The 60,948-nt window shown below is 39.5% G+C and overlaps 2 protein-coding genes and 2 pseudogenes across 2 annotated transcripts; all 4 read right to left on the bottom strand.

Annotated features, from left to right (window-relative positions):
* Positions 1 to 5,384: 5,384 nt before the first annotated feature.
* On the bottom strand, positions 5,385 to 16,128 carry LOC139458211 (neural cell adhesion molecule 1-like). The gene is made up of 13 exons (XM_071239557.1): positions 16,063 to 16,128; positions 15,630 to 15,699; positions 15,128 to 15,469; positions 11,904 to 12,185; positions 9,020 to 9,283; positions 8,383 to 8,667; positions 7,593 to 7,883; positions 6,774 to 6,929; positions 6,435 to 6,453; positions 6,228 to 6,280; positions 6,036 to 6,122; positions 5,786 to 5,896; positions 5,385 to 5,575 (listed from the first exon to the last, which is right to left on the bottom strand). Exons 1-13 carry the CDS (start codon positions 16,126 to 16,128, stop codon positions 5,553 to 5,555), a joined length of 2,049 nt encoding a protein of 682 aa, XP_071095658.1. The 3' UTR covers positions 5,385 to 5,552.
* A 7,189-nt stretch (positions 16,129 to 23,317) lies between these two features.
* On the bottom strand, positions 23,318 to 30,385 carry LOC139457119 (protein turtle-like). Its single transcript, XM_071238551.1, has 12 exons — positions 30,136 to 30,385; positions 29,524 to 29,793; positions 28,731 to 29,009; positions 27,901 to 28,182; positions 26,860 to 27,141; positions 26,371 to 26,667; positions 25,586 to 25,885; positions 25,127 to 25,276; positions 24,120 to 24,138; positions 23,928 to 23,980; positions 23,671 to 23,766; positions 23,318 to 23,424 (listed from the first exon to the last, which is right to left on the bottom strand). Exons 1-12 carry the CDS (start codon positions 30,383 to 30,385, stop codon positions 23,318 to 23,320), a joined length of 2,385 nt encoding a protein of 794 aa, XP_071094652.1.
* A 9,377-nt stretch (positions 30,386 to 39,762) lies between these two features.
* On the bottom strand, positions 39,763 to 47,754 carry LOC139458206 (V-set and immunoglobulin domain-containing protein 10-like; annotated as a pseudogene).
* A 2,430-nt stretch (positions 47,755 to 50,184) lies between these two features.
* Positions 50,185 to 60,012, bottom strand: LOC139458202 (protein turtle homolog B-like; annotated as a pseudogene).
* Between the last annotated feature and the right edge of the window lie 936 nt (positions 60,013 to 60,948).

The following is a 60,948-nucleotide window of genomic DNA, read 5'->3' on the forward strand; positions in this document are numbered from 1 at the left end:
CGGCATTGAACGAATAAAATCGGCTTGGAGTCAGTATACTGGGTCTGAGTTGGGTATCCATGTTACACTGTGGCATGATAGCTCAGCTGGCTAGCACTATGATATATATTAATCCGGACCAGTTACACACACGTACCCACACATACGTTCATACACACAGTACACAAACCTACACAATACACACACGTACCCATACATACGTTCACATGCACGTATACAAACCTACACACATACTCACTCGCCGCTGTCAACCTGACTAAAAAAAATTAAATTAAATAATATGTCTATCAGTTTTGTAACACAGGTTGGTAGGATCAAAATACCATCGATTTTCCGGCGCCAACTTGGATTCTCTAGCCTTGACAAAAAGGCAACAGGTAAAAATGTACATCTGAATCCAAAGTACACCTTTTGTCCTGCGTTCACATTATATACAGACAAATTTGCATACTTGTGTAAGCAGACCGCCTCAGTGGTCTTGTGGATAAAGCGTCTGTCCGGACAAGAAATAGACACACTAACACACATATTAAGATATTTACACACGTGTTTGCACGTCGCTATCAGTGCAGTAATCTTGTAACCTTGACCACGATGTTGAAACTAATTTTACCAGACCTCAATTCACTTGTTTAAACAGATACATGTGACTATCGTGCGAGGGCCTAAGGCCCGAAACTCTGCAAGCTGTAAGACCACAAACCCATGGCACTCGAATTGTATCAGTATGTGTTCACGTACTAGATATTACCTGTCAAGATATGTGTCTTTATGAGCCCTTCACGTACAAATAACTCATACATTGACGACACATATAGTGCTGGAACGTGGCCAGCAACTCGCAGAGGGTAGCTGGAGACTGCATTCGGCAGCTAGATTCCTGAGAGTGACAAGGTCTTCGGTCTTGCTCAAAACTCAAAATACATGTAGCATGTGACTTTGTTCGAAACATGCCTCTGTTCCTCCAACAATAAATGGGTACCCGGTAGGCTGAGATGTTCATTTGACTGTTAACCTTCTAGCGCCATAGAGGCAGTTTGGGTTGTATACTTCCCATGGGGCTGAGAATGAAAATCGATTTCACACTGATCTATTGAGGGAAAATAATCTGGCGCTTTGAGTGTGCTTTAAGGTGTGAATTGGGAGTAGTTTAGATATGCACATTATTCTGTGCAGATGTAGGCCGCGTCAAAGAGCGCGAGTATATCGAGATGTTGTGGCTCATTACTATACATTATGTGCGGTAGAAGAAGCGCTCACACGTGGTGATACCAGTAAACATAGACACATAAGATGTCATGTGGTAAGCCTGGAAATATAGCAGAGTACATACCTGCTGGGGTTTCAAGTTGCCAGACACAAATCGTTGCTACAGTCGTCGTGTGTGACCGGGTAGCTCAACACAGAAGTAATATACAAGGTCGTGTTTACATGTATACCAGTCGCTTTAAACTAGTTCAGTAGTGGCTAAATATAGCGGAGTCAATCTACGTAATATGGGTTTCAGATTTAGTGTTACATACATATACAGAGGCTTTGTTAAAAGCTGAACTGGTGATAGCAAATTAGATCCGTCAAAATGTACCCTTCCAAAAGGAGGGGAAGGGGGTATTCGAAAATAACAGATTATTGCAGAAATACAAATATGTATCGCATGATGGTAATGAACGGATAATACACATAAAGGAATAAGGACGCTGGAGTTTGCGCTGATTTGATCAATAATGGGTCATGGGTCATGGGTCATGCTCCTCCCATTATCTGAGCCAGTTCGGCAAATGTACAGGTTTTCCTCTGACGTCGGCGGACACCTGATATGTCCCAGACGTGCTCTATGGGTGAAAGGTCTCATGGCTGATCGTTGCATTCTAGTGATATTTTAGCTGTTGGAGGTGTTTGGGAAGTCAAAACGTTGATCAGCAACGCGCGCAAACGACACAACTATTGACGCCAGTATGCTGTCTCAGTAGTGCTGCCAAGTGACCCTTTCATGGACAATACGCAGGCAAAGTCTGTGTGAAATGGCCTCTAAACTTGCAATATGATGCTCGGTAATTCATCGTGGCGATCACTGCATTGTGCATTCTGTGGATCGTACATGTATCTACTGTTGTTGACGGGAGACAAGGGTGAATATCAAGGCTCTCCTTGTCATGGGTAAACTCTAATATAGAAGGGTTTGTAATAAAGAAGACTTAGTTCCCTCTTCCCAACAGCTGAACCGCCCCTGGTTGTTAGATATAAATTGTAAAACAAACATATTAACAGATTCCGCCGACACACTCCTAATATTCTCATATTCTCCTCCTCCTTTCTAAAACACCTCTTCTTGACAACCGAAACTGATCTGGTTTAGTAGCATAAAACTGTACCATTGCGTCCCAAGTAAGTCAGACATTAAAATGAGACATTTATAAGTCGGTTGCACTGACAAACACGCCAGGATAAATAGAGGTTATCACGCATGTTTGTTTGGGGATGTAAATATCCTGCTATAGGACACAAACATTGTGACAACTGATCCTCTTTATGTGATTCGCATCCTCGTCTCTTCCATGGGCAGGATATGTCAAGCTGCTTTTGGAACCAACGGGGTACATAAGCGTTATTGATGCGAGCTGACCTTCACTTTGGACTTTTTCCTATGTACCGATAACTGAGTTGACTACAATAACCAAGTGTTCTCTCCACAACATTTTGGCTCAACACGTTGTACGGCTCCTCGTATAAATCTATTTTCCTGCCTCACAAATCTGGCTTTGCGTTTCTTTTGTTCTTCTTTTGAAGAGTATATTACGTTGCTCTTTAATTTCAATTGAAACAAATTACAAGGAGAAAAAAATGTTATTCACAATGTTATATCAACACATCTGGACATGCGGATCGGTTGGTGTAAAACGGTCCATTCTACATCAGAACAAAATATTATTAACAAGCCACCATCTGGTCACCTTGTTGGTTGATGACATTTCATGCTGTGGATCAGTCGCGTTGTGGCGTCTGACGAGGGATTGTGGTACCATCCCAAAATGTTATCCTCTCCAAAGGTGTATATAGATCTCTCTCTAAATATATTTGTAATCTCATAGGAAAAGGCAGTGGAAACATGGTGGCTTTATGATGTCCAGAGCGACTAATCAGTCCCCGCAGTTCTGTCATAGAGATGGCAATAATCAGCCACCATACTTTACACTTGAGTAGGAAGCCCATTGAATGCCATGGCAACTCTCACCGTTCACATCCCTGTGTGTTATCAGATCGCCCCTTTGCTGAACTGAATGCTCTACACATTGACATGTCTGTGGATATGGCAATGCTAATATAGAACGCGAATAATCGGGGTTCTGTGTCACCGACCTTTGCTTACAATATACACATACAGCGGAAACTCTCTTGTTCAGACCAGCTACATGAGCAACAAAGGTTCACTATCACGGTCGACATGTTGTTAAATTGTAAATGATTGAATAGATAAGGGGCCCAATATTAGTTACTATATTCTGTCTCCTCTGATCGCCACCCGTTCACACTATGTATACATTAACCGATGGTTTGAAACTATTTAGAACCTTTACTACATGAACTTAGCAGTTCAAAGACGAACATGATGTAAGCGATAAAACATGAGATCACTAAAGGTTGTCGGTGGCTTTGACATTATTTAATGCGTTCTCTCGAAAAATACCTTTTTCTTATAAGGGTCGGGGTTATATGTCATTCCTGAAAACCCTAATACCCACAGGAATGGGATGATCACACTGTCATTTTGACTCCTTTTGTCTTTGTGCGGTACTTTACACTTTTATTTGGGGTTGTAAACGAATTTTTAGCATGGTGTTTCTAAATTAATTCATATATTAAAGGATGTCCGCTGGAGTGGGATTTGTGTACCTACAGCCATGCAGAAAGAAAAATGACATAGTTTAAGTCAATCTATCATCACAATGAAGCTATGGCGCAAACAATAATGCACTAAACCCAAATAAACTGTTTTACATGAAACAAAACGTGAATTTATACCCTCCACGGGTGCTACCGATGTGGCAAGATGTGCTTACATGTACCTGGTACGAACACCTGGTATTATCCCTATTTCAATGTGATTCATACTGACACAATTTTACGTTCATACGTTTTTCACGTAAACACTGACGGACTACTTCCACATTCTTTGCGAAATCCCTGGGAATACATACAGAATTTGGGTGGTCGGGTAGCCTAGTCGTTAAAGCATTCGTTGGTCACGCCGAACACCCGGGTTCCATTCCCGACATGGGTACAATTTGTGAAGCCCATTTCTGGTGTCCCCCGCCATGATATTGCTGGAATATTGCTAAAAGCGGCGTAAAATCAAACTCACTAGCTCGCTGTACAAGAAGGTAAAAACACTGATGATATCCGTCAGTCAGTTGCCTGCTGGCCATAACACTATAATTTTAATTTCTACTCCATTCAAATTTGTAACAATTAAATGACATGATGTGTGTCACTCACTCACATACAGAAGCCTTCTTTCTGAAGAATTAGACACTTTAATCTTGAACTCAGCGTTCCAGTAACATTAAGACACGTCAGAGAGTTTGACTTCATGATTGTTCACGAATATCCTCGCTACGACCCATTCGAATGAACAAAACGAAGATATGCATTCCAAACTATCAAAGTATCGACTCTAGGCTGACACACACACACACGCGCGCGCACACACACAAGCTCAAACGAACGTCTCTAAATAAGGGCAATACTATTGCGACGTTAAACTCCAGTTCACATCACCTCACCTCCTCCATTCAGGTGAATTATTTATCATAACATTGCAGTACTGGCATCTGGTTAAGTGATAACAATACCTGACTTTATACGACTGTATGGCAGAAACTAGAAACTAAAACTGGCTGATCAGGTTTCCTCATGTATGTTCAACAACAAATGCCTCTTTGCACCAAATAATAGAAACAGGTTAAAGTCCCAGAAATCTGACACTGATAACAATATTTTAACTGCAATATTTCCATTAAGTTAATGCAATCGTATTTATTTCCTGTGTGAAATATTCAGTGACAAAGGGGATACATAAATAGACATGAGCATAACCAACATGGTGTGACCAAGCTCCTTTCACCTATTTGACACGGTCAATGTTTGGATTCTGTAACTGTGCATTTATCAAAGAAACATAAAACAATGTAATGAAAACGTGAAGTAAGTAATAACGATGTTTTGTTGTTGGGTCGTTGTTAAACGCTGCAATCATCAATATTCCAGTTATATGACGACGGCCTGTAAATAATCGAGACTGGGCCAGACAATCCAGTGATGATATCATGAGCACTGATCCAACCAACTCAGCGAGCCTGACCACCCGATCCCGTTATCCGCTTCTTAAGACAAGCATAGTTGCCTTTTACGGCAGGCATGGGTTGCTGAAGACCTATTCTAATACGGTTTTCACGGGTCTAACGATGTTTTAACTCAAAGGAAAGGAATCTTATATGCTGCACGTGTTCCGTGGTCTGCTACTGGATCTGATATCATGAAGGCTACTTTCTTCGTTACTTAGGGCCATGGTCAGGACCTGAAAAGTATAGAACTATATGTTAGTAAACATAGAAAATGACAGATTATATATCTACTCACAATAACATGAAATGCTAAACGTATTACATTGGGATGGAAAAGAAGGCATGTGTTACTGTTTAATGATGTTGGATCGTACATGCCCACAGTTGATCCATGGCAATGACAAAAGAGTTTAATCAGCAAGAGTGTTTCATGTGTTGGTTACCTTGAGAATGTGCCCCAGTGTTCTGGTATGGTGATACTCTGATGGACTCATAGGTGGCACGGGGAGTATCTACCGTGCCTTCATAGGTACTTGTATCTGCTGCAGCAGACGCTGAAGATGTAATTCATTACGTATTTCAATAACAAATCCAATTCATAACTCCCTTCTTCTAACTAGTACTTCAACATTACCTTCACTGGAATGCTTAAACTTCAACAGTATTGAGCAAACTGGAAAAGTCGTCATCTACCTTTTGTATTCTCATAAATCTTCAACTGTGAATACTGTTGTTTTTCTGATTCCTCCAAATTTGAATGGACTGGACCATTTATCTGATCTGAAACAAATCAATGCGAAAACAGAGTAATGATTTCAGTGTTAAATGGACGCATACATAATGGTAATTTCAGCAAAAGGGTAACAACCAATACCCAGTACATACCTAATGATGAATACCCTCTGTTATCCATTTCTACAGTTTCAGGATTCCTGGTGCTAGGAAGACAACAAGGTACGTTACTGACAATTCATAATGGAAGGGAGCAATAAACCTCAGTTTTTAAGTAGAATTTATATGCCTCCATATTTTTTTTCTCCATAATTGCACATGTTTACTCATTGTTATGTTTAACGCTTGCATTTATACTACCTTTTTCGTGATGCAGTTTCTGGAAAACAAGAATAACCACATGGAATATATCAGAAAAATACACATCACACATGGCAACATGTATTGTCAATCGTAAATGAAATCCACATTGAAAACGATAAGGTAAACTTTATATAATAACTGCAACCTTTAACAAGACATTTGCTGGTATAATTACGTCCTTTTTTGTCATTATTATACATATACATTCAACAAAAGAAATTCTTACAATCTTTCTTTCAAACATATTCGCATATGTCATTGAACATTATATTGACATTCTCCCTATTGCCTGCAAATAATATTCAATCATTTTACCACGGAATATTAACTGTATACCTTCTGGAATATTTACGAACTTGTATCCCTTTCTGTTCAGAACCATGTGAACACTTCCCACTATGAGCAAGGTAAGAAGAATGCCTCCTACTGTGGATCCTACTATTACCCCTGGATACGAACAAGGAGTTTCAAGTTTCCGCTGGTCTGGTGGATCTACAATGAGAAACAAAATATCATAACAGACTATGCCAATCACTTCAGATGAAAATATATTTGCTTTCATTTTCTTACTTTCCCGAAAAATATTTTGGTAATAGGTCTAAGTGAAAAGTAATCACACATTAGGTTTGATTCTCATCATGCGTACAACATGTGAAGCTAATTTCTTGTGTAGGTCATGCTGATATATATTTCCCGAACCATTCGCTCAAACCAAGGTAAACATGTTTACTTTGAGTTCAAGAAATCTATGTCAACTTAAATAGATATAGAAAATTATACTTTCGAGCATTCATTAATGGTGCATATAGATAAGTACAACTATGCTATGTTGTTATATGCAGACAGAAAACGGGATAACATCCATTTCAAATAATATTTTTTTAGAAACTCAACAGAAGCTAAAATACGAAAATAGCATTTAAGAAATATGTGAATGTTCAAATCCTGTTTAGGTGTCTGTGGTAGGCCTAACAACAAAATACTAGCCAGGCGAGTGTTTTCATAGTTTCATTTGCGAATGTTGAAATGTTCAGTTCATTATTTGTGAAGCTAAATAGACGTAAAATGAGAAAACAACAGTTAGAGATACTCACATAAATTTTAGAACAGATGAATCCTCAAAGCTTGAATGATAATCAGAAATCAACATCTCACCTGCAGACACTATTGTGAGTGTGTATGTCACTGATCTGCCCACACCATTGTCCACTGTAAGACTGTAGTCCCCGAAGTCCTGCTGTTGGAGGTTAGTAAGGTGGAGCCTGGCAGTGACTGAGATGTCTGAGACAGGGCTTGAGGAACCAGTGAGGTCCTGGCTGGTGCTGTTGGTTCTACTCCAGGTGAATGTGGGAAGGGGGTAGGCCAGGACTGACACAGACACGTCAACGTTACCACTAGCGGCGTACTTGAGTTGAGTTGGGACTGTCGCAGCAAGTCGAGGAGAACCTTATGCAAAACATGTCAGTGATTCAAAGCAAGGTAAACACTGGCTTGATTTGGTGGAGAAAGACACCCCATTGCTACACACATGGTTGCTGTCATCTACTTACGGAAAACATATTCTAAATGAACGAATGAAGTACATACATTTAGCATATTTTAAGAAGATATATATAACTATATCAGTTCATAAGGTAGGACTACTGTAACATCTTTAAACATATTATCTCCTTCTCCTTCTACTACTACTTCTACTATAACTACTAATAGAGTGTGGACAGAAGCTCTGATCACATTATCCACTTTTAACTCGCAACTCAACCCTCTAGCTTACTACTACTACCACTGCTTGTACTACTACTACTACTACTACTACTACTACTACTACTACTACTGCTGTTACTGCTGCTGCTGCTTCTACTAAAACTACTACTACTACTACTACTATTTCTAATACTACTGCTACTACTAGCGTGTTAACAGATGCCAAGCCCACATTACCTACATTTGACTCGCAACTCCACCCGTTTGCTGACAGGTGCCCCGATGTTGTTAGTGGCAGTACAGGAGTAGTTCCCTCTTTGTCTACAATCTGCTGACTCCAGTCTGTATTCTGCTGTCTGTGAGTTATCCGCCCTTGTCAACTCCTCAGTTCCATTCAGTAACCTGATGACTGACCTTGGATTACCAGCATTATCCAACTGACATCTCAAGATCACCACATCAGACTCATTAACTGTTACTGAACCATTACGACTGTTGGCGGTCAACATACTTATACTCGCCTGATCTGAAAAAATAACCCAAAATGCTGCATTGCAAGTTGTGTGTATAGAAGATTTTGAAATGTTAGGCGAATATGATTAGGAACAAAGATTGCTGTAAGTATGCATTTCTATTATTTCTATTTTATTTCATCATTCTGGTCTTTTCCAAAGTTTTGTAATTTTGTGTTGTAGTTTCTCTTCGGAGTTGTGTATTGCCCATGTACATGTCTGCTGTTATATGGCGTTCCTCATAATGCACTTTCTGCAAACATTCATATGAACATATGCCTTTTGATGTGCGGCCATCCAGCTTCAACCAATAAGATCACAGAAACGTATCACAGAAGGTGTCTGTTCCTACTTGACAAAACTCACATGTAACATCCACGGAGACACTTGAGCTGTCACCAGTCCCGTGTGTATTGGACGCCTGGCACTTGTAGGAACCTGTCTGTGACCTGTCAGCCATCGGGAGAGTCAGTGTAGCTCCATCACTGTGTACTGTCCCATCCTTGAACCACTTGTATGTACACGCAGGTCTGCAGGTGGCAGAACACAGGATACTTGGTACTCTCTCTTGACCTTCCCTCCTGGTGTAGGACAGAGTGGAGGGTTGTAGGTTCACAGCAGAGGGGCCATCTGTCAGAACAGTGAAACAGATTAAACCAATGAATGTACACGCAGGTGGGGGAACACAGGATACTTGGTACACTCTCTTGACCTTCCCTCCTGGTGTAGGACAGAGTGGAGGGTTGTAGGTTCACAGCAGAGGGGCCATCTGTCAGAACAGTGAAACAGATTAAACCAATGTATGTACACGCAGGTGGGGGAACACAGGATACTTGGTACACTCTCTTGACCTTCCCTCCTGGTGTAGGACAGAGTGGAGGGTTGTAGGTTCACAGCAGAGGGGCCATCTGTCAGAACAGTGAAACAGATTAAACCAATGTATGTACACACAGGTGGGGGAACACAGGATACTTGGTACACTCTCTTGACCTTCCCTCCTGGTGTAGGACAGAGTGGAGGGTTGTAGGTTCACAGCAGAGGGGCCATCTGTCAGAACAGTGAAACAGATTAAACCAATGTATGTACACGCAGGTGGGGGAACACAGGATACTTGGTACACTCTCTTGACCTTCCCTCCTGGTGTAGGACAGAGTGGAGGGTTGTAGGTTCACAGCAGAGGGGCCATCTGTCAGAACAGTGAAACAGATTAAACCAATGTATGTACACACAGGTGGGGGAACACAGGATACTTGGTACACTCTCTTGACCTTCCCTCCTGGTGTAGGACAGAGTGGAGGGTTGTAGGGTCACAGCATTGGGGCCATCTGTCAGAAAAATGAAACAGATTAAACCAATGTATGTACACACAGGTGGGGGAACACAGGATACTTGGTACACTCTCTTGACCTTCCCTCCTGGTGTAGGACAGAGTGGAGGGTTGTAGGGTCACAGCATTGGGGCCATCTGTCAGAAAAATGAAACAGATTAAACCAATGTATGTACACACAGGTGGGGGAACACAGGATACTTGGTACACGCTCCTGACCTTCCCTCCTGGTGTAGGACAGAGTGGAGGGTTGCAGGGTCACAGCATTGGGGCCATCTGTCAGAAAGGAAGAACAGTGAAGCAGATTAAACCAATGTATGTAGACAAGGGTCTGGAAACAAAACAAAGGAAACTTGAACACTCTAAAGATCTTCCCTCCTTTGGGGGGGTCATGAGGCCATCTGTCAAGTTCTAATATACAGACTGACCGGATCTAAAAAGAGAGACTCTTATAATCCACAGGGGTATAAATTGCCACGACGCCAGTCTAAGTAGTTTAGATGATGTGAGAGTCAGTGTAGCTCCATCACTGTGCCATCATTTGTTTTCAGGCGCAGCTGGACAGCGACTTGGGTCTATGAAGTTTATGTTTGGATACCGACGCTGCCGTACAAGCTGATACAGAGATACTTTCCAAAGGGAAAGAAGCATTCCGCTTATATACCAAAGAGGCGATAATATCGGAAACTCCTGCTCGGGTCGTGTCTCACCCAAAGCAGCTTAACCACAGGTTGATTCAAACAAAATTTAAACTGATAAAACATATTAGAATATTGATTAACATAAGGGATATGGCCACTATGAATAATATCTAGCGTTTGTACTTTGTAAGAAAATGTTTTACACACAAGGCCCAAGTGGTTTTAGATTTACAGCCAAAACTGTGACTAAAACCCAAGGGAAGTTAACATTTCCTACGTTTTTAGCCTACAATATTATTAATAACAAGATTTTAGTCGTGAACAGTGTCAGTGGCTACGCATTACCTCTTATACGTGTTGCCTATAAAATACTAAAATAACATTTAATGTACATTTCTGGAACCTTTTCACAATCACACAAGTATATAACTTATAAGTTCTCAGCCATTGAAGCAAGTGGTTGATGTCAAGTTAGCCAGATAACAAACAGCAACCATCCATTCTCCATTTCAGTCCGTCTGTTTATTACAGTACCAGCACAACTACTATGTTGTGCTAGCCGACATTACTTGTCTCATCTCTAGTCTCTGCTAACTTAACAATGGTCAAATTGTTTGCTACACTATTGGGCGTATTTCTACACTTCACTGAGGTTCGGACATATATGACCAAGGTAGACAAGGGTATAACTGGCGACGTACAAAGAAGTGTGCAGGCCTGATAGGCCGGGTAGATACCGGCGGCGGTGTGAGTAGAATTTGATTTATTCTCTAACATAGAATGGCTGTCTGAACATCTAACCCTGTTCTAGAGGTTTCACTTTTTCAAAAGTACAACAATAAAAGTCTTTCGTCGCCAAATGTGAATTCATTCTCTGCAATATTTTGTTCTACATGGCGCATGTGCGTAGTGTAACAAATGGAATCCAAATCAATGAAACACGGACGATATTGTATTGAACCCAATGTCATGGACTGGTTAGATTCTACACTGGCACAAGTAGCTACAACTATACCAGTTCGGTAGAATCTGAGTAGTAGCATTGTGACTGTCACTACATGTATTTGTATTGGATTGTTTTGCAATTTGTGAGTGCTACTGTTTGTTTGTTAGTTTGTTGTTTAACGCCGCATTCAGCAACATTGCAGCTATATGACGGTGGTCTGTAAATAACCCATCCAGTGATTAATATCATGAGTGTGTGCTACTGGGGAAGGGTATGAAGTATATTTGGCAACAACATTACTGAATAGTGGAATATTGAACAGCATTGTATACATACACTGTGGCTCCATGTTGTACAACTGGCTCCACTCTGACTCCAGACCCTGACTTTCTCTGGCTCTACATCTGTAGCTGTGACTGTCCCGGGAACTCACTGTGAAGGTGTAGGGGGAACCAGGGGAGGTAACTGTGATGTCAGTGTTGTCACGCTGCCAGGTGTAGGTCAAGGTCAGGCCATGGTCAGCTGGGACAGTGGTAGAGGTGGAGCTGCAGGTCAAGGTGACTTGTGTCCCAAACACAGGGGCTGATGGTCCATTGGGTGTTGGTTTGATGGGTTGACCTGTATTATAAAAAGCCATTACTTTACCTGAATGTTCATAAAAATAACACTTTGTTATTTGTTTGTTCGGGATATTACTCATTTATATCTGGATTCATGGATTGATACAGACACGTTTTAAAGGAAAATGTGCGATGATAACAACAAGTCAGGCTGCACGTGGATTTCTGAGTGGCAGAATAACTCCCTTCTACCCCTTTTCTAAGCAAAACGCCGCATGCTTTTTCCGAGTCAACGAAAGTCACGTGACGTTGCGCAAGCTAACCTCAGCTCAAACGAACATGCGTTACAAATAAGGTTCGAGCAAGTGATGCTGGCGAACGTCATTATATGTAATGGATGTCTAGTAACGCGTGCGTAATCGAGATTTATTTTGGATATGACCAGGGTTTTGTCGTTTTATTTACATGACTCAAAATACAGGATTAACTAAGTACTGTGTAATCAGATGGAAAATACAGCCTTATAGTTACAATAGATCAATAAATAAGAGACCAAAATCCAATAAAAATATGCACGGAAATGTCAAGCAGCACATTTGTCATACATGTAAACCTTATCCGAATATTCGTACTGCACACACTTGTATATTCTGCGATTTGATCGTTGTAGCCAGTAGATTCTTAAAGACCGTGTTTAGAATTAATGCATAAGCTGAACATTTGCCTTGCAGAAAGTAGTTCAGTAAACTGTCAATTGGTTACAGATAATCAACAGTTTGAACAATGGAGTGACGTCATAGATGTGTTTTAATGTGGGCTCCAAACCACCGTAGCGACTATATACACTAGACAACTTTCCCGAAATCACGTCAGCTCTTTTTTTTTTTAAAATACCAAGTACAAACACACACGAATGTAGCATTCACCCAAAGTGAGTCCACTATAAGCAGGGTCTACCATTTCGGTTTAAAGTGTATTGGATCTTAAGGAAACGAGGTTCTGCTGACATTTATTTGTTATGTACTTTTGTTTATTGCTATGCCTAGGAATTGAACATGGTCCATGGAGAAGGACCCCAACTGCTGAATATGGCCAGAGAAGAATATCATATCACACCCATTAGTCACCCATTATGCACCTACTATAACATTCGAACAGATACCGCCCGTTCATACAAATATTGATTTCGTGATGGATATAATACTGTCGGTTGATATAACTACGATCATTGAATACCTCCGTAACCGATATTTTGAATCAATTTATAGATCCTAATTTCACACTGAACAAGTAAACATAAACAAATGACAACTGTTTCACTATAATTAATCATATGTTGATATTGTCATTGTACATGATGCCTCTAACATTAAAGATACGAGGGTGTGATGAGGTGATGACAATGTTGCATTAGAACACACATGTATTCTTTTGTTTCATAAGGATGTACATTCATACACATTGTTCAGTTACTATAACGTTGCTTGCTCTGAATACACGCGGGTTTTCACAATCAATCAGTAAAATAGATTCGATATTACCACTCATGATATCACAACATACATGTTCCTTAAGAACGTGGCCATACACTAAATGCATAGGTACCCAAGTGACTGCTGGCGTTCGGCTCAGTACTCTCAAGAATGTTGTTTTCTCTATTCATCTCTCCGTTTGCTGTTTACCCTTGTCATCAATATATAAACAGTCTGTAATTAATTCGAGTCAGGATGCACTTCTCTGTCAGAATTGTATCATCTAGGCGAGTTCGACTTTGTCAGGAGCACACATGTCTTGTGGATTTCTCAAGAGCTGTAACAGTTCAGAAAATGTCCTCCCACATGTATAGTGTCGATTCACTCATGACAATCACTTGGTTGCCCACAATGTTGGTTGGATGGGTTGTTGTTAAACGCCGCACTCAGCAATGTTCCAACTTTATGACGGCGGTCTGTAAATAATCGAGTCTGGACAAGTCAATCCAGTGATTGATATCATGAACACCGATCCACGCAATTGGGATCGATGACATGCATCAACCAAGCCAGCGAGCCTGACCACCCGATCCCATTAGTCGCCTTTTACGACAAGCATAGTCACCTTTTACGGCAAGCATGGGTTGCTGAAGATCTATTCTACCCCGGAATCTTCACGGGTCGTTGCCCACAATGAGTGAGCTTGTGTTCGAGATCGGGTGGGTGTTTTTTGTTTTTGTTAAACGACTTGTAACCATTTCTCTGTTTGGGGGTGAACAGTGCGTTTTCAACAAGATTATATTTTGCTGTCACAAGTGATCCGTTTCAAAATATCATTACGCTTGTGAATACCCTCCTGACATTAACATCACATGTGTTTTACCATTGTTGCCTTGCATGCAGCACTCATCTACATTACAATCGTTTGTTACCTGCGACATCTAATATTGTTTGAGTGAGTGTTGTTTTATTCACGGCGGGGGGTACCTGAATGGGCTTCACACATTGCACCCAGGTGGATTACCGAAACCGGACTTCAAGTGGGGGTTTTAACCATAAGGCTTCCCCACTGTGCCTAATGTTATTAGAGACAAGGAATACAGGTATTGTCAGAATACCAACTCTAACATTTTAAAAACAAAGTTGTCTATTTCATAATCATGACACGTTCTGACAAAGGTCAAGTGATGAAAGGTTGCTTTTGTTTTCAAACTATCCTCATGGTTGTATTTTTATTTAAAGGAAAACTAATGTTCCATGAAACACATTTGTGTGCAACCTAGTGTGTATCATAAGTAGGTTCTCATTTGCTGATATGAATTGAACAGTGTAGAGCAAAGCACTAATGGAGGATATACTGATACCCCGGTGTGACAGCAGTCCTTATAACTGAGAGTTCTATACCTAATTCATAAACAGGGACGACTATGTTACTTTATCTCTTCTCTGAATATGTATACGGAATATAAAGAGGACTAAACTATGTGTACGAAACGTCAACTAATCAAAACATTAAGTAGCCACTCACCCAGGACAGCAAGTTTCTGTCCACAGTTCTGTATCACATTAGCAGTCCCTCCAGTCCCACACGTGTATGTCCCTGCATCAGATGTCTGGATGTTGCTGAGGGTGAAGGTGACATTCCAGGCTGCTATGTTCCCCTGGTACACCAGTCTGTCCGTGTAGCTGCCAGTGGGGAGGAATATCCCAGTACCTGTCACTATGAACACAGATGTACCACCAGCGGGACTGACAGTGTAGAAACTACTCCCTGTTCCCAGACCTCCTTGTGGAATCTCCCAGCTGAACCTGGCTATGTCAGACACTGCAGACAACACTGGACTGGCACTGGGAGCACCTGTTACAACGCCTGCAGGAAGAAGACATGTGGATATGTAGCATGTAGCATGAGGTATGACCGTACATTACGTTAAGTAGAATATAATCCATTCATCTCAAGTATGTAGGGTAATATAAGTATATTGTAAGATACACAGTCATTACACATGTGGGTGATATGAAAGAATTACCTGCAATCACATATAATACAGCAGCAGTAGTTATCTTCATCATGCTTGTTGTCTGGTACCTCGGTGAGGCCTGAAATATAGGTTCATCATTTTTCAGTAATTTGGATACTGATTTGATGCATTTGGTATCTATGAGATATGCGTGTGAGAAAAGGATCACGTTACTGTCTTACCAGCTGTCTATTTTTGTCTATGATGATAGTGAGAATGATAATAGTCGTTAATGTGTTAGACGGTATGACAGTAAATACGCATTTCACACTGAACGCTGATGGATGATTTAGATGAATATATGCGTATTAACTTCATAAACTTCAACACGATAGAATAATTTGTGATCATATTGTTAACTGTACTTAAACCAACATTAATTAAAAGTGTGATATACGCTCACATGACTTATGTTTCATTTCAAATACATATATGAAAACACCATGGGAATCTTGACTTCGAACCCACGATCATTGGATCCTGGCATGCCAAAGAAAGGTCGCCACATGACTGAAGGAAAGACAACCATCCTGATGATATGAACATACATACTGGTAAAAGGCATCAGTAAGAGAATAATTTTGAATATCATCAAAACTCTCTGCTTTTCCGACGTCAAATGAAACAAAATGAATTCTGTCGCCTTAAAGAAATAAAGTAACTATTTACAAAATTTCCACTGAGCCGAGATTTATCCTATGCATGCTATAAACATCAACAACTGGAAACTGTAAGTCTGATGTCACTGTCCATCTGTATGTCCTGCGTTCCCATCGCACTCGCGCATATTTCCATACTGGTGTGAACAGAGTAGACGTTTAGTATTATTGACAAAGAGAGACAACTCTGCATAGCCTTTAGACGACACATACAATCCCATTTATGTCAGTGTGTGTACAGTTTCCAGGTTGTAAAGCTATGTGTTTTAATTAACCCTCCACGTACAGATAGCTGACACACAAGTAACATTTATACAGAAACAGAGGCCAGGTCAAAGTACACGAGTCTATGGAGATATTGTGTGTTACTCCCAGATACGTTATGTCATGTATATTTGGCATGGTGATACAAATATACATAAAAAAATAAGGTGTCATGTGATAAGGTTAGAAATATATACTTTGCACATACCTTCTGAGACTCCAATCGGTCAGACACAAATCGTTGCTACAGTCGTCGTGTGTGACAGAGTCGCTCAACACGGAAGTAAAATACAAGGCCATGTTAACTTACATGTATACCAGTCGCTTCAAACTAGTTCAGTAGTGGCGGATAAATATAGCCGGGTCAATCTCTGGCATATCAATGAAGGTTTAGTGTTACATACGATAGTTAGTGGGTGAGTGAGTTAGTTTGGCTTAACCCCGTTCAGAACAGTATTTCAATTATCTCATGACCTGTCAACTTATCCCGAAACTAATATCCAAGGTAGTGTTTACATGCATATTAGTCGCTTAAACTAGTTCAACAGTATCTAAAAACAGAGGTGTCAATCCCTGGCATACGAATGCATGTTTATTGCGAGTGAGTGAGTGAGTGAGTGAGTGAGTGAGTGAGTGACCCGTATCCCCATCTGTCTAGAGAGCGATATAAGGTATATATGTAGGATATGCCGTCTATTGGTTATGCAAACATAGCACCGATTGAGTACAGCTCAATAATTGCGTAAAAATAGACGTTCAGTATACTTCTACTTAATCAAAGTACAATTAGAAACATTTGTGAAAATCTAAACAACTTTGATGCTCAGTTATTCAAACAGTTTACGCCTCGCAATATAACAAGATAACGCATTTGTCACATACAGTTCAAGGATGACTGAGTGCGAAAAAATTATACTTTGTGTATTCAGTTCCCGTCAAGGTTGGATAAACTACAGTTCCGATACGGTCAAAATAACACTTGGAAGCTTGTCTTTGTATGCATCAAGTGACATAACGAAACAGCAAAACACTATCATAATCACCATACACAATAATTGTAGATATATGTAGACATATGGTTTTCAAAACCCATTGTTAACCTTTGTGTATTTTACTTTTTTTACCAGAAACATTATTCAACTTCATGTAAATATGTAAGATGGTTTTGTGAAAAAGTTGTTTTTACCTAAACCTTTAGAGGATACAACATTGAATCCTGGTCATCCTTAGGGACAAAGGAAGGACCAAATGTCAGACCTTTTCTAGATTTCATTCTCTCAGAGTTGTACAACTCAAGACAGACTGACTTATGAGATACGCATGCTCCACCAGTCACACGGCACATACATGTCAATCCATATGTTCCGTGGTATAATGCGAATATAACAGGAGATGATGCGAAAAGCAGAAAGTTAAAGGAGACAATCAGGATTAGAGATCCATAGACAGATTTTATGAGTAAAATATCAGTTTCGAAGAAAGTTATCCAGAGGACGAAATCCCATTACTGCCATGAGAAGATATTGACTAACACGCATACTGCAAAGACCCTCTTGTCTCAACTATCAAAACTTATAGGGAAGGATGAACACAATCATTTCACTTCCAAAAGAAGAAAACGATGTTATCCTCTCGGAAAATTACAATTAATTCTTCACAGGAAAAACTGATGAGATCAAGATCTCAGATCTCTATAAACCTCTGGAGCAAATGATACACGTGTTGATGAGGTGTATATTGAACGTTAAAATGGTGTGGAACTAGCTGAATTTGAATCAGCGTCTGAACATCTTGTCATTTCCCTTGTGAGTCAATCAAAGCGAACTACGTGTAAACTGGATCCGATTCCACCCACACGGATAGTTTTGTGATGTTCCTGTTCCTGTCCAAAACATTCCCAGACAATAACATTGTTTTCTTCTATTGGAATCTCCAATTTCGTCATTTCCTAGCTCCCGACACAGCAGCTGCATCACACGCCAGTCATTCCCCGAATGTTGCCCTGCCATTCATCACGGCAGTCATGAGTCAAGACAAGTTATGATGTGTTGCTCTGTCATCCCCGAATGTTGTCCTGCCATCCACCACGGCAGTCATGAGTCAAGTCAAGTTATGATGCGTTGCTCTGTCATCCCCGAATGTTGACCCGCCATTCATCACGGCAGTCATGAGTCAAGTCAAGTTGTGATGCGTTGCTCTGTCATCCCCGAATGTTGTCCTGTCATTCATCACAGCAGTCATGAGTCAAGTCAAGTTATGATACGTTGCTCTGTCATACCCGAATGTTGACCCGCCATTCATCACGGCAGTCATGAGTCAAGTCAAGTTGTGATGCGTTGCTCTGTCATCCCCGAATGTTGTCTTGTCATTCATCACAGCAGTCATGAGTCAAGTCAAGTTATGATGCGTTGCTCTGTCATACCCGAATGTTGCCCTACCATTCAGCACGGCAGTCATGAGTCAAGTCAAGAGTGACTAATTATCCTCTGCAGTTTCGTAAAGGAGATGGCAATAATCAGCCGCAATAGATAGGCAGCCCGATGAATACAAACGACAATTCACAACCCTGTGTGTTATTAGATCGTACACTAGCCACCTTCGCTGAACTGAATACTCTCCACATAGCCTTGTCTGTTGATACACCAATACCCGTACAAACGTTATGAATGTGGTTCCGTGTCACCGACCTTGGCTTACAATGTGCACATACAGGCGACTCTCTGGTGTTCAGAACAAGGAGACCAACAAAAGGTTCAATATAACTGTCGACATGATATTCAAACGAATGAATAGATAAGGGCCCCTTTAATAGTTGCAATGGGCTGTCTCTCCTGACACCCACAAATTGAATCCAATTCAAAACATGTAGTCAGGAGAGCTGCAGCTACCCTGGCTTACTCTGTATAACATAGTGCCATTCTGCCACTGTATGTCTGTGTGCGAAGCTTCCGCTGTGTAACATATCAGTGTACACGGTATGTACTATATCTTATCTGGTTGTCGTTTTATTTACAAATTCTGCGTTCAATATATTATGGAAAACAACTTTGGGAAAGATACGATCAAACAATAGTATGAATACTCGAGGCTGCTAGCACCGTTTTGTAAAGAAAGTGATTTGAATTTATGAAGAGAAAATACAAAACTTTAAGCACTTTATCCCTTTGCTCTAAAACATACTTTTACTCGGGGAACCTTGTGAGGGACACGAGCACAGTTATTGCATTTTTATCGTGTGTGTGACACTGGGTTGGCTAACAAGTTATTGTTTTGAGCTTATGTTTTTATAAACTGAAAAGATAACAGACCACGCCCACTAACAGACTACTATTTCTTGATTGGCTGCTAATAGATTAGGCTAAGTTGTGTTTCATTGTCGCCAGTTTCGAACTGTTGTCTGCAGTTTAACATTGTCATAGTATCTATTTATGAGACTTGACTTCAACATGACTACAATTGCGTTAATAGCGTTTCAAACGAAATAAACACCATGCACAAGATGTGGATTTGTCCAACGGATTTTATGTTAATGCCTGCTGCCTATAAATAAATAATAGACCATAATGAATCACAGAGATTCAACTGCTAATAAATATAGAGAAAATGGTTGTGAAACAGGATACTTTTGTAACACAGTAGGGGCAATGTTAGTATATCAGCCTAAATATTTCTACTGCTGAGCTTATGATGAAACTCGAGCATTTTAGCGCACCAACAGATACATCGACCCAGTATATATTTACGGCAAGGACATGTTATATTCTTCTGTCAGTATGCGACCTAGTGACCCACTTACCCCGCATTCGTGTCTCTTATTGCCTGGCGGGTGGTTGTACAGGAGGTTATTCACCTTCAGCCGTCGCCCACAAATCTCAAGTGTCTCCTTTAACATTGACTGAACTCCATTCACATGGGTTTCGAATATCTTCACAAAAGCCAACAACTGTCGTCTGACGCTATGCAGGCTTGCTGCCTTCCTTACAAAATAACCATAAAGCATGTTCAGTAATGTAATTTATTCACGTGTATGGTAGAGGTACAGTATTGTTTGTTGACTGGGTGTACATCATGAAATAAACATCAAGATATGGGTTAAACAATTTCGTCAATTATTATACAATACGTATTCGTCAATTCATCTAAAACGTCTTAATCAGCTTAGCAATTGAACCGTTTCACTGGCATCTTTTGACAACACCAATATCTTGCCATTACACTTGCTCGGTTAAGTTTGCCAAACTGCATATGACAGGTGTTCGATTTCGAGTGAATATAAACATATCATTGTGTTCGCCTAGGAAATAAGTACGGCATTTCACAGCGGGGTATACGAAACAAATACCTTATCAGTACATGCACATACCAGTAACCAGTCAGAGAGGGGTATCTTATTGCAAGATAAGACACCTGTGATTGTTCATATATCGTTAACTGCAACTGTTTAAGTATTAGATCTACATTACATATGGTGTACATACCAGCATGGAATGTAAACTCGAAGTTATCACTGTGAACCTGAATGACAGGTTAAGTGCTGATTCTAAACTTGATTTTATCATATTGTAGTTCAACGACTGTCAACATGCACGTTGTCCTCTATTGTGTGTATGCATGTAAAGAGCTGATGGAACTGTATTCAAACATATTGTAGTTCAACGAGGAAAACTAGATGCAATGCGTTTACTGTCAACATACACATTGTCCCCAAGTAGGTGTATGTAGAGAGTAGTTTCCTGTCCATGCAAGTTGTTTGGAAAGAGAACAATACAAGCGTCATAGAGTGAGTGAATCATAATAGCCATTGTGACAAGTACACAGTTTGAGCAGTTTATCAAGATACATACATACATACATATATATATATATATGAGCACTTTTTATGCATATATATATATATATATATATATATATATATATATATATATATATATATATACATATATATGCATACAAAGTGCTCACAATCAGGAACTAAAAAGACGAACTTATATATTTGCTAAATCAAAGTTTTCAATCTTGTGCAGGCGAAGGAATGGTGTAAGCAGATATGAATATGTAAAATGTCGTTTTTTTTGTTTTGAGTAGGTTGCCAAATCAATGATTCTCTTTTATGATTAACATTTTTTCCATGTATTAAACTGTACCAAACCTCAGATTGTGATTTAACATAGGTATAATTTACTGACAAATCAGAACAAACTCTCCGACTCCTTGGGTATACACTTAGCATTTTCATATTATATTTTCGTAATGATGATAAATATATATTACTAAATGAGTCACCGTTCTATAAGTTATTTCATTTGAAACGAGTTCATTTCAAAACGTGAAATGTTTCATATGATCGATATTCAACGTTGAAGCAAGACGTTATTTGTATAAGGGAGGCTTATGTTTCGACCATAGGCTGGTCAAAAAGTATGGAGATTTATCTGTGATCGATTGTAAATAAAGCGACAAACCCCTTTCCATATCCAAAAGAAATCTCTCAACATGTATAATTCCGACCACGTCATGACCAAGTGTTTATGAATCACTATAAAAAAGTAATGATACCATGTGTTTGCGAAAAGGTGAGCGTATCCTGCCCCACCGTTGGCACCCGTCACAAACACATGCAAAGGTAAGTCAACTTTCACCTGAAAAAACATGGGAACGATTACATGTCGATTCTCAAACCATGACCATAACAGCATTCATATACATTCACATCATCAAGTTAAAAATATATGAATTGAGCGGAACATATAGTGTTACAAAGGGTTTGAAAAGAGAGAATCAGTGAAACCATAGACTCATCGAATCAAATATCATGTTGCCTATTTTGATTTAAAACTAGTCAGCTGATTGCTCCTTTGAGCTAGAGTATCTGTTCTTTTCGGAGCACGATAGTTTCACGACGCGAGATAGATCTGTTAATTGACACGATGGGGACGTTATGAACCCCTATACACTTTGGGCAAATGGGAGATCGTTCCATTTACCACACACGGTTCAAGGTCGTAAGAAGACGCCGCAAAAAATGTCATGATGGTCTTTCGACATTATGTTTTGTGTCTTTGCGAAAAAAAGGCAGTTAAAAAAAATCCAGGATCTCACATACTCATAAAATATGTCCATAATATATTAGTGAAATGCATTTGTAGTGCGCTATGTATCTGTGGTGGTTTGTGAAACATAATAGTGTCCATCGGAGGTATCCGTCTAGGAGTACAGAGATGTTGGATAACACTGTTCAATAACGGTGTATTGTTGTTAAATGGGTTATCTCTTCGCGATTGAGTAAAAGTATGTTTTACTTACTCACTCACTTACTCACATTCCCGCCTTCAGCAACCCATACTTGCCCTAAAAGGCGACTATGGTTGTCGTAAAAGGTGACTAACGGGATCGGGTGGTCAGGCCCGCTGACTTGGTTGATGTATGTCATCAATCCCAAATGCGTGGATCGATGCTCATGATGTCAATTACTGGATTGTCTGGTCCAGACTCGATTATTTACAGACCGCCGTCATACAGCTGGAATATTGCTGAGTGCGGCGTTAAACAACAAACCAACAACAACACTCACATACCCAATCATACCAACCCATCCAACCCACCAACTAATGCATTTAAGCACTCACTCACCCATCCACCCACGCACTCACTCAACTAGCTCAAATGTTTCTGAAAATTACATAAAAAGCTACATAATGTTCGCGGCGCGGCAGATAAGTGTGTGATCGTTCATGTAATTCGCATCCACCCTTGATAAGCATCACCTCGATGATGTCATTGAGCGCTACTGTTCTGGTAGGGCGACGCTCTGATGGCCTCGTAGGTCACTGGGGGCGTCTCAGTCATGCCTTCGTAGGTACTTGTTTCTCCTTCGTCACCAGCTGCAGATGTAAATGTCACAATTGCTGCATTTGCTAATATTTCATAATATATCATTACAATAAACCTTTGTACTGTCTTCCAACAAGTGTTACATTTATTTCACAGGATATTAAACAAAATAGTAAAATGATCACTAAATCGTTCTGTGTTATAAGGACAGCATAGTATTATACAACATAGTATGATAAGAGTAGGTGTATGCATTTTTGATAACTGTGAAATATCACCTGATAATGAAAATCTACCTTTTGTATTTTCATATATCTTTAGCTGTGAGTAATGGGGTTTGTCTGACTCCTCCTTCTTCAAGCTTGAATCTTGTTGTGGTCCATTGACATGATCTGAAGTGACATGGCCATTGTATAACGTAAATGCATACTTGAGTGGATTTTTGACTGAGTTGTACATTATTGTTGTAAATTGTTTGACATGCATGCAATGGCCTTTATTTGTAAACGTTTGGTCACTGCAATACTGACAAGTGAAGCTGCTGTGCACATACCTAAGGAAGAATACCCAATGTTGTCCATTTCTGCGATCTCATGACTTCTGCTGCTACAATAAAAAATATCATGTTCGGTTATTTAAAGTGCAGAAAGAGACGATCATTTTGTTCAACAGTTTACTTTACTTTACGAATTTATACCATCTTATTAAATGGATTATTTCATGTTTTATCATGTGTATGCATTACCTTTCTCGCGAAGCAGTTTCTGAAAATATAACAAAATAACTAGTATGCAGGTCGTATGCTGTATCTAATCTAGTGCCGCAGATACTAATGTCAGTTTACTCCGAGAAATCTTCAATTAGCTTTACCTAATGACATTGTTTGTAGATAATACGGTACTTATGGATTATACACACAGACGGATTTTGTGGCTGCCTAACTACTCAAATTAATCATAATACAGTGACATATCCGGTCCAGACACACTTATTTACTAAATGCTGTAACAAAGCTGAAATATTGCTGAGGGCAGCGATAACCAACCAATGTACAAACAAGGCACACTGAAGAACAATGCTGAGTTAACGTGCTTCCCGTGACCGGCCTGACTGCTGAATAAGCTTCTGTCCATACAATATGGACAAACATTACAATGTCATAACAAAACGACAGCACGTTTGGTATGTCTATGTTAATAAGGCTATACGGTCTACGGAAATGATTGGGAGATATGTATAGACAAATGTGTCAGTGGCCTTGTGAGACCAGCCTACTTTCATGTTATTAGCCTTGAGTTAGAATCAAAATATAAAACATGATCAGAACGAGTATAATTTAAACAGATGTCTGAACTGAAACAGGTCTATATACTAAATAATGCTGATTTGGTTTCATAACTGGAACTACATGAGTATATAGCTTTACGGTTATGCTGTCTATGAATGTTACATGTAAAGTACTGAGGTGTGTGATGGCTTAACGTTTTGAATCTACCGCTGATGACATATTTTCTGTTTTACACAGTTTCTGAAAAAACACAGTTGGTCTTATCTGAAGATATTTAACAATTTTCTTTTTAACAATAACATGCATTAATATGTTAAATTAAAGATACATTTATGTATGAACATGATCATAACTTTTATTCACTGTGTGTTTTGAATGTAAATATTAGTTCAGCAATCCTACTCGTAACAGTGCGACTGGTTAGCATTATATACTGGTCGATGATGAAAGTTTTCTTTAGATACCTCTCTGACTGTTTCCAATTCGGAACCCTTTTCTGTATAGCAGCATTAGAACAATTCCTTCAATGAGTAAGGTAAGGAGAAGGGTTCCTATCGCAGTTCCAGCAAGTATTCCACTAGTAACAGCCTCGAGATTTTTGGTATCGGTTGGAACTGCAAGAGTATTAAAACAATTTATGAAACAATACAGATGTGATAGATATGTATTAAATGATCATCACTGTTTTCTGATGAGCAACACAGCTTGTTTATAATCTGTCATTATACACATAAAAGTCGTTTTTATTATGAAAAATATTTCCCACAGTGTTAACTGGATATGATGCTGTGATATCGTTTTTGTTTATCAAGTTATGTTGCAATTCTATGCCTTTCGTAAAAACAACTTTTTAATTGTTTTATAAGCATTCATAATCACGCTTTCAAGATAAAACTTCGAAAATGTGCAAAAGAAACAGTTACCTCCATCAGTCTTAGTTTCCACATAGACGTATGCCCTGTGTGAAGGTTCATAGTCATTTCGAGCATTTAGTCGGAATATGTAAGTAGTTCCTGGTGTCAGTCCACTCACTTCCACCACCATCATCTTGCCGGTGTCATCATAGATATTGTACACAGACCATGTAGTGGAACAATACTGCCGATACTCAACCACAAATGTCTGGGGGTGTCCTCCATTGAACTCAGGTTGCCATGATAACCATAAAGACGATGCTGTGGCGTTTCCACTTGTTCTAAAGCGTGTTGGTGTCTCAGGAGAGTCTGATACATGTAAATACAAGAATCCTGATATAAGTTGTGAATGCATGGATACCAGAATGAAGTGCTGACCCCTCTTATTATTACACCAAATGTGTATAACGCTAGTACTTCTACGACGTTGTCCCTTGTAAAACTTCAGTCCCTGAAGTCCTATTGTTTGATGTTAGTATGAAATATTCTTGAAGAATGTCTTGATAAAATGGATTTATATAAAAAATAAATAAATTACCAAATGAACAATAAGACACTAATTGAATAAAGGAAAACCATCCATCAAACACGTTGTTTTTCAGCTAAAACTTAAACCCGAAAAAATGGATACCAAAATAAACTGCTGATCCCTCCCATTATTACACCAAGTGTTCAAACGGCGTTCGAAAAAATGTAAAATGTCAGTCCCCGAAGTCCTATGTTTTATGTTTGTATGAAATACTCTCGAGGTAGCTCTAGATATAATAGATTTATATCAATACTCAAAAACGTACCTTCATACACTATGTTAATTGTGTATGACACTGACCCGTCGATACCATTGTCCACTGTAAGACTGTAGTCCCCAAAGTCCTGCTGTTGTAGGTTAGTAAGGTGTAGTCTGGCAGTGACCGAGATGGCGGAGACAGGGATGGAGGAACCAGTGAGGTCCTGGCTGGTGCTGGTGGTTCTACTCCAGGTGAATATAGGAGGGGGGTAGGCCAGGACTGACACAGTCACATTCAAGTTATCACCCAGTTTAGAGGCGTACTTGAGTTCCTTGGACACTGATTCATCTAGTCGAGGAGAACCTAATAGAAATAGAAGCTCACAATGGAAAGTGAAGTTTATTACAAAAATATGAACATCTTCTGCACCTTGAAATAAATAACTTTCAATATCGGTCGTGTAAACATATCACAATTTTCTTTATATTCCTTGGGCAGAATAATATCCATCTTTTACGTTGTTTATGCAATAATTGTAGGTATCAATGTGCTTACATCTAACAATCAATTCCACCTTTCTTGTTACCATTTCGCCAGTCATAAGTTTATTGTCAGCTGTGCAAGTGTAGTTTCCTCTGTCTCTGCAATCTGCCGTCCAGTTGTGATATACCACGAGAGCTTTGTCGATCGTCTTTAATTCACTGCTCCCGTTCATCAGCTTGATGGTCGATGCTGGGTTACTGTCTACTCGACATCCTAGGTTTACAGATGCAGTCTCCTCCACGGTCACTTTGTTGCTTCTTGAGTTAATTGTGAATGTGTTTATGATGGGTGGGTCTGGAATCGTTGAAATATCAAACGTTGAACATAAGCAAACTGATAGCTGTACATAAATACATTCATGTAATACAACACTTCATACACTTAACATATCCCACAAACCATAGTGTGTGCACATATAAAGTGTAACGTTAAAGTTGCTTTATTATACATATGTATTCGTACATTGCACCAATTTGGGGAATCGAAACTTGGTCTTCGGCGTGACGAGCAATCGCCTTAGCATCATGCTGATATTGTGTGTTTTTAAGTGAACTTATCCATTGGTGTATTCCTCTAAACAAATTACTGAATGAGCATGCTATCCTGACACAATAAGCAGTCAGTCAGTTCAACCTTAAGCTCAACTTCCTCTTTATCCCAAACGTAAATGCAAACAACAAATGCACGGTTGCTTAGCACTTGCACAGCGTTCTTATATATATTTATTTGAAAGCAGCACTGTTTAAAGGGAATATTATGCATAACTTTTTGCAAGTGAATATACAATCACAAAAGTACTTCACAGTTGTACTGGCATATTTTTCTTACTGGATATTTTTTATTTCAAATCGACAAATCTATCTTCTCTAGATGAAACAAGCAGCAAGCGATTGCAGCAACCTGATACGATAAAAAACGTATGCCAACAGAAAACATTAACATTAACAAAAATAAAACCTGATCCAGTAACGTAATATGTTCATAAATGTAAGTGTTCTCTCATTGTTGACTGCCTGAACGGATCTTTCCATTTGGACAAACACTGCTACTCACACTGCACATCAACGTTGAACTGCCCGATGGCTGATCCTGTTTGTGGTTGTCCTCCTGTTGGTGTGAGAGTGTTGGATGCTGTACAGTTGTAGACACCTGATGCTGTCCTGATGATGCTGGTGATGTTGAGGACAGGGCCACTAGAACTGTAGCCTGGTCCTGTCCACCTGTAGTTTGTAATAGTGGGGTTGCCGTGGACGGTGTAGCTGTTGCAGTTGATGTGTAGTGCTGTTGTCTCTGTCACAGGGGACGTGGATGGAACTCCTGACATGGATGGGCCGTCTGGACAAGTACAAGTATGTTTATGGCTAAACTTATTCAAGCGCAAATGCATTTTCCAAAATACACACTGCCATGCTTTTAGCCCCATATCACATCTGGTCCAGATTTGGAAACATAATCGGAGAATAATAATCATCTTTGGGATGCTCAATCCAAACGAAACTCTTTTCGAAAGTCAAACTACATCAATCTTCAACGCAAGGTTATGATGTCGGTGCTATGCACAAGTCTAATCATACGGTTTGCATGCACGTTGATATAAGTATTGGATAAAAACTCAATTTTACCTACAATAATTAAACCAACAGTAAGTGTGAAGACATATGCTGACACTGACAACACACTGAATAACATATACCCTTCAAAGTGTGTCGAAACATCAATAAGTATGGTGACTAAGAAAGTACATGCATTATTCAAACACTTTCTTATTGCAGATCTACTGTCACTTCCACAGAGTCAGATCTCATTACAGATGCCCCCCACAAGGGTTTGGGGTGTTGATAGCTCTGCACACATATGTCCAGTATTCTAACAATGATACTTACACTGCACATCCACTGTCATCTCCCTAGACTCAGAGCGTGGTAAAGCTGTCCCCCCACAAGGACTGAGGGTGTTGGTAGCTGTACACACATATGTCCCTGCCTGTGATCTCTGTATGTTACTGATGGTCAGAGTAGATCCAGTCTGAGGAGTAAAGCTGCTGTCATCTTTCTGTGTCCATCGCACAGCTGCTGCAGGTTTGGAGTCCACAGAGCAGGTCACAGTCAGGGTCTGTGTCTCGATCAAAGTTTGGGAGCTGGGAACTGAGACATTGGGTGGGTCTGAAAATTATAAAGCAACGTACACTGTAAACTTGAGTAAGTAATTGACACTTTTCTGATAAATAAATAAATGACACTGTTGGAAGAATCATACAGGCTACAGGAATGTAAATATTCATTCTACTTAATTCTCAAGATACAAATACATGTGGTCAACACGTGTCTTCTGTGTTCCTAACGAAACGTGTTTAATCAAATGTAGTTTACAATATCGATTCAGATTGTTAAAACATATGAAAAACATGTTTCATAAGGATTTAATAGCAATTAGCAATTGCCTGGCTGAACAGGGCATTGAAAGATGAATGGTCAATCGAAAGAGGAATTCAAAGGACGCATTTACTGGACAAACAGGCATTCGTCATTATTAAAAACTCTACTCATCGCTGACTAGTCAAGAAGCTTGCATCCGTAATTTAACCATGTTTAAAAGCAATTTAGACTAAGAACTGACGTTCTGATATTTGGACATTTCGATGCTGTTTTAAGAATAATTAAAAGTGGAATTTCTCACACTGTACATCAACACCAATCCCTGGAGAACTTGATGTCCCCACTGAGTTCCTGGCAGCACACGTGTAGTTCCCTGCACTGCCCCTGGTGACAGGACTCAGGCTGTACATGCTGCTTGTTGCTGACGGGATACTGGATCCATCCCTTGTCCAGCTGTATGACGTCACTGTCGGGTTAGCTGCCGTCACTTGGCATGTCAGTTGGACATTCTGTTGACCGACATACACTCTGTATGGCCGACATCTTGCCTCTAGGTTGACATCAGGTGCATCTGTGTACAGATAAAGTAGAGTATACGAACAGACAGCGGCTGTCGACCTACATAGATTCTGTATGGCCGACAGCCTGAGGATGCTACCTCTTGATTGATACAATTACACTTTTTAAATTTCATGTATGAGGGTACAAATATTGAGTGAAAAAACTGTCTGTTAATTGCATTGGAGTGATTGTGTAAGTCTAATTCCTCATTGTACATGGCTATTATCTAATATGGCACTATATACGTGACAGCGGTTCGACATAATTGCTATACACGGCTTTTTAAGTCACATTTTCTAAATGAAGTCTATCTAATGACATTATATGTTAGCTTCCCTCATAGTTCACTTACAATACACGGTGACTGTGAGTGTTGGAGCACTGGACGTCACCCCAGTGGCCGTGTTGACAGCAGTACAGATGTAGTCTCCTGTCTGGTTCCTGGTGATGCTGGTCAGACTGAGTGTCCTACTGCTTGCGACTGTCAATGCCCCTTTTGTCCAGGTGTAGCTGCAGGGTTTACACGTGGCGGAGCAGTCCACAGTGAGCGAAGGGGTGACAGCTTCTGTCACTATCTGAGGGGATGACTTGTCCAGTGTCATGTTGTTGAATGCCCCATCTGTTATAGTAAAGGTTTCGGGAAATTGATAACTGCTTTACAACAAATCATTACTCCCTGATTAAAGAAATAAGTATCCCCCTTAAACCATATTTCCTGTTTGTTGTGAGTTCTCGTCCTCATGGGATTGGTATAAGGATCAGATAATCATCCAATGCAGTTGTGAAGGGATATTTATCTTTCACAGTCTCAAAGATTGGTTGTTTAGTGCATGTGAGCGAGCTTTGACTGTGTAAGTAGGTGTCCGCTGTGTAAAACAAGAGTCTGCACAATATAGTCTTCATTAAAATGAAATATAGTTGAGGACTCCTGGACCTGATATTGTCTGATAGCATGTAAAATTATATATGATTAGGCACGATGACATGGTCAGCCAGACTATACATTGAAACCAACCAATGCACTTGATGACCTGATGAAATAACATCATATGTTAATGAATGTCTGACTAATTTAAGGACACGTGTTGTGGAATCAATTTATGCATCTATGAAAGTTTACAACAAGTTCTGCCAATAGAGGTTTATATTATGCAATAAAAGTATTGTTAGTGGACAAAGAAAGTATCCAACAACTTTAATCGTTACATATGTGTACAATACATACAGTGCTATGGAATGGCACTTTATTATACTTAAAATAATTGCAATATGAGACTGCTGTGGTTCGATCGCCCGACTGCGTCCTATCAAAATATGCTACTTGTTACCGTGGCTAGTATTCAGTAAAACGGGTGAAAAAAGAGGACTGGTCGCCTCGGCGTCAGTATAATGAGTCTGAGTGGTGTGTCCATGGTAAACTGAAGTGGGTTAGCACTATACAACCACATTAATCCCGACTAGTACAACCGGCAACGCAGGTGCTTGCACATTGCCGTGTAAGTGCATTAATCTTGTTTGTCAGCACACAGGGGTTTCAGCAAAACAGTTATATCACGGCGACAACCCCAGAAGTGATAGAGGGCATTTTACTAACATATTGTTCAAAGCCGCATAAAACCAATCTCACTCACTCATTCATCAGATGGAAATAGCTAATGTTCGTATAGTTCACCGGTTTGTTTACAATATGTTCTTTACAAATGAAGAATACACACTGCATGCAGACAGGTGCCTCTGGCAATGTATTTTGTATCATCTGTGATGCTTGATATGACCATAAAGCACTGTTCAATGAACGTCGATGCTAATTATCATGTAGTGCTCCCACTCTGCCTAAAACGACTTAACATATCTACTATTTATAATAGTTGAAGTATACAGGCAGTGTCATGGAGGTCTGGGGACGTCCATGTTGTACACATCACTCACATTAACACTCACGACTGTGTTATACTTACAGTATACAGGCAGTGTCATGGAGGTCTGGGGACGTCCATGTTGTACACATCACTCACATTAACACTCACGACTGTGTTATACTTACAGTATACAGGCAGTGATATGGAGGTCTGGGGATGTCCATGTTGTACACATCACTCACATTAACACTCACGACCGTGTTATACTTACAGTATACAGGCAGTGACATGGAGGTCTGGGGGTGTCCATGTTGTACCCGTCACTCAAATTAACACTTACGACTGTGTTACACTACTGCCTAGAAGTTCATTCCCCTTACACGCATGGGCAACGCGTTACGCAACCAGTGTGCATCGGGTTGGTCACGCGTGTGATACCCGTGTGCAACGCGTTGCGCGTGTGCACCCCGTCCGCCACTCGTGTGCAACGCGTGACACACTCATTAGAGGGGGAACAAACTTTTGACCAAATGAGGACCCGTGTTAAGCAGAACCTGGAGGTGGTAACAAGGAGAGAAAATTTTGTTATCCTGACGAAAAATGATAATACACATGTATTTGCTAATGTATCCTTTCTTTATGTGATTTTGTGGGAATGGCATGAATACTGTTGTGATTAAATAGATCTGTCTTGTTTTATACGACCATTGCTTCTAAATCCGATGGTGTTAAGAGAATACATGGTCCTGGAACATGTTATTGCAATTGAAATGCTTTTATTGTGATTTGACATTAACCGTCTGTAGTACGACTTTCAGTGATAATATGTATGAGGTTTGGCTGCGCATTGTTTTTATTGGACCCTAATTACTTTATGATGACTTGGACTCTTTATCTCAGCTCCATAGCCGTGAGGCTGGAAAAGAGCAGCGTGTAATTAATGAGGGTGGGTTATATCATTGGGGATACACTTGAGGGAGAGAATACTAATTACCGTACTACAGGAAGAGACGTGTAGACGTAAGCGCGGGGTTGTGTTTTAGCTGGCCGTTCGATAATGGCCGCCAGGAGAAGTGAGCTTTGACTGCGTCATCTAAAATAAATAATAAGACACAGCAGTGTTATTTTCACGGGTCTGTTGAATAAACTCCCAGCGCTACGGTCAATGTATCTTCTACTTGATCCTTGTTACATCATTTTGGCATTCACAATATATAGTAGTTCAACGTACAGAGGAGCACTGATCTAAAGCAATTCCGCGGGAGTAGTTGTTACCTGTGCATTACTGTATTTTCCCAGTGAGTACCCGGATGATATAGCAGAAATCTAGACTTGCTCGCCTTTCGTAAGCGCATTTTTATTGATAGTAGAAGGACGTATGGTCACATTGAACAACAAAAATGAAATACAGTTTTGGAAATGTAGGTATATTAGTGGGGAGCACCGGTAATGGTGATGCAGTTTTGATAAGTCACTTGCTTAGTAATTGTGCGATCTTCGCGTACACTATTTTGACTTGCAACACAAAGTAAATATTTCATCTGAACATTGCTTATTTTACAGTGTGTATATGTTTACATTCAAAATGTAAACAGATTTCACTAAGGAAATTTATTAAACGCCTAAATATTCAGTTTATTTTACAAATTAACTAAAAAATATGTCCATATTTATTAATATGATAACGAATTCCAAATATTTGTTTATGTTTAATATCATCACCAAGTACAGTTCTGTTTTGTTTGGCTTTTTTTCTGAGCATAATTAGTATATTGTGATGTGTTTAAGCTCTTTTGATCGTCTTTATCATTTTTAGTCAGTCGGTTAAATAAATGAATGGATTATTCAGTCAATTTGTAAAATGACTGAAATGTTTAGATATTTAATAAAGTGCCTGAGTGAATCACATTTTACACATTGACTGTAACATATACACGCTTACAAAAGAAAATACTTTTGAAAACAACGTCTATCGCGCATCGAAAAAACTTCCCAACCAAACGGAAAGGAACAAGAATGATTCTGTTCAAAGCTGCAGCGAATGAATGAAAACAAAATGCAAATATCATTTTTACAACCTACCAAAGTTATAATGTATCCGGGAATATCAACATAAAGGAACAATATCCATTGCTTCTGCAGCTGTACAAAAATACTTATTCGATGTCAAATGTCTATATGAGAATCAAATACTTTAACAATAATTATTTGGAAACAATATTTGGAATATATATGAAATATATTAAAATATTTAAATATATCTTTTTTAAACGTTATTTAAATGTATCGAATATTATAACCCGTATTTGTTTCTTAACTGATCACTTAATTTGTTTCAATTGTTTCACATAGGTGCCAAGTTATCTGAGAAAGCCCACGTGACAACTATTTTTATAATGTCCACGGTTCTTTAAAACATACATTGAGTTAGATAACAATGAACAACCAGTCAGTGTATTATCGGTTACCCTTTGAACAAAGTATATTGTTTTTACATCTGTACTTCACACCATGATATGAGTGTATTCCCTAGGTTTAGTAAACCTACCTTCACATGTAAACACTTACTTTTGACATATCCACTGTGCAAGATAACAGTAATAAATCAATCAACGTATTTCCTGTTGATCCTTTGATGTCTGGGAATGATCAGTTGATTTATAAAAAAAAGTAAAGCAACTGATCATACATCTCTTGCTGGGCTGCCACGTGCATATCACATAACTCACATTCCACCTCACTTTTAACCTGGATTTAGATTGAATAGTTACCCCAGGTACAAGAAAGACCAAATTTGAACCTTTATCGGGTAATCTGAGTGGTGCTACAACTAAGTATACATGTTATAAATTCATTAACTGAGCAGCACATGAATTACGACAAATATACAAGTGTAGGGTTGTACCAGAAAATGTGGATGACAACAAGGGGGTAGTAATTGTATCATCCACGCAATCCGAAACCCGCAAATGCTTTCACTCTGGGATACTTTTTTATTATTAAACTGTAACCATCAGGGGTATTTCCAAATAACGACATCCGATGAGCTTTCGCCGTTTTTTGTCTGTTTGTTTAGGCTGAAGAAATTAATTACCATGCGCCCTTTGTCGAAATCTTCATAGATCAGGGGTAACCAATCAGTTTTCAAAAATGCGTAAGTTTATTTAGCTGTCCTTGCAGACTGGTAGCCCAGTCTCTTGTCACGCTCGGTTGCGTTAACGAGCAAATTGACTCACGGCAGCTAGTAAGCCCAAGCGGAAATCCAAAGGTCGTATTACCTGAAGAATCAACCTTTATTTGAGAAATATCTACTGCTCTAAAAATCAATATTTCTCCCAATACTAAAAGTCAAAACTTTCTAACCAAGGATTACCAGTTGAAACTGGCCGATGGCTGAACATTCCCAGGGAAGACAGCCAGTGTCCACTCTTTTATTCTATCGCTGTGGGAAATGAATTGCATTATTTATTCCGATGGGAAGCTTTTCACCAACGGCGATATGAACTCTTAGATAAGCAATATCTTAAGTTTCCAAACATTTAAGAAAATTATGACCACTAACAGTGTAAGAAATCTAAAAGGCCTATCTAAATTCCTTAACAATGTGTACAATACAATTGGTAAATTGTATTAGTATCCACGTATCCTATTATTATTATTTTTGTTAAATTGTATATAATAAAAATTATATTATTATTAGATAATTGTATGTCATGTTATTCTAAGAATAAATGAGTTTGACTTTGAGTCCGACACCCGAGAAGAAGCCAGAGATTAGTGCCCCTTTTTGAATAGTTTACAATCATGTGTTTTAGGGTTAGCTGTGTTGGCTTAAACGTATTTTTATTTCAAAAGAAATCTGGATCGGTAAACAAGCAAAACTTGCTTATGTAATACCTCTCCAGGTAACAACTTAGCAACAGCTGGATATATATAAGAGAGTGATGAACATAAACATACAAAATGCACAAATGAAATACACGAAGCCAATACACTGAAGCAAGTGGTGTCTGTGAAATAAGGTAATGCAGTTTTCCTCTACTACATGCATAAAATTAAGCTACTCAAACCTTTTGCTTTTGACTATGATGTCGTGAACTGATTTAAGAAGAGTCATGTTTGTAGAACTGCTTAATAACTGCCATGTAATATCATTTTTAGACCACACCCATGTGTGTAGAAATACACAGTGTTTCTGATATTATCGTATTTTTTGACAGTTATAGAAAAAGTGAATTGCATCTTCAAGGTGATATGCATAAGTGCAGTTTGGTATGTCTGATACATGTCGTCTAAACTTATCAGCGTTTAAGTCACTGCAGCCGAGCCTAAGGCGACAGTGGACAATTTGGCTTGATCTACGAAAATATTTGAAGTCAAAATTATTAATAATTGCATCAGAACGATTAATTAAGGATTTGATTTCTTTTAATGGGCGAACATTAGTTACTTCATCGGATAGAGGGCTCCGCAGGTTGATCATTTGTATGTTGAATCTATTTCTAAGGTTATATTTGCTGTTATCAGAGAATTGAATATACACTTTTCAAATATTTTGGCTAAGCAACTTGTGAGTGCTACAGGTCTATAATTTGAGCATTCATGTTCATCGCTGACACTGACACCGCATCAGCCCGGCAGTGGACTTTGCGCACCGATTATATAACTCCTACAGAGAGGGTTGGGTGGTTGTTCAAAGCGAAACGGACGACCCCGTCTGTTATCTAATAAATTCTGTGCGGCGCCTTTGATCTTGCCTCCAACCCTACACCATATAGTAGTAAACGACGATCAGGATGGCCTGGAAATAAACACTATTCTGTCTGCCCAGTGTATCCACAATTAACTAGAATGCTTCATATCCACAAATATATATAGAACATAGATATTTGCCCACAGCAAATATTCATTTGCTTAATTGCATCAGTGTGGTTTATCAGACAATGTACAATGTTTTCTTACACTTGGTGAGGCAGACTGAAATTGAACATTAGGATAACGTCAGCAGGGATAAAAGAGGTCATACCAAAGAACTTTATTTACAAGCGGAAAAGTCAGACATTCCGATCAACCACTACAAGGCCCGGCCGGATCTCAAGGTTGACCAGATCAACACCCCAAAGGAACATCTCTACGCCAAACAAGGAGTCCACGTCTTTATTTAATCAAAGTCAGAAATTAAAAGCATAAATAAGCCAAAAAATCACCAAAAAATGGCATAACCTATATCTAAACTCAAATAGCCAAATCAAAAAAGTACTCAGCAAACCACTAACCAAACCGAAAATTCTCCATCCATCAAAAAAATCGACAGAGTAATCACTAAACTCCAAACAGGACACACCAACCTAAATAACCACCTAAAAAAATTAAAAAAAACATACTACAGGTAACTGCCCACGCTGCAAACAACTAGAAACCCCATAACACGCACTCATCTACTGCACACACTACCTAACACATCGAACCGCATTACATACCACTCGTATACGTACAAGGATCTTTTATGAAAAGTAACTTATTACTTTAATTCACTACAAAAGTGAATGGCAAACATCAATTAAACACTATTTATTTATTGTGAATCACTCTTTATTTCCTGTAAGTATTGGATCCAAAACAAACAAGGCAATGAAGGTGCCTCTTTATAACCTATAGTAAGCAAAATATGTATTAAAATACGATACTGAATCATATACAACGTTAAGCCATGTCTTATAGGTGTCCTTATAAGTAAAGCACAAAGAGAATGGATACAACATGTATAAAATGTCAACAGACAGCCGTTTCACTTTAGACCTACACACCAAAACACGGAACTAACATATAGAACACTATATTATTTTGACAATCAAAGCTAATGGCAAACTTTGTCATTCATTATGTAGTTGCCTTTACTTCAAATTTTGTGACATGTAAATATGTTATATCGACGAAACAACACGTTTACGCTCAAATGATTGAACTATGCAAATTTACAGTCGCGACAACACAGGGTGTGAAATAGCATAACCAGGGTTCACAAACATGTTTGTATAACAAGCAATCTGATCAATAGCTATAGGTCGTGATCGGGGGCGATTATCGCCCGTATCAGCCTTAATAACTTTAGGAAGCTGATCCCTGTAGATCAGCCAGTGGCCACGCTGGACAAGCGCAAATGAAAGGGTGTAGTCATATGAAAATATGAGATTGAAATGTTAATTTTGGTAGGCTAGCTCACCTGGCAGGATCTCATTACAGACTATAAGTGAACTCTTACAATGTTTTAAGCACTAAATAGGAGCGCGATAAACAGTCAAATATATTGCTTTTGGAAATCATTCACAGTCAATTTCTCCGCATGTGCTCATCTGCTAAACAGGTAAGGTATCAACTTTTGTAAACAAAGTTATGAAAAGGGGACACAGAATGTTAGTACTATAAAGTTTGTGTCAGTCACGTAAAGCCAATGCAAGTGTTGGGGATATAACAATATATTGTGCTATTTAAGAAATAAACGACAACAGGGAGTGCAGTGCAGGGAGAAGAAACCATGATGGGTGCAGTGTTTTATCTTATTATAAAGAACGACCACGAATTATTATCGATTATTTCGCAAATTTGATATCGATATTATCCACAGCCTCTCGAAGAGTGAAGATAAAATTGTGCAATTTTAAAATACGTTTCACATATTTTGATAATGATGACTCCCTCAATAGAATCCGACAACGGCAATGTCGTTCATGTACATGTTATGCACAGGTCGGTAGATCTCGTATATTCTTGCAATCGTAGAGTTGATTATCTTTACCTTTTTCCAAAAAAACGATTGTCACGCTTTTGGGTACCATCGTTGGGCGATCTTCATCCATGGGACACAAATCACTAGACACTCCGGATCCCCTCTCCATAATAACGTCATCAAATATACGAATTCATCAAGTTGTGAGCGCATGCTCGAATCTCCAGAAATGAGGTCATAATATAACAATGTGTTTATCGTGTAATACATCACGCTTTGTTCTTCATTGTCGTTTGTGGTTTTTTTTGCGTAGCTATCTTATATATGTCAATATAATGCAAAGCAATAATATATTGAATGATAGTGAGTGAGTTAATATTTAACGTCACATCGGCAATATTTCAACCATATCGTGACGAGACGTAATACATTAATAACACATATATGTAGACTTTATAAAAGCCTGTCATCAAAGGACAGTACAATAACTAGAATATCACAGAGTCTATTTAAAACTAGTAGAGGAAAAGTTAAAAGCAGAAAGAATTAACAACACAATATAAAAATGGGCTAGAGACCGTCAGTAACTAAAGGAAGATAACCATACCAGGGATCATGGGGACTTACAGTGCCTTTGCTTCCTGCATGGACCCTGGTTGGATTTATATCATCCCTTCAGTCACTGGCGATACCTTACCAGTTAAGCCTAATATTAAAATGACGAAAATTCTACGTGTTAAAGTTCTGGCATACATATAAATACTTCGAATGATGTGGGACTTACATACCCCCTTAGGGGAACAATAATTTTACGCTGCTTAAACCCACCTTGAAGGTACAGCCATTAACAATCAAAGTTATGAATTAGCACTACCGATATTTAAAACAATACTGTAAATACATCCAAATCGATGAATAAGTTCTATTTTTTTTACAAAACATAGTATTAAATGAGAATTAACTTTACTAAAAGGTCCTTGACTGTTTTGACACTGAAATATTTATCACTTGTGATGGAAAGATCAATGCAGCCAAGCAGGACATGCTTGACCGTGATTCTTTCATCACAAGGGATACAAAACGGAGGATCCTCACCTTTTAACAAATACTCGTGGGTATATATCGAATGGCCAATATGACATCGTCGCATAATGACCTCTTCAAATCTGGACTGACAGCCCAAGTAGGTGTAACCGATATTTGGTTTAATTTCATGTAATTTATTGATACCTGCTTGGGCGTCCCACTTCTTTTGGATATTGAATGATAAAGGCAACTTCTATAAGATAACAGTCATATGTTGACGTAAATATACTACATGAAAGGTAAACATAATTTTCAGTTCACGCTCTGTGTTTTCCCTTCCAGTGATATCTTCACATCTACTTCTTGTTTACTTGTTCCCATAGTCAGGATCTGAAACTGCATCACATGGAATGGATACTAATTTCAAAGTTGTCAAACGATGACAGGGTAAACGTGTTGTACACCAGGACACAAGAGGAAACGTAGGTTTTTGAAACTTAAATTGCTTCTTGTGTACAATATATTATGCAAACTTTCAATTATTTTCAGGAATATAAATATTCTAAATAATGGTTACCCCGAGATTGAGCGCCGCTGTTCTGATATGGAGATGCCTTTATGGACTCTGGAGGAGCTTCTGTCATGACTTCGTATGTGCTTGTTTCTGATTTGGGCTCGACTGAAAATGTGATTCGTAACACATTTGCAAAGAACAAATTCAAATGTTACACATCCTTGTAAACGTAACACAAAGATGAATAGCACACCGCTGATCTTTCAGTACCTTCCCTGAGTTTATCGATTGAGAACTGCTATAGTATATAGAATATCAAAGTATCCATCTACCGTTTGTATTTTCATAAATCTTCAACTGTGTGTAATGTTGTTTTTCCGACGCCTCCTTATCGCTTGGGTACTCAGCTGGACTGTTGACCTGATCTGTAACAATTCCATACGAACATACAATAACGGTGTCAGGGCGAAGTAGAAACAGTCATATTTGTGAACAAAACAATCTATCTGACGAAGATTGCTGACTTCAACCTACCCAAGGATGAATAGCCTATGTTTTCAAATTCTTCTATTTCGGGATTCCTTGTGCTACAAAAGTAAAGTGAGGTCCGTATATGGCATTTTATAATGGATAGGAACATCTTCAATATATGATTTGTTTTGTGATTTTAGAGGACATCTACCTTATTACAAAAGATATTATTTTAAAACGTTTTATTCATTCATTTAGTCTACCTTTTTTGTGAAGCAGTTCCTGCAAAGAAGAGAATGCATTATATAGTACCCTGTAATACACACATTAAACATGTTGCAAAGGGAGAATATGATATGTGAAACGTTAATGACTTAATACAAGACACAACGACAATTTGTGCTATTATTAATTCCATATACATTCCCAAACTGTATTTTCTCATTCTGAGTCAGTGATGATTTTGATTCGTACATAACTTTCACGCATATCATTCATGTATATCTACTGAAGGCACACTGAAATGAAATATCGCCACATCACCCATTCACTCTCCTTGCAATACTGTTGTATTGTAAACACGAGGTTTAACAACATACCTTTTAAGATGTTTCCAAACCTGAACCCCTTCCTATAGAGGACCGTCAGAACTAGTCCTTCAATCAGCAAGGTAAGAAGGAGGGTACCTATCGTACTTCCTGCTATTACACCTGTGATGTTATATTCGGCATTGAGTGGTTGCTGTTTTTTTGGACCTGCAGTATTAAATGAGTATTATATGAAATAAGCATTGACTTCCTTTTTACTGAACACAGACTTTTGTATTTTGATCATGTGATGAGCTTGATAAAGGTGTCATTTACATAAAACAGGCTTTATACTCCAAACTTAACTGAATGAGGGGGAGTTACCAATTGTACCTATCAATCCCTCCAGAAACAGATAAAGGTACTCACAGCTGACATTGAATGTCCTGACATCAGATTGGTTGTACCCTCCATACTGCCATCCCGCCTGACACTGACACTGCTGACTGTTCTGACTCCTGCTGACAATGAAGGAGAGAGTAGATGTCCTGGTCTGACCACTGTCACTGACCGATGCTGAGCCAGTACCGGGACAGGACCACGTGATAGTAGCTAGAGGATTTCCTCCTGTCACCGTGCAGCTGATTGTCTATGGGTCTCCTTCAAACATCAGAGTCTGAAATTCTGTGATGGAAGGAGGGGCCGGCGGTGGGTCTGAAACAGGAACAGCCATGATAGTAACTATACACAGAAATGCATAAAGCAGTGGAGAACATGACACTATCCGGAACATTTTACAAACTGGCTTAGTTAGTGTTATCCACAACAAAAAGAAGTCCTTTCATCAAACAGTGTCCACTATACATGAAATAGTCGGTGATTATATTATCTTTATATATCACTTTGCTCGCTCCCTATGTTTACAATGATCTACAACCTTCACATGTGCTTCAAATGAAAATCTGAACTGCTCTTAACAAACTGGGCACACTAATGAACACGCACACTTGACATCCAGGGATGCAGAACCAGTCTGTGTTGCTGATGTTCTGGTGTTTCTGACCTGACATCTCACTGTGGTCTTGTCTTTATTTGGGCTGAAGGTGAGAGTCTGTGACCACCAGGTAGAAGATCCTGTCACAGGCCCTGTGCTGCCACCTACAGGTGTTCCATCACTGTAGTCCCAGGTGAAGGTCAGGTTAGGATAAGCGGTGACAGTACAGGTCAAGGTCAGGTTTCTGTTCTCCAAAGCTACAGTGTTGTCTGGCTTTGTCACATCCACCTGCTCTGGTCCGACTGTAATACAGAACAGTTACCTTTGACATCAATGTTATCTTAACTTCTCACTGCATTTGTAGTACTGCTTTGACAACATGTCATATCGGATATAGTATGATTTGAACCTACATGAACACCTACGTCAATTACTATTCATCGTAGTTCAGTCCCATGAAAGAGTTGATCTCGCTGTCTAACTGACGAAAATACTCACTTTTCACCTATGATATTTTGTCTTGAGTGCCATATTACTGGATTGACTAAATGACTCCCTGACTGCAAACAACTGTATCCTCCCAGTGCGACAATAAGGCAATGGCATGTATAGAACAGTAGTTATTGACTGATTGACTGATATCACATGAATGACATACGAATGTGTGACAACAGAGAGTTACTCACACCACACTCCCACCCGGGCACTGTCAGACTGTACTGGGGAGGGGGTGTGGATGTTGGTGGCTCTACAGTAGACTTTGTGGCCCAGGTCACTCCTGACAGGGATAATGGTCACGGTACTTGTTGTCTGGACAACACCTGATTGGGATGTGTGACCACTGGATATCCCACTTGCCAACGGAACACTGTTCTTGAACCACGTGACAGTAGCAGCAGGGTAACTGGAAGAGGTCACACAGGTCAAGGTCAAGTGTTGACCCTCAGCAGCTCCTACTTCCTGGTTGGCGGATGTGATGGTTGTGAGAGACACGCTGCTGACAGCAACTGCATAGAAATTGATTTAATCAGAACTAGTGTATGTATCTGTCATATTCAATAACGTAATGTCGAAGGCATAAAGGTAACTATCTAAAATATTTATGATGTGGAGGGAACATTGATATTATATTACTTACTGTCAGGATAGGAATACGTGGAGTTGACACTTGTCTGTGTGTTGGATGCCTGGCAGTAGTACAGAGAGTTTCCGAATGTTGCCTGTCAGCTGGTAGTTGATGGTGGCTGTCCAGCCAGTGTATCCCTCCACTGCTACTGGGCTGGTGGCCACACTCATCCCGTCTCTGTACAGCGTCATGGACGGCGGTGGATTGGAGACAGCAGCACAGGATATAGACATTGTAGTTCTTGTGATGGTAACATTGCTCAGAGGAACTGAAATAATAACATAGTTTTATAAAGTGTTGGTATCTATTTAAGACGACGGTGGGTTGGAGACTAGTGCATGTGAGACTGATTTCGGGAACTGAAATATCAACATAGTTTTATGAAGTATTGTAATGAGTTGGAGAAACAGGTGATATATGTTGTAGGTCTAGTCATGGTAACAATGTTCCGGGAACTGACATAATAACATTATCTTTGGTGTATCTATGTAGGATGGTAGGGCAAAACTGCAATATCAGTGGTTAATATTGGGAAAGGGAGGTCAGTCTAATTTCAAACGGGAGCTATCTCCGTTGTTTTCGTATTTGCGAGCAATGGCGTCACCGACGCTGTACTTTGTTGGTCCAGCTATTAAATGCCCAGCTTATCCCTACGGTAAAACGTATTCTTAATTAAATGTTTAAATGCATTATATTTATGTTTCCATCCGTACACCTTCTAAGATTGGTTTAGTGCTGATAACCATTTTCCAAAATGTGGGCCCACATCTTTTCCGTCATCTTTGGTGATCGAAACAAATGGGCCCACATTTGTATTTCGCCTAGCTTCGTTAGGTTGTTTCGTTAATTCTGATAATCAATCCCTAAATGTGGGCAGACGTTCTTTCGTCATATTGCTTGCAACAGGAGGGACCACATTTATTAATCGCGAAATTCTACTTAACTATTGATAATCATGGGCCTACATTGTTCCCGTCATATATGGTGATCGAAACAAGTGGGCCAATATTTGAATATCGCCAAGTGGGTAGACGTTCTTCCGTCATAGTGCAACAGGAGGGACAACATTTAAAAATCGCTAAGCTTTATTAGCTTGGCTTACTTATAACCGTTTTAAAAAATGTGGGCCCACATTGTTCCCGTCTTATAGTGATCGAAACAGGTGGGCCCACATTTGTAAATCACTGGGTTTCATTGGGTTGACAAAGTCATTTGAACTAGTGGGCTCACATTTGTCATTACTTTTCATGGGTATGTGACATTTTTTATTATTCATATTTTGTAGTGGAAAATGAAGGAAAGAGTAGATGTCCTGGTCTAACCTGGGACGAATTATTTTCCCCTAACGTCGGAAGGCACAAGAAAGGGAGGTAACCTGGTTTCGTAATGGGTATATAAGTACAAGCGGAAAGTTGAAACTTCATTCTCAGGTGCGGTGCAGTCGAGCCTGGCTATATTAAACATGTTCAGTTATCTATGCTGCCGATTGAAGTACACATCGGTTGAATCTAAATTTGTTATTATTTGTGCGTGAAGTAGATGCAGCTGTCCATATGATGATCAGGATGTTATGCGTTGCTTGCAAGTTGTGCTGGCGAGCCATGATAATACGTTGTGAGATGGATCAGTGTCCATAGTTAAAATCTGGAACAGTTGGTTGCGAGAGTATGGATTTGGGATATACTCTGATGAGTATTCGCTGACGAGCCATAAGAATACGTGATAAGGCGTCGATGCCTGTGTATATGTATACGTTGGAAATATGAAGCATAGAATATATTCATGTAAATTACAGTTGGTTGGTTGATGGTCATGATGCTGGTGATGCGGACGATGTTCATGATAATGTGAATACTTGTTGAAGAATAAACTGCGGTCAGTCAGTGCATCGTACAGTATCCCAAAATGTTGTAGTTGTGTATTTTGTTGTGTTAAGGGGGAGAAGGAGGAGAAGTTCGTAATGCGGGTTCGTTTACGTAGACATATTCTCAACAACAAGTGCGTTTAGTTTCCAATATGGGCCCACCTATGATTTTTCGATTAGGCAAACGGAGTTAGCTCCCTTCTCGAACCACCGATAATGCGGTTTCGCTGATGGTGGTGATGGTCACCTGACATACTAACCTGATACATCCATTTGTAAATGGTTACTCCCTGCATACTGATAGTCATACTGTAGTTTAAGCAAACGTCCACAAAACATAGCTACCTGATACATCCATTTGTATCGGGTTACTCCTTGCATATTGATAGTCATACTGTGGTTTAAGCAAACATCCACAGAACATACTTACCTAATACATCCATTTGTATCGGGTTACTCTATACATTCTGAAATTCATACTGTGGTTTAAGCAAACATCCACAGAACATACATACCTGATACATCCATTTGTATGGGGTTACTCTATACATACTGAAAGTCACACTGTGGTTTAAGCAAACAATCACAGAACATACTTAACTGCTACATCCATTTGTATGGGGTTACTCTATACATACTGAAAGTCAGTCATACTGTGGTTTAAGCAAACATACACAGAACATACTTACCTGATACATGCATTTGTATCTTGTTACTCTATACATTCTGAAAGTGATACTGTGGTTTAAGCAAACATCCACAGAACATACTTAACTGCTACATCCATTTGTATGGGGTTACTCTGTACATACTGAAAGTCATACTGTGGTTTAAGCAAACATTCACAGAACATAGCTACCTGATACATCCATTTGTGTCGAGTTACTCTATACATACTGAAAGTCCTACTGTGGTTTAAGCAACTATTCACAGAACATAGCTACCTGATACATTCATTGGTATCGGGTGACTCTATACATACTGAAAGTCATATTGTGATTTAGCAAACATCCGCAGAACATACTTACCTGATACATCCATTTGAATCTGGTTACTCTATACATACTGAAAGTCATACTGTGGTTTAAGCAAACATCCGCAGAACATAGCTACCTGATACATCCATTTGTATCGCGTTACTCTATACATACGGAAAGTCATACTGTGCTTTAAGCAAACATTCACAGAACATAGCTACCTGATACATCCATTTGTATCGCGTTACTCTATACATACGGAAAGTCATACTGTGGTTTAAGCAAACATCCACAGAACATACTTACCTAATACTTCCATTTGTATCGGGTTACTCTATACATACTGAAAGTTATACTGTGGTTTAAGCAAACATCCGCAGAACACGGTTACTGATACATCCATTTGCATCGGGTGACTCTATACATACTGAAGGCATACTGTAGTTTAAGCAAACATCCGCAGAACATAGCTACCTGATACATCCATTTGTATCGGGTTACTCTATACATACGGAAAGTCATACTGTGGTTTAAGCAAACATCCCCAGAAGACAGTTACTGATACATCCATTTGTATCGGGTTACTCTATACATACTGAAAGTCATACTGTGGTTTAAGCAAACATACACAGAACATACTTACATAATACATCCATGTGTATCGGGTTACTCACTGCATATTGATAGTCATACTGTGGTTAAAGCAAACATCCACAGAACATACTTACCTAATGCATCCATTTGTATCGGGTTACTCTATACATAATGAAAGTCATACCGAAGTTTAAACAAACATCAATAGAACATACTTACCTAGCACACTTATGTTTAGTTGGCTGCTTGGTCTGCCACCAAACTGATAATCACATCTCCAGCTGAGTGTGTCTCTGCCGTATACGGCGTTGTTGATGGTGAGGGTGTAGTTGGTGGAGCTGGGGCAGGAGGTGGTGTAATCAGTTTGGACAGATGGGGAGGTGGAGCTGCAGCTACCCTGGCTATTTCTGTAGAATGTAGCTCCATTCTGCCACTGTATAGCTGTATGTGAAGCTTCTCCTGTGTAACACATCAGAGTACAGCTTACCCCTTCCAGCACAGAACCTCCACATGATGACGTCAGCTGATAGTTCTGGGCAGTAACTGAAACCGTAGTAAATATGTTGTGAGATGTTACATTGAGGTTCACAGAACGATGTCTAACCCGATGTTCCGAGATATTGACACAAGCCTTATGCTGGTAAGCTACTGGAAAAGAACAACTTGCGAACAAAATCAGAATGGACTATTATAGGCAAAAATATCTGCACTCTGCTTTTCCACTTATCTGACGGAATCAACTGCTTTTATCTCTTACTACACGTCTGATGTCTCATACGATCGTGGGTTCGAATTCCAGTTCACCCTCATTATGTCTCTCACACCTGCGCTCGTGGCTTTCACCAAAATGAATGCGTAAGACATACATACTGGCTTACCTCCTTCATCAAGCTGACACGCTGATCTGTAAGTGAAATACTGTTATTAAACGTCTGAGACCTGCATCACTTCGGGCTTTCCTCCCACATTAAGGTGACACGCCGTGATATGACTGGAACACTGTTAAAAGCGGCGTTAAACCCAACCCACTCACTCACTCATTTTATTATCGACATGCAGAGGTAGATGTACATAACCACTGACATATACGTGCAATCTACTTCCTGGTTCTATTTTCAGCCACTGTATGTGTGGGAACTGAGTGTGAGATTCATTTCGTTACCCCTGATGCAATAATATTAACACACATAAACCACAAGCAGTCAGATAGTGTACTTACCCACGTGTTTGTGACATATGTCCACCAAGAGAGCTCCAACTGTGAGGATGAGACGGGTGTACAGCATGGCCATGTCGGCAGTGTGTGAAACTAGGTCGTGAGTAGGAAATAGATACTGGCGTTGAACTACAGTCTATAAATACACCCGGCTTGCATGAACGGGCTTATGTAGACATAATATAGTTCTTAGTGTGTATTAATTCAGAATATCTATATATTCACGGAATGATTTATGTCCCTCAGTGTCCTCTGTTACACAAAGCAGATATTGTCACTTGGTAATAATGTGAACTTACTGATTTTATGGGTCTGTGTAGACATGAAATGAGTCTCAGTTTGTATTCATTCAGAATTTCTGGATATTCATTTCATGGTGACTCAAACGACTTGAACGACCACGCAACAAAAGGAAGATATTAGTGCTGGGGCATGGTGTATACGTATTGATTGTATGTGTCTGTGTTGACGTGTTACAGACGAGTACCCATTAATGTTATAACCAAGAAGGTGGGGGAAGTTATACTGCTGTGCGGCGTCTTTGTTCCTGCTACCGGTAGGTCAAGACATGAGTACCCTTTCGACGCACACCTAGTGCCATCACTGATTTTCAGTAATCCATTCAAACAATTTTCCACTGCTATTTTGCCTTTTACGTCTCGTTTAATTTGTGTCTGCGGATAATCGAGACTGGTTACGCTCTGGCGTTGAAGTTTTATATTATGCTATTCTCCATTACTCATCTCCAAAGAGACATCAGCCCGGAATGTTGTTGCAGGAAGGAGAACAAACTGTGTCAGTTACACATGTTCATGTAAATGAATAAATAAACAAATAAACAAACACACAAACAAGCAAACATATAAATACAGTTTAGCCTATGTATTCATACACTTGTTATTGAACAAGTGAAATGTGTATTCTTGAGAATCTGGCCACTGACATCATTTTCAGAATGACACTGGATAAATGTTATGAAACAACATAGCATTGCCGACCTTAAGAGGCTACTCGAGTATATGGAGTTTTCCAACACGTGGACCCACTGAACACATTACAAACTATATTACATAGCTTTCTTCAAAGTCATGGCTAGCATAGGTAACGAATCGGAATGATTGACTTCTATAACCTGACATGAAGCGTGTGCGTTAGAACTATCGCATGGGTTTGTGGCAAATATTGTAAATTTACAGAATATTGTTCACATGTGAGCTTAATTCAAAATAGTTATTCAGTATTCATAATCTCGGAAAAGCATGAAAAGAGCACTTGTTTATTTCATAATCAATGTTATATTTCTGAAGTTATATTCGTTTTTTCCCTCCTCGGTTGTTTCAGCTGAAGATAATTGGAAAACAGGTCTGTCATCACAAACACAAAACTACAGCCACGATTATTTGGCAATGGGGCAACCAATATTAAGTCTCCTTTAGAATCCTCCAAAGCATCGTCCTCATCCTTATATTCACAAAGCGAATGGCCCCACTGTGCATGTAACTGTTGTGAAATGTGTCATTCGTCTGACTTAGGAACAATTCTATCCAAATGTTATATCCAACCTACAGATTATAACATCCAAACACTGAAGAAGAAATCAATGTTTCCAACACAAACCACAGTTTTAGTAATGTGCCCTGTAACCACATCGACTGATAAAGAGGCAATTTACAGCAATGTAAACATCACAGTGAGAGTTGTGGTATACATTGTCACGTGTGTGATATTCGTGTTTGTTTGTACTGCCTCTGTGATCTAGTGATCAGAAGGTCTGCCCAGAAAGTGGAAGATCTGTGGTTCGATCCCTTGTTGCATCATACCAAAAACCTTAAAAAAATGGAACTTGTTGTTACCCTGCTTGGTGCTCGGCCTTTAAAGATCAAACAAGTCCTTGTCGGTGGTTCAGAGGCAGGATACGGTTTCTGAGTGGGGAATCCATGTTAACACGAGGCAGTGTATCTCAGTGGGCTGTCAATAGCGGGTTGCAGTTATGACTTGTCCAAACAAGTATACACATACACACTCTTTACGCACAAACGCACATACTTAAACACGCACACACGCTCACACACGCACACACAGGCGCTCGAATGCACGTCGCTTAATAACGGCAATACTATTGCGACGTTAAACACCAGTTCACATCACCTCACCTCCTCAATTGAGGTGAAGTGTTTATCATAATATTGCAGTCCTGGCATCTGGTTAAGTGATGACAATACCTGACTTTATACGACTGTATGTTAAAACCAAAAAAAAACACTGGCTGATCAGGTTTCCTCATTTAGGTTCAACAACAAATGCTGCTTCGCACCATATAATAGAAACAGGTTGAGGTCCTAGAAATCTGACACAGATAACAATATTTCAACTGCAATGTTTGCATTATGATAATGTGATGATCAAAGCGTTTTGTTAAATAATTTGAAAATATATTTATTTGCTATGTGACATATTCAATGAAAAAGGCGGTACATAAATAGACATGAGCATAACCAAGATAATTTGACTGAGCTCCTTTAACTTTCTCGCCATGGTGAACGTTTGGTTTCTGTAACTGTGCTTTTATCGAGCAAACATAAAACAATGTAATGAAAACGTGAAGTCAGTAATAGCGATGTTTTGTTGTTGGATTGTTGTTTAACGCCGCACTCAGCAATATTCAAGTTATATAACGACGGTCTGTAAATAATCTAGACTGGACTAGACAATCCAGTGATGAAATCATGAGCACCGATCTAACCAACTCAGCGAGCATGACCACCCGATCCCGTTAGACGCTTCTTATGACAAACGTAGTCGCCTTTTACAGCAGGCACGGGTTGCTGAAGACTTATTCTACCCCGGATATTCACGGGTCTAACTATGTTTTGACTCAAAGGAAATGAATGTCATATGTTGCACGTGTTCCTTGGTCTGTTACTGCATCTGATATCATGAATTCTTCCTTCTTCGTTACTTATTGTCATGGTCAGTACCTGAAAAGTATAGAACTACATGTAAGTAAACACAGATTATATGACAGGTTTTATATCACTCACAATAACATGACATGCTAAACGTGTCACATTAGGATTGAAAAGAAGACATATGCTTCTGTTTAATGCTTCTGTACATGCCCACAGTTTGTCCATGGCAATGACATACGATTCCAACCAGCAAGAGTGTTTCATGTTTTGGTTACCTTGAAAATGTGCTCCAGTGTTCTGTTATGGAGATGGTTTGATGGACTCATAGGTCACAGGGGGAGTCTCTGTGATGCCTTCATAGGTGCTTGCAACAGCTGCAGCATCCGCTGAAGATATAATTCATTACGTATTACAACAACAAATCCAAATCACAACTCCCTTCTTCTAACTAGCACTTCAATATTACCTACATTGGAATGCAAAAATGCAAAATCTATATCCACCTTTTGTATTCTCATAAATCTTCAACTGTGAATACGGTTGTTTTTCTGATTCCTCCAAATTTGAATACTGGACTGGTCCATTTATTTGATCTGAAACAAAACAATGTGAAAATATTATATTGATTTTAGTGCAAAACAGTTCCATATATAATGGTAATTTCAGCAAAAGGGAAACACCCAGTACCTTGTACATACCTAATGATGAATACCCTCTGTTGTCCATTTCTACAGTTTCAGGATTCCTGCTGCTGCAAAAATAATTAGGTTGATTTCTAAAAATACAAAATGTAATGGAGTGATTAACTTCAGTATGTGATATACGTTTTTAGTTGTCTTGATATAACTCTTTAGCTAATTTACTATTTTGACATATTCCGTACGTTGTTATATTTAACTTTGACATTTAGAATACCTTTTTCGTAATGCAGTTTCTGGAAAACAAAAAATAGCCACATGGTACATAATGTTAAACACACATCACACATGGCATAACAAACTCGTCATTCATAAAGGAAACCTACAGCGGCAAAGATCAAGTAAACTGTAAACGACTGCATATTAACATATAAGTAGCAACCTTTAATCAAACATTTGTTGGGACAAATGTGTCCTTTCTGTCAACATTAAAGTCGAATATATGCAAATTAGGAAATCCTTGACCTTACAATCATTCTATCAAACGCATTCATCAATATCATGGATAGTCACTATGCAATTATTCCTCTTGACAATCATTTTACAATGGAATGTTAACTGTATACCTGTCAGAATATGTCCGAGCCTAGGCCTGTAGCCCTTTCTGTATAGTACCATCAGAACAATTCCCCCAATGAGCAAGGTAAGAAGGAGGGTTCCTACGGTGGATCCTGCTATTACCCCTGTATACGAACATGGAGTTTCGAGTTTTTGCTGATTTGGTGGATCTACAATGTAAAACAAAATCATATCAGACGAAGTGCTAATCCGCGTATGTCATTCTAAACGGGTGAAAGGGTATTCGTTTCCAGTTTCCTACTTTCAAACAAACAAATTGTATTTTTGATACTGACATTGCTAAAAAATATGTATTTCACAACTTACTGCCTCGAACCCACATACACATGTTCACGTTGAATGAATAGAATTTTTGAAAACTTCATTAGATATAATGAATATTACTGAAATTACTTCAAAATAAGAAATAATTTCAGTATCAAAAGGACGAGTTATATTTATCCACATAAGCAGGGAAAAAGTAAAACTTCCAAATACAACATAAGCTTGTTCATTAAATTATTTATGGTGATGAGTTGTTAATTACATTTAACTGATAATCAGATTAAACCATTTGTGATTCTACTTGAGTGACACCTACCTCCTGCAGTCCTAGTTTCTACTAATACATATCTACTAGAATCCACATAGTCATTTTTAGCATGTAGTCGGAATATGTAAATATCTCCCGGTGTAAGCCCAGTCACTTCCACCACCATCATCTTGCCGGTGTCTGCATAGGTCTTGTAGACAGTCCAAATTCTTGTGCCAAACTGATGATGCTCAAGCAGAAACGTCTGAGGTTGCCCACCATTGAAACCGGGCAGCCAGGATAACCATACCGACGATGTTGTTGCATTATCCAAATCTCTAAACTGTGTAGGTATCTGTGGTGGCCCTTACAACAAATTAATATAAAAAGGAATGCTATCTTAGCTTTCTCAAAGAATGTGGTAATGTTAAGCTCTTTAGTTGTACAGCGTAGAAGTAATGTCTAAACAACAGCCAGCGAGAGGTATTTGAACATATGAACAAGTGCATCCTGAAATATTTAAAGATACATCAGAATATCGCGGCTCACCTTCAGTCACTATGCTGACTGTGTATGTCACTGAACCGCCTTCACCATTGTTGACTGTCAGACTGTAGTCCCCGAAGTCCTGCTGTTGGAGGTTAGTAAGGTGTAGTCTGGCAGTGACTGAGATGTCTGAGACAGGGCTGGAGGAACCAGTGAGGTCCTGGCTGGTGCTGGTGGTTCTACTCCAGGTGAATGTAGGAAGGGGGAAGGCCAATACTGACACAGACAGGTTCACGTTACCGGGCAGTCTAGCGGCGTATTTGAGTTGCTGGGCAACTGGCCCATCTAGTCGAGGGGGACCTGGTTAAATGTAGACAACATATGTCATGGCTCTGGAACAAATAATATCCGTTTAGGGTAGAGTATGATGAAAACCAAATTCTCCTCCAGGAGCCTTTCGTTGATATTTCAACTTTGCAGTATCAACATTAGAGACATGATAACACAAGTATACATGCATACCGTAGGCCGGCCATTTATTCAACAGCATTATTAACACAGAAAAAGTTACGACATAAACCATCAATGGAAATCATCACAACACTACAATCCGTATAGAATATCCAAACAAAGATTACATTTGACCAGCAACTCCACCCTCTGGCTGACAGGTGTCCCGATGTTGTTAGTGGCAGTACAGGAGTAGTTCCCTCTTTGTCTACAGTCTGCTGACTCAAGTCTATATTCTGCTGTCAGGGAATTATCTGCCCTTGTCAACTCCTCAGTTCCATTCAGTAACCTGATGACAGACCTTGGATTACTATCAATCTGGCATCGTAACGTCACCGGATCAGACTCATTAACTGCCAATGTGCCGCTGAGTGAGTTGGCGGTGAACACGACTACACTCGCTGGGTCTGAAAATAAATATGACTTGTTGCATCATTAGCATGAAAGGTATAGGCTGTACATTGAATACACTTCCTACGGGGTTAGCTGTAAAAGTAACAATTATTCTTTTGTCACATACAGCGCATGCATTAACACATTAACGTTTAAAGATGAAAAAACATAAGTATGGTATACTCATCTTAAAAGTGAACACTGAAACAGTACACCATAGTATACTTACACTGAAGGTCAACACTGACTGTAACACTGTCACCAGTGTAGACTATATACGTACACTGAACATCAACACTGACTGTGACACTGTCACCAATGTAGACTATATACTTACACTGAACATCAACACTGACTGTGACACTGTCACTTCTCCCGTGTGTATTAGAAGGCTGACATCTGTAGGAGCCTGTCTTAGATCTGTCAGCTTGTCCTAGACTCAGAGTGGCTCCACTGCTGAAGACTGTTCCATTGTGTAACCACCTGTAGCTACATCCTGGTCTACAGAGGGCGGAGCACGTGATTGGTTGAAGAGCCTGGTGTTCTGTCACAGTGTAGGAGGGGGTGGAGGGGGTCAGGGAGATCTGGTAGGGCCCGTCTGCAATACATGGCACTGTGACACTGATACCGTGATACAAGATACAGATATACGAGAACACACACGTGGTAAACAATGATGAGTTCATGATATTCAGAAAATCACTTTGAAACCTATATGACAACAGAGCGTGTATTTAATAGCAGCATGCACATGAATGAGCTATTGTTTAAACGTTCCACTGTTTGGTGTGGCCATCAAAATATAATTGTTCAACATGATATATAGATAGTTAAGTCATTATTTGTTCATGGTTATTACATTTTGTGAATGTTCAAGGCGACAGGGTGTGAGAAAAAAAATTAATATCGGGAAACTTGACTGTAGTCTGTTGATGTCTATATTTACAAATAAGCCAATTCTCCTTTGAAACACAGGTGATGCTGGCAAATGGTCAAGCTCCCTTTTAGACCGTCAGTCTATATATCCAAACTCGTTTCAGAGTATGCTAGGGTGTTTCGAGAAACGAACAACGCATCAGCAAATCGATGTTGTCATGTTGCCTATGCGATTGTACACGAGTCAGCAGGTAGTTTATAAGCTATGAGGAGAGGTGAAATGGGTTTAACATCCCGTTAAAGGCTATTGCACTTTTAGAGCCACGTGCACGTGCATGTGTGTGGCTGATTGTACAAGTCCGGACTAATGCCAAGTTTAACATGAATACCTCACTCTGAAACATCTGAGTCGACCAGTCGATGTTTTAGGCCCCTTAATGCCGAGCGTCAGGCAAATTCAAAGCAAGTACTATCTTTAAACGTATTTTGGTACGACGAGGCCGGGAATCGAACCATAGACCTTCCACTCTCTGCAGGATGTTCTATCAACGAGACCAAGGAAGCAGTCTTTTAAGTAATTAAATTGATTGTAATAAGTGTATGGCACTACCAATAATGGTGCACTAAGACAGGGGATTGCATCGGTTCACATTTTTAGTTGCTGTCCATTTTGTCCATTGGGCCTACTCTTATTTGTAAAATGAAGTTCAAGGTCGTAAGTATAATGCATTTTGTGATGATGGTTCGACATAACGTTTTGTTTATTAGTGATGCTCTGGAACTTTATGCTGCCACAGTTTTTGTAATAGTGGAATAAGAATGTCCATGTACCTCTCCATTCCAAGCGTATTTATTCCCAAAAGACCCTGCAAAAGATCATAGGCGACTGCAAAACCCCATGGACAAATTCAAATATTTATGTCAATAATACAGCCAACTTTCAGACGAAGCATTTTATGCCTTGCTTCGTGAATTTTAATAGTTTCTTTCTTGAATAGGCTATCCGTCTGGTAGCAGAGTAAACATTGTGTAAAGTTGCAATGGGTTACGGACGCCTCTGTTCCAACGATCAGCTGATGACCACAAATAGTCCCGTTCGGATATGATGTTATTACACAGTATGCAATACAACTATTTGTTTATTAAATTGTGATATCTCCAACGTGTACATAATAAATTCATATTACATTATATTATTATATGTTTTAAACATTTTGTTTTAGTAAAACACGTTTATGACAGACTAACCTAAGGTAAGACACTTCTGCATTCAGGGGAAATATGTAGCCTGTGAAGGTTCGGGGAGCCCATGTGGACCACAAGAGTGAGTGAGTGAGTTAAGATCTAACGTCACATCGGCAGTATTTCAGCCATATCGTGACGAGAAGTACGTTAATAATACATATATTTAGACTGAATAAAAAGCTGTCATCGATGGACAGTACAATAACTAGAATATCACAGATCCGATTTAAATCTAGTTTAGAATATATAAAAGCCATAAGTATCAGTGAACAACACAATATAAAAATGGGCTAGAGATCGTCAGTAACTGAAGGGAGATCACCATACTAAGGCCCGTGGGGACTTACAGTGCCCTTGCTTCCTGCATGGACCCCGACAGGATTTATATCATCCCTTCAGTCACTGGCGATAGTTTACCAGTTAAGCCTAAGTTTAAAATGACAAAAATGCTACGTTTTAAATGTCTTATATGCATAAAAATACTTTGAATGATTTGGGACCTAGATACCCTCTTAGGGCGACAATAATTTTATGCTACTTCAACCACCCCTCCACCCCACCCCACCCCACCCCACCCCCCACCCACCCCTTTGACCAGAAGATTTCACAAAAGAGAGTATAATATATATATGCATATATATATTTATTTGGGAGTCCATCGATAGACACAAAGCTAGTGAAAGACAATGAATGACATTCCACTAGGTATTTCCACAATTCATTAAGTTGTGAGGGGAAAGTGCATTGTGCGGATGCTTGTCTGATGTTTCTTGAAAATCGCAAGGGTCTACCGGGAGTCTATTATCAGTAGATAATAAGAGATAAGAGTATAAATAGACACAGACAGGTCTGCAGTGCTGCCGACTCATCCATATGAAGGACAAGCTGATGACCAAAAATAGTCCCATAATGATATTTTAACAGTGGGTGACGGACAAATTAAATTAGTAAACCCCTTAACTACCATTGGAATGCGTACAGCCATATACTATATACCTGGCTAAATGTTACTGACACTTTCTTTCAATTTCGTCGAAAAAAGTAGTTCTTGTTGTTATTTGTGCTTTATTATTGTAAGTTTGATTGCTGTTCATTTTGGTCAACGATGATTGAGCTTTGCATGAATCGGTAATGTGTTTACATTACTCACACTGAGGCTCCATGTTGTACCCCTGGCTCCACTCGGACTCCAGACCCTGACTTTCTCTGGCTCTACATCTGTAGCTGTGACTGTCCCGGGAACTCACTGTGAAGATGTAGGGGGAACCAGGAGAAATAACTGTGATGCCAGTGTTGTCACGCTGCCAGGTGTAGGTCAAGGCCAGCCCATGGTCAGCTGGGACAGTGGTAGAGGTGGAGCTGCAGGTCAAGGTCACTTGCTGGTTGTAGACAGGAGTTGTTGACATAGGACGGCGAGGAGTGGTGGGCTTGCCTTTCCAAAGAGTTCATATATAAGAGTTCAAGGATCTTTATATATATATATATATATATAGTTCTAGAGTGAGTGAATGAATTAGTTGGTGAATGCGTGAGTGAGTGTATGTGTGTGGTTAATGTTATTTTAGCAAAATTCCACTAATAACACGGAGGGGTTAATACAAATGGCTTTCTCATATTTTACCCAGTTAGAGAGTCGAATCCGGGTCTTCCACGCGCCATGTTATTTTGTTAACATTAACACAAGCTTTAAGTCATATAATCATCTTCATACTGACAAAATGTAATACATCTTAAAAGAAAAGCATTTGTGAGAAGGTTACTTTTTCTACACTTAAAACCATGTTAGGATCTAACAGTACAAACGGGATATCAACAACCATGTTAGGATCTAACAGTACAAACGGGATATCAACAACCATGTTAGGATCTAACAGTACAAACGGGATATCAACAGCCATGTTAAGATCTAACAGTGCAAACGGGATATCAACAACCATGTTAGGATCTAACAGTACAAACGGGATATCAGCAACCATGTTAGGATCTAACAGTATAAACGTGGTATCAACATCCATGTTAGGATTTAGCAGTACAAACGTGATATCAACAACAATCACACACACAGAGGCTACGTGATTGTTTGGTTAAATATACCTTACAAAAATTACTCTTTTTTTAAACGCGAATTGCCAAAAACCAAAATGCATCCCTCTTAGTCCAAAGAGCTCTATCCACGCCTGATTAATACAACTTTAAGTTACAGATGGCACAGTCGTCTGTAGCGGAGCAACTCGTGTCCCGAAGTGATGACCATGGTGCAACTGAAAACACTTGTGTTCTTTTGTTCCAGAAGGAAATATTATTTGATTTGATTTAAAACGTGCACTTCATTTGTAGTGACGGGTTGAAAATGTATGTTTTATGAGCGCAATGCACAGTAAGAGTTGCGTCATTTAGGCGTGCGAGACATAATGACCGTGGGTTGGAATCAAATATTCTCACTGATTACGATTTTTTGCTCTCCCTCACATGTCCTTTTGGATTAAACAAAATGATACGTCCCTCCACTTTAATAGTGTTAGGTCACTAATATTAGTTTTTTTTATCAATGGGCAAGCTTGTGTTCGAGGTCAGGTTGTCTTTTTGCTTTGACTACATGTAACAATTTTACTGGTGGAAGAGGCGCTAACACCAAATTAAGTTTTGCTCTTACGTTTGTCTTCACTTCCAGCACTACAAAGTTGCAAATATCCTTCTGGCATCAGTACCACTTATACCAGTGTTGCCATGCAGGCGACATTAACCTTACATTACAACCGTTTGTTACCTGGGAAATCTATTAGAATTAGAAGAGAGGAAGAACACAGGTATGATGGGGTACAAAAACAAAGTCGTTACTCGCGTGATCAGGAGATGCCTGACGGAAGTCACGTGATGAAAGGTTGTTTAAGTTTTCAAACTGCTCTGATTGATGTATGATAATGAAAAGAGGATTGTTTGTGCGCCAGTGTTTCGCGTAAACGAGTTTCCGCTTTGCTGTTATGTGATGAACAATGTAGTAAAATCCACCAACTGGATGAAACTATGTAGATAATGTAGTTTGACGTAGATTGACGGAATTTAACATACAGAGACACACATAGACAGACAAACACGCACGCACGCACGCACGCACGCACGCACGCACGCACGCACGCACGCACGCACGCACGCACATACTTATTCGGTTTCCCTGACTGCTATCTGACTGTCATTTAAATTTCAGATATTGTTGCCCACTAATGGAAGCGATCATGCGTTACCGATATTGTTTAGTGCGTTTACATACCTCTTTACAAAGACAGAATTCCAAAAAGAAAGATACTTAATGTTTAAAGAAAATTATGGTTTTGATAATCGATTAGATTGATAGATAATAAATATCAAAGTGCTAGCTTGACTAATCTGCCAAATTAGGACTACAAGGTGTGTATTCAAATACACGGACGATTATGTTTACTTAACATTGTTAGACGGGTATCTGAATATGTATATTGGATATTTAGAGGGCTAAACTATGGTTACCGTCAAAACAGCTACTGATTAAATTGCCGCTCACCCAGAACAACAAGTTTCTGTCCACAGTTCTGTATGACAGCAGTAGCCCCTCCAGCCCCACATGTGTATGTCCCTGCGTCAGATGTCTGGATGTTGTTCAGGGTGAAGGTGACATTCCTGGCTGCTATATTCCCCTGGTACACCAGTCTATCTCTGTAGTTGGGCAAGATAACAACTGTCCCAGTACTTGCCACTATGAACACAGCAGCACCAGCAGGACTGACAGTGTAGAAACCAGTACCTGACCCCAGACCTCCCTGTGGAATCTCCCAGCTGAACCTGGCTGTGTCAGACACTGCAGACAATACTGGACTGGCACTGAGGGCACCTGACACAACACCTGTAGGAAGAAGATATTTGGATATTTAGAAGTATCACCGAACTAAACAGTCACGTTTTGTTTGACTTGTTCTGATGATTTAACAAGGAGGTATTCCATTTATCTCTAGTATGTAAGCTAATTACTGTTAATTCACCATTCAACACGAAACAGACAAAAATATAGTTAATTAAAATTACAGTTATCACACTTATACGAATTACATACCTGCAATCGCATATATTATAGAAACAGCAGCTATCTTCAACATGCTTTTTGTCTGGCACCTCGGTGAACCTGGAATGAAGGTCCATCGTCTATCATGCATTTTATACGGGTTCGAGTGTCCATGAGCTACGTGCACGAGAGTACCGCCTCCGTGGCCTAGTCGCTCGAAATATGTTCAAAGATGGCCCTTGTGTGTACCCTGCATGGCGTTCGGCATTGAACGAATAAAATCGGCTTGGAGTCAGTATACTGGGTCTGAGTTGGGTATCCATGTTACACTGTGGCATGATAGCTCAGCTGGCTAGCACTATGATATCTATTAATCCGGACTAGTTACACACACGTACCCACACATACGTTTATACACACAGTACAGAAACCTACACAATACACACACGTACCCATACATACGTTCACATGCACGTATACAAACCTACACACATACTCACTCGCCGCTGTCAACCTGACTAAAAAAAAATAAATTAAATAATTTGTTTATCAGTTTTGTAACACAGGTTGGTAGGATCAAAATACCATCGATTTTCCGGCGCCAACTTGGATTCTCTAGCCTTGACAAAAAGGCAACAGATAAAAATGTACATCTGAATCCAAAGTACACCTTTTGTCCTGCGTTCACATTATATACAGACATATTTGCATACTTGGGTAAGCAGACCGCCTCAGTGGTCTTGTGGATAAAGCGTCTGTCCGGACAAGAAATAGACACACTAACACACATATTAAGATATTTACACACGTGTATGCACGTTGCTATCAGTGCAGCAATCTTGTAACCTTGACCACGATGTTAAAACTAATTTTACCAGACCTCAATTCACTTGTTTAAACAGATACATGTGACTATCGTGCGAGGGCCTAAGGCCCGAAACTCTGCATAGCTGTAAGACCACAAAACCCATGGCACTCGAATCGTATCAGCATGTGTTCACTTACTATATATTACCTGTCAAGATGTGTG

Source organism: Haliotis cracherodii, unplaced genomic scaffold (assembly GCF_022045235.1).
Source record: "Haliotis cracherodii isolate W230 unplaced genomic scaffold, xgHalCrac1.p SCAF_12, whole genome shotgun sequence".
NCBI lineage: Eukaryota > Metazoa > Mollusca > Gastropoda > Lepetellida > Haliotidae > Haliotis > Haliotis cracherodii.

Bases quoted from the DNA above. Each gene is read 5' to 3' on its own strand.
- LOC139458211 (XM_071239557.1), bottom strand. From the start codon at position 16,128: ATGTGGCGACCTTTCTTTGGCATGCCAGGATCCAATGATCGTGGGTTC. The intron at 15,470-15,629 runs GTAATTCTTTCA...TTCTTCCTGCAG, and splicing joins TGTATTATATGTGATTGCAG to GCGTTGTAACAGGTGCTCCC. The intron at 5,897-6,035 runs GTAGATGACGAC...TTACATCTTCAG, and splicing joins GATTTATGAGAATACAAAAG to CGTCTGCTGCAGCAGATACA.
- LOC139457119 (XM_071238551.1), bottom strand. From the start codon at position 30,385: ATGACACTGGACAAGTCATCCCCTCAGATAGTGACAGAAGCTGTCACC. The intron at 28,183-28,730 runs GTAAGTATCATT...GTACTTGTCCAG, and splicing joins GATGACAGTGGATGTGCAGT to ACGGCCCATCCATGTCAGGA. The intron at 23,425-23,670 runs GTAGATTTTCAT...TTACATCTGCAG, and splicing joins GATATATGAAAATACAAAAG to CTGGTGACGAAGGAGAAACA.